The sequence below is a fragment of the Triturus cristatus genome, chromosome 9 (genome assembly GCF_964204655.1).
Source record: "Triturus cristatus chromosome 9, aTriCri1.1, whole genome shotgun sequence".
NCBI lineage: Eukaryota > Metazoa > Chordata > Amphibia > Caudata > Salamandridae > Triturus > Triturus cristatus.
This window is the reverse complement of record NC_140592.1, coordinates 466,861,786-466,933,874: the sequence shown is the minus strand read 5'-3', so window position 1 is coordinate 466,933,874 and position 72,089 is coordinate 466,861,786. Positions and strand designations below refer to the sequence as shown.

General features: G+C 45.3%; 1 protein-coding gene across 2 annotated transcripts; it reads left to right on the top strand.

Annotated features, from left to right (window-relative positions):
* Nucleotides 1–18,559: 18,559 nt before the first annotated feature.
* C9H19orf33 (chromosome 9 C19orf33 homolog) lies at nt 18,560–53,269 on the top strand. Of its 2 annotated transcripts, XM_085625406.1 has the most exons (5): nt 18,801–18,957; nt 31,022–31,218; nt 35,624–35,692; nt 39,579–39,654; nt 52,477–53,269. In XM_085625406.1, the coding sequence occupies exons 1-5, from the start codon at nt 18,936–18,938 to the stop codon at nt 52,488–52,490; spliced, it is 378 nt and encodes a 125-aa protein (XP_085481532.1). In that variant the 5' UTR covers nt 18,801–18,935; the 3' UTR covers nt 52,491–53,269. The 2 variants fall into 2 exon arrangements, with proteins under 2 accessions (XP_085481531.1, XP_085481532.1); XM_085625405.1 differs by lacking the exon at nt 39,579–39,654 and having other exon boundaries at nt 18,560–18,957.
* The last annotated feature ends 18,820 nt before the right edge of the window (nt 53,270–72,089 follow it).

Here is a 72,089-nt window from a genome sequence, read left to right as displayed (position 1 = left end):
GAGAGACTTGACGCAAGAGAAAGGATTTATGGTACAAAGAAAAGTTTGGGAAGTTCACCCCACCTTCTTTTTTGGAACGCATTAGCTTAAACAAAGACATACGAGATTTTGTGTGCCCCCATAAAAAGGAAGATAAGATAGAGTTTATTTTCTTGAAGTATTTCAAGGGGATAGCAAGTGGTATATTGGAAATTGTAAACAAAACAATGGGAGAGAGCATCATCTTAATCGTGTCTAATCTTCCCCACCAGGACAAATAGAGAGGATGCCATTTGTTAGTGAGAGTGGTTAATTTTTGTATACAGTCTTCCATACATTTAGCGATTGTACCAGAAAGGGAGGAATGAAAATTAAGGCCCAAATATTTAATATAATCAGGACTCCAAGAAAAACCTGAAGCGGAGAAATCATCCCTGAAAGTCACTTTAGTCAGTGGTAGGATTTCACACTTATCCTTATTCAGTTTATAACCCGATACTTGGGCAAAAGAATGGACTTCATCCAAAAATGCAGGAAGAGAGGTATCTGGCTGGGAGATAAATAATAGGACATCATCCGCATAAGCGGCCATTTTAATGTCAGCAGTATGAAAATTAAAACCATGTATACTATCATTTTGACGGAGGCGCAAAAGGAAAGGTTCTAAAGCAAGATTAAACAAAAAAGGTGAAAGCGGGCAACCCTGTCTGACACCTCTGCCTAAGGAGAAGTAAGGAGATAAGCCGCCATTTGCAGAAATTGCTGCTCTAGGGCGAGAATAAAGGAAGGAAATTAGGGAGGAAATTGTTGGACCAAACCCAAACCACTGCAAAGTTTTAAATAAATAAGACCATTCAACCCGATCAAAAGCTTTTTCCGTAGAAGTGTGACATATTCAGAAGATGCTGAGATAAGGTGCTGGGCACTGCTTAGCCAAGTCCAGAGCAGCTCAAGAACTGCGTGTGTCCTGGAAGCTGCATCAGCCCAGGTTAAGACACATGCCGGGGGTGGGCAGGGAGGTATTTGGGGGGCTAAAGCTCTTTTAGCCCTATGGGCATTGTGCACTAAACTCTATATGCAAGAGAGCATCGCTCCATACGTGGTTCAGCATTTTTTAGCTCCCAAAGGTGGCCCTCTATAAAAGTGAAGGATGGCCAGTGGCAGAAACAAAACAGTCTAGCATCAAAGACTAACTACAGCAGGGAGCTCCTTGGAAGGCTGGGGCTACAAAAGGGGGAGCAAGCAAGGCAGAAGTAGAAGACTATCCTACTCTTCAGAGAGAAATAAGCCAGGCATCAATTATGATTTTCTAATGCAAGTCCTCCAGGAGATCAAAGGAGAACTGAAAGCTGTTATGGTTAAGCTGCCGCGTTACCTGAAGAAAATTAGGAGAGATGTTAGTGAGCTAGATGATAAAAGAACATTCCTAGAGGGAAACCTAGATGCACAAATTGATTATTGCACCAAAGCATGCTCCAATTGGAAGAGCAACGTTTTGCCGTGCAGGGGAAGTGTGAGAATTTGGAAAATTGCTCTAGCCATGATGATCTTCACATTAGAGGGGTACCCTGAGAAGCGGAAGAGGAGGACATCAACCAATATGTTGACAACCTGTTCAATGTCCTACTGGAGAGAGCAAAAGGAGGTCCAACAAAGCTAGATTGAGCCCATACGCAGCCCTGAGATCGCCAAACAACGAACAGTCTCCCGATGTTCTGGTAAGAGTATGTCTTCATGGAAAAAGAGGCCATAATGGCTAAGGCCAGGCAAGAAGGCCTAATTTCCTACAAAGGATCACTGATCCAGGACATTTTGGATCTTTTATTGGTCACACTCATGAAACTCAAGATCTTTAGAATAATCCAAGACCTGCTTCAATCTAAAGGCATAAAGTCTTGGTGGGGTCAACCCTTTATACTTACCTTCAATTGGGAGGGGCAGCAATGCTTCCTGAGCTTTCTTACAAGACGCTCAGGCCAAAGAGGGAATCGCTGTAGGGGGTGACTTAACCCATGTCATTGAGGCTAGCCAGGGATGACAGATATAAGAGAGAGATAGTAGAGGATCTCCTGCAACACAGACAAAACAACCCCGACATGGAGGAGATCACTGGTAGTAAGAAGGAGTAATACAGCACCTGTGTAAGGTCCCAGGGCACTCATATACTGGCACCCCAACCAATTGAGCATGGCCCCTCAGCTCTGGCTCTATGGAGAAAAATGAGAAGCCCTGTTTTGGCAAAGCAAGACTTTCCTAGATGTAATGGAGTGAGGGTTCCGGCGGCCAGGTGAGGGATATTTGAGCTGGAGCCGACAGAGCCAACCTCTCCTATTATTGATGGGTTTTAGGCCTCTTGGACACATTCAGGCTAGATATATGTGGGGAATATTAATCAAGGCGATCTCCCTGCACCAAGTCACCTTGAAAAGTCCTGCCTATGCTGATGATAAACTCCTATGATTGGAGAACCCACAGCAATCTCTACACAGCAATACCTGAAACAAAATATCTACAAGCATGCCAGGTTGAGCCAGGGTTTCTGACAAACCTTGATAAATCAGAGGAACTTGTGCTGGGGGGAAGGACATATTTGGTGGTGTTCTTGCAAACTAGAACCCCCTTTACAGAGACAACAAAGAGTATAAAATATCTGGGTATCAGGCAGGACCTACTGGGAACCCAAAGCAGCCCTTTGTGAAGCACAGCTGCTTTTGATACGGGAGGCTGATATTGCAGCACCGTTGCAAAACTGGTCCCCAGTAACAAAACCAACCCCTTCACCCCTGCAAAACTGGCCCACCCTTCCAGCCTTCCGGGGAAACATCCATTGCCCGCTACAGCCAGCCAGCCCTGGTATCCGGCTCACCACAAAGCTGCATCTATGTGCTGTAGAGAATTTCACAACCCTCCTTAGATATCATGGGATGGAAAGCTCATCTAATATTTTGGGTAGGTCCATTTGCCACCCTCAAAACGATGATGATCCTTCCTGAATTTTTGTATTTTTCAAACTCCTCCCTTAACTACTACTTAACAACTCAGGGAGGCCTTGGAGAATTCCCACGTTTTCAACTACTACTAGGCTACACAACTACATTAGATCATGGAGGAGTCAGGAGTTGTTAGAAATGGGATTTCTGGTTGGCTAAGGCTTGCGCCAAAGCCAGGCAGAAACCACCACTCAAGTCAGGGCAAGGGAGTTACACGCCAAAGATAACCCCTGCTCACCCCCTTGGTAGCTTGGCACGAGCAGTCAGGCTTATCCCGGAGGCAATGTGTAAAGCATTTGCGCACGCACACAACAGCAACAACATCCCAGGCACACCACAAAAGGAACTCCACAAAAGGTTATATCAAAAATAGCCTTTGTATTCTCATAACACATTAGAATAGTAATCACACAATATACACTGTGCCAACTGGCACTGGGCAATATTTACAAGGGATTATATACACATGACAGGGCCACAGGGACCACTGTCAGAACCATCACAAAGCGAACTTAGTAAAAGTAAAACAGATCATAAACGTTCACTCAGTAAACACTAGTAATCACTGTACTTAGCATCAGCCTGTAACATAAACTACATTATGCCCAGTATCACATCAGGCACGAATTACATTCTGCGCCAACCTCACCAGCATAAACACATTATGCAATTCTCTCAGAAGTTTAAAAGCATTAGACCCTAACCTCCTAAGTATAACTACATTAGGGGCATAAATCACACAGTGGAACATAATCTCACTAGCATAAACCATGATATGCAAAACAACCTCATCATCATAGAACACATTTAGAGGTATAACACAGGGTGCGTAAAACATACTACATGAATTACATTTTCTAGAACCCAAAATCACATTAGGGCCTGGCGCCCTACAACCCTCACAGTCCCCCTGGCCAACTGGCCATCTCAAAAAGGGGGCTCAAATGCCCTGTGTCCCAAAAGTCAGGGCCCGCTGCCTAGCAGCAGAATCCAGGTGCGCAACTGCGCAAACCTAAATGTAGCAGCTGCCCACTACTTGCTTGGAAGCTGGGAAAGTGTGGGGCAAAGGAGTGCATCTCACTCCTGACTTCACAAGACCCTGAAAGAACTGTGCGCCTAAACGGTGCAGCTGGCACTAATTGCTGCGCAGCTGTAAATAATCCAATGGCGCATGGGCTCTCAGTGGCCCTTGAAATCAATGTGCCCAACGTTGGAGCCATCTGGCTCTGAAAATAAACATGTCCCCTGTCGTTGGGGCAGCCCCCCTCCCAAGCGGGGCCGCCCAGGCACCGACAATGCGCCTCGATATGACTCCAGGCATGGGGACCAGCACGGGTCCCTCTGGGGCTCTTCACATAAACCTGTCACCTGTTGGAGCCCCACTGGGCTCTTAAAATAAACATGGCCCCACTGTTGGAGCCACATGGGCACTGGAACTTAACTCTCGCCCCCAAGAACCATGGCACTCTGGGGCTCCTCCCAAACTGATCTGCTCCCTCGTAGGAGCGGATGGGGAGCAACAAACAACAATGCCCCCAAGCCCCCACGGGGGCCTATAATGAAACAGTCACAGCCCCCTCTCGTTGGAGCGGCCCGCAACGGCAGGTCTGCTCAGAAAGCAAACAAAAGGGAACACCCTTGAGCCCCCTCTTACCGGCTCTCGGCGGGTGTCCTTTTACCGGCGGCGGATCCATCTCCTGGACGGCCTCGGTTTGGCACCGCGGGGCTCTCCTAAGCTCACGGGAGCCCCGCCTGGGTGCACACAGCCTCTTCCCTGCCGTCTGCTTCGTTAGTGCGGCGGGGGCAGGCTCGCGGCGTCTGGGGAGCTCCCGCTCACCTTCACTCCTGCGGTACTCGGCCCTCCTTCCGGCCACATTTCCTTCCCACTTCCGTCACGTCGGCCCTGCCCACCACCAGGCGGGCCGTGGATCGCGTTCGGGTGAGTTTCTTTCCTTGTTGCGGCACAAGAGGGGTAGGCTCCCTCCTAATTCCAAATAGACAGCGGGGTGGGCACCCGCTATTTAAGCTAAGATAAGCAGGGTGGGCTTCCGCTTTTAATTAAAACAAGAAGCGGGTGGGCACCCACCATTTCACTAGGCATTAAGCGGGGTGGGCTCCCGCTCTTCTCGGCAGCACAGGATGGGCTCCCGCTCGGCTGCCAAAGTATGCACGATGCGGGGTGGGCACCCGCTCCTCTCATCTCGGCAGCGCAGGGTGTGCTCCCGCTCGGCTGCCCAAGTATCCCCGATGCGGGGTGGGCACCCGCCCCTCTCAGGAAACTCGGGGGAGTCCCTACGTCCCTCTCTGCAGCAGCATGCTGCTAGGCACCAGCGCTCCCCCACATAAGAGTCCAGTGCTCTTCCCTGGAGAAAGTATAGCGCTCACCAGGGGCAACCAAAAGAAAGTCTTTAGGAATCAGGGGGCAATCCTGGGCACAGAGAGGCAGCCCTCCTGGCAGGTCCTCCTGGGCCCCAGCAGCAGCACGCCCCCTCAGCATCAGGAACAGCACCCAGGCCTGAACAGGAACTGACCATTTCATGGGGACACAGCCCCTTATATTTATATTACATTTTCCCTTTGTCAACAACTGTAGGGCAAGGGGAGGCCCAGATACAACTGGTTCAGGAGCACTTTGTTTTGCTCAGCTCCCCTCTCTATTCACAGGACAGGCCAAGGACATCAGACCCACCACAGGAGGTGGAGCCAGAATTGTGGAGGGAAGGCACAGCCCTATTCAGGTCCCAGGTACAACTCCTCCCTCCCATCTACATGCAGATCTCTCCATTCACCACCAGGCAGACTAACCCTGGCTCCTGGAATTCCCCATCCCTTTCCGCTCCTGTCAATCACAAGCCAGACATTTATTTATTTATTTATTTAGGTTTCTTATAGAGCGCTAACAATCATCCCAAAGGGATATCACGGCGCTGTGATTGCTAAAGTTTGGGTGCAGTGGGCATAGTTGGGTGGTTTAGTCGGAGTGGGGGAAAAGGAAGGTTTTTAGTTGTTTCCTAAATGCCAGGTGGCATTCTGTGAGTCGGAGGGCCACGGGAAGTTCGTTCCACTTCCTTGCAGCGACGTGGGAAAAGGCTCGTTCACCCATCCTGGCTCTCTTTACCCGGGGGATGCTGGCTTGCGCTGAGATTTGTGAGCGGAGGTTTTTGGTGGGAGTGTAGAACTGAATCCTGTTTCTAAGGATGAGAGGGCCTGTCTTGTGCAGTGCTCTATGAGTGATGCACAACATTTTAAAAGTTGCTCTTTGCTTCATTGGCAACCAGTGTAGATCACGCAGACAATTTGTGGCCGAATCGAATTTTCTTTTCATGCAGATAGCCTTGGCTGCTGCGTTCTGCACCATTTGAAGTTTGGTGAATAGGTACTCTGCCATGCCTACGAACAGGGAGTTTCCATAAGCCAGCCTACTCATCAGGAGAGACTGAACTAGGATCCTTCTGCACTCTATTGGAATCCATGGAAAGACTCTTTTAAGCATCTTCAGAGTTGCAAAGCCTTTACCGCATATAGCGGCTACATGAGTTTTCATGGAGAGGGAGGTGTCAATAGTTATTCCAAGATTCCTTGCTGTTGATGTCGGGGCAGGAGGGATACCCAGGGCTTCGGGCCACCAGGTGTCGTTCCACAGTTGAGTGTGGCCTCCGAACAGCAGTATCTCTGATTTGTCTGCATTTAGCTTAAGGTAGTGCTTGCGCATCCATTCAGCCAACTCAGAGAGACAGTTTAGAAGCCTGTCCTTGGGGTTGTTCTTCTCGTCCAAGATTACAGTGAGTTGGGTGCCATGTACTCCACATCAGGCTGGCAGACACACAGTACACAGAAAGGCCAACTTCTAGAAGTGGCACTTCTCCACCAGTCACCATAAATCTGCACACACCATTGCGCAGCATTTATTCTCACGAGTTTGCACATACCAAACTCGACCCTGCACTCCTCTCACACCAGGAACTACCAGGGACACACATATCCCCCATGCATTCCAATGGGAGGGCAGGCCTATCTCACCACACATACACAGAGAGCGCACGCACTTTACACTGGACCCCAGTGCTAAAGTGCTCAGAGGCCTAAAATCACCAACACCAGGTTACAGAAAAAGGCTAGAAGAACGCAAAAGGTTTCGGGGTGCACCTGCCAAATGGGCCAAGTCCAACACAACCCCCTTCCAGCCAAAACGCAGGGCAGACCAATCACTCTCTTGATGGGCTTCCCTGCTTTGGGCTATAGAACACGGACGCGGGCCGGCAACGGCAGGGACACCCTCCGGTTCTACGCCACTCTGAACCCAAGTGATTCCCTCTGAAAAAGAACTCTCCGGCCCAACTAGGATACCCCACTGGTACTCCCTAGTTGTCCTTGGCCAGGACCAGGCCCTAGTCCATCCAGATGTCACCGGTCCTTGCCAATCCACAGAGTGGGGGGCAGTAACCCCTGGCACACAATAGCCATTCTCCACTCTCCTTCTCAGTGTAGTCGCAAACTAACACTGATCCTCCAACCTAGGGTCCGCACCGTCAGGCTGACCAGAGGTCACGGGCAAGAGTGCCCCACCATACCTCTACTTCTGGTGTTCCGCACCCTCCCAGGGAAGCACCCACCAGAACACAACTCTCCCACCAGTTCAGGACCTCTCTCCATCAACTGGTCTACCACCTGGGATCTGGAGACTCTTGTCTTTGGAAAAACAAAGCACACAGCACAGTTCCTCTTCAAGCTGGGGGGACACAGCACACAGCAAAGTCCCTTAGTCCTCTACCTCAGCAGAAACAACAAACTATAGGTCAGCCCCAGACACACATCAATGGCGGCACTTTTCCTACGTCTATTCAGCTGTTCTCTTTGGCAGGGATTCCCCCTCGACCACGAAGTTTCCAAGCCTCTCAACCTAGAGTCTAAACCCTCAGGTTTCACCGGGGTCAGAGGCGAGGACGCCCTCCCTCTGCACCCCCTTCCAGAGTTCTACACCCTCCCACCTTGGAGGGGTACCCCTGGAAGACAAACCGGTCAGGACACTGATTACAGATGCCCTTCCCTCCAGGTCAGGCTGAACCTGAACCTGGCCTCCCCAACCTCGGGGCTTAACCCTTTGGTCAGACAATTGCCCAGCGAACCAGGACTTCCGGGGGAGCACGCATGCCCCCCCTTGAGGGTGACACATAACTAATGGGTTGTGTGACAGTCTGCCTGGCTCTAATCTCACGACCTCCTGTCCACCGGACAGGGCGCAGAGATCCCCCAGGACCGAAGTGGCGTCACCATGGTCACTCATTGGTGGCTCAGCCCTTCTGGCTGGCCCCTGACACAATGGCTCTTCCACTGGGGACTATTTCCCCCTCTCACCCCTCAACCAGGACTTCTGCACCCTCCCCTTAGGAGCAGTACTGCCCAGCACCAGGACCCCTGGAGCTCTGGTTACAGACACTCCACATCCTCTGCACACTGGAAGATCCTCCTCAAATGACCTACAAGTACAGCCTAGGCCCCCCGATCTGGCGCTCCCTTAGGAAACCCTCCAGGCCCTGAGATGGGGGTTCGGGCGACCGTGGGACACACCGTCCCACACTCACTCTATCTCCACTGAGACCGGACGTGAGCCCCTACACCCCTCCCATTCCACTGGGACCTAGCTGGGCTACACTGAACCTCTTCCCCCACACAGGAACAGAAGCTAGAGGTCCACCTTCCATGCAAGCTCCTTATCACAAAAAGAACTCACACCCCTTCGTCCAGTGCAATACATCACTCATCCACACACGCCCCACCCCAGAGTGGTGAGACAGTTCCTCACTGCCCCTGAATCTCAACCTGCAGCCCTCTTACTGAGCACCAGGTACCATACTCTGGGAACGTGAATGGGGCTTCCTGAATTGGACTCACTTCTGCTGCCACCACTGGATCCCACCCTTACTGGTGAATCCAGACACTCACACTACGCTCAGGGGATAACCACCTTCCTGAGCTAGCTGTTTCCCCTCCACACTCCCTCTCTTCCCTCCTATCTACCCACACCTCTGGGGACAGGAACAGGGATTGGGCACTGGACCCAGCAAGAGACTCCCTCCTCTCTATGGGAACCTCCCCACCTACTGGCATCCTGCCCTGTCATTTTCTCTCTTCTGCCACTAAACATAAAAGCGCAGAAAACACCATTTAAAAGTGACACTCTTAAGGAGAAAACAAAATTAGAAACAATAATCCCCAACATGTGACTATCTAAAATGCAGAGTTTTGGAATGCAGCCAGTTGTCACTGGTACTGCGCAAACGCAAGTCCTATCCTCACCGCTGACAACCAATGTTAGAAATGGGATTTCTGGTTGGCTAAGGCTTGCGCCAAAGCCAGGCAGAAACCACTACTCTAGTCAGGGCAAGGGAGTTACACGCCAAAGATTACCCCTGCTCACCCCCTTGGTAGCTTGGCACGAGCAGTCAGGCTTATCCCGGAGGCAATGTGTAAAGCATTTGCGCACGCAAACAACAGCAACAACATCCCAGGCACACCACAAACGGAACTCCACACAAGGTTATATCAAAAAAAGCTTTTTTATTCTCATAACACATTAGAATAGTAATCACACAATATACACTGTGCCAACTGGCACTGGGCAATATTTACAAGTGATTATATACACATGACAGGGCCACAGGGACCACTGTCAGAACCATCACAAAGCAAACTTAGTAAAAGTAAAACAGATCATAAACGTTCAACCAGTAAACACTAGTAATCACTGTACTTAGCATCAGCCTGTAACATAAACTACATTATGCCCAGTATCACATCAGGCGCGAATTACATTCTGCGCCAACCTCACCAGCATAAACACATTATGCAATTCTCTCAGAAGTCTAAAAGCATTAGACCCTAACCTCCTAAGTATAACTACATTAGGGGCATAAATCACACAGTGGAACATAATCTCACTAGCATAAACCATGATATGCAAAACAACCTCATAATCATAGAACACATTTAGAGGTATAACACAGGGTGCGTAAAACATACTACATGTATTACATTTCCTAGCACCCAAAATCACATTAGGGCCTGGCGCCCTACAACCCTCATAGTCCCCCTGGCCAACTGGCCATCTCAGAAAGGGGGCTCAAATACCCTGTGTCCTGAAAGTCAGGGCGCGCTGCCTAGCAGCGGAATCCAGGTGCGCAACTGTGCAAACCTAAACGTAGCAGCTGCCCACTACTTGCTGGGCAGCTGGGAAAGTGTGGGGCAAAGGAGTGCATTTCACTCCTGACTTCACAAGACCCTGAAAGAACTGTGCGCCTAAACGGTGCAGCTGGCACTAATTGCTGTGCAGCTGTAAATAATCCAATGGCGCATGGGCTCTCAGTGGCCCTTGAAATCAATGTGCCCAACGTTGAAGCCATCTGGCTCTGAAAATAAACATGTCCCCTGTCTTGTACTGGGGTGAATGTATGACATTGTTCTGCATTCTGTCCATCAATTGTTGTTTTTGCATTTGTCACCCCGAGTGGGAAGGGTATGCTCAGACGTGAGTCCCTTGCTCTCCATGCCACTGGAATCAGGCTATCCTGGCTGACGAGGGCTGAAAGCCCGAAACCGGTCCTAGGATGCTTGTTTCCAGTCCAGGGAGGACCTGGCTTGGCAGTTCGGGCTGGACTGATCCCATGGGGCACAGGGTCAAGACTGATTTGCATATGGCTGGGTTCAAACTGGAATGGCATGGTGAGCAAAAAAACGATGGATTTAGGCCCAGATCTCTGTACTGGGGTGAATGTATGACATTGTTCTGCATTCTGTCCATCAATTGTTGTTTTTGAATTTGTCACCCCGAGTGGGAAGGGTATGCTCAGACGTGAGACCCAGATCAGCACCGAAGACACCGTTCGCACAATGAACTCCATCCACTCCGGATCTCCGACCGACCCGTGCCCTCACCACGTCTTCAACAAGGCTGATGCAGTCATCGCACCCCACCTGCGGGACATCATCAACACCTCCTTCGACACCGCTACCTTCCCGGAGAGCTGGAAGCACGCCGAACTCAACGCTCTACTAAAGAAGCCATCAGCCGACCCCACCGACCTCAAGAACTACCGCCCCATCTGGCTGCTCCCGTTCCCAGCCAAAGTCATCGAGAAGACCGTCAACAAGCAGCTGGCCGCCTTCCTCGAGACGAACGGATCCCTAGACCTCTCACAGTCTGGCTTCCGAGCCAACCACAGCACCGAGACCGCCCTGATCGCAGCCACCGATGACATCCGAGCCCTGCTTGACAACGGAGAAACAGCAGCCCACATCCTCCTAGACCTCTCCGCGGCCTTCGACACTGTCTGCCACCACCCACTTGTGCAGCGCCTACGCAACGTCGGAATCCAGGAGAAGGCACTGGAGTGGATCGTCTCCTTCCTCGCCGGAAGGACACAGAGAGTTTGCCTCCCCCCGTTCAGATCTGAAGCCACCGAAGTCATCTGCGGCGTTCCTCAAGGCTCCTCGCTCAGTCCAACCCTCTTCAACGTCTACATGAGCCCCCTCGCAGACATCGCACGCCAGCACAACCTCAACATCGTCTCCTACGCCGACGACACCCAGCTGACCCTCTCCCTCACCAACGACCCTGCCACCGCCAGAGCCAACCTCCACAAAGGGATGAAAGAGGTAGCCGAATGGATGAAGTACAGCCGCCTGAAACTGAACTCGGACAAGACGGAAGTCCTCATCCTAGGATCCTCACCCTCTGCCTGGGACGACTCCTGGTGGCCCCCCGCCCTAGGCAGCGCACCCAAACCAACAGACCACGCACGCAACCTAGGCTTCATCCTGGACTCCTCCCTCTCCATGACCAGACAAGTCAACGCCGTCTCCTCATCGTGCTTCAACATCCTGCGCATGCTACGAAAGATCTTCCGGTGGATCCCCACCGAGACCAGGAAGACGGTCACCCAGGCCCTCGTCACCAGCCGTCTGGACTACGGGAACTCCCTCTACGCCGGAACCACCGCCAAACTCCAGAATAGACTCCAGCGGATCCAGAACGCCTCAGCACGACTCATCCTGGACATCCCCCGTCGCAGCCACATCTCCGAACACCTGAGAGACCTGCACTGGCTCCCGGTCAACAAGAGAATCACCTTCCGTCTCCTCACCCACGCTCACAAAGCCCTACACAACCAAGGACCAGGATACCTCAACAGCCGCCTCAACTTCTACGCTCCCAAACGCCAGCTTCGATCGACCACCCACGCCCTCGCCGCCGTCCCCCGTATCCGAAGAGCCACCACAGGGGGACGGTCCTTCTCCTACCTCGCCGCCAAGACATGGAACTCCCTCCCGACCCACCTCCGCCTGACCCAGGACCACCTCACTTTCAGAAAGCAGCTCAAAACCTGGCTGTTCGAGCAGTAGCGGACCCCCCTCCCCCAGCGCCTTGAGACCCTCTGGGTGAGTAGTGCGCTATATAAATGCATTGATTGATTGATTGATTGATTGCTCTCCATGCCACTGGAATTAGGCTATCCTGGCCTGATCCTTGCCTAAACCCCACGCATCCGCAGAGTAAGAACGGGGGGAAGAGCCTACTCCTACTTCATGGCAGAAACCTGGAACGAACTCCTGCTGAACATCAGATGTTCCCCCACTCTGCACACCTTCAGGCGCCTCAAGACCTGGCTCTTTAGCTGATTCGGAGCTGCACGCTCTTACCCCCACCCCAGCGCCTTTAGACCCTCATGGGTGAGTAGCATGCTTTACATCCCTGATTGATTGATTGAACTATTGAACAAAGCCACTACCTTTGCCTCTACCCAGCCACTAGATCCATACTTGAAGTCTGGGACTACTTAACCAATAAATCAGGTTTGGTGCCTTACCAACCCTGCATGCCCCACTGTTTGGTAATAAACCATGGTAGGCAGGCAAGGATTCCAGTGGTGGAAGAATCAAATCAAGGGTGCTTCAGGTTGCAAGACTTCTTAATAGTAGATCAAACTAGTCTTTTGAAGAGTTCAAGAAGGATTTGGCCTACCAGAAGCAGAACATTTCTGATACTAGCAGCTGCAAAACTGTGCTCTAGGACAAAAAGAAACAAGCATTGGCATAACCAATAGGTCTCGCCTTTGGGACCTTATAAGTGTTTAGCTTTGCAACAGTTGCATAACTAAATACTTATAAGGTCCCAAAAGCGAGACCTATTGGCTATGTAAAGCGGCCGTGCGGCCGCGAAAGTGAAATTAATCGCGATAAAGCGCGGCGCGCGTGCCCACGCACATGCACTGTAGCTCTAGGCTGGCCTGGTAGCACTTTTTGGAGCCCTCTCAATAAGTCTCGCCAGACATGCACATGCGCTGGGTCAGGCGAGACCTAAAAATTAGACTTAAGAGGGACGTAACATCTTTTTCATCTCTGTTGCAATCTCTCTTCTCGACCAAAAGTTGGGCATCTGAGATTACTGCAGTGCTAAACAACCTGCAGCTACAAACAAAACACCATTACCAGTTACAGTCAGAATAGGAGTTCAACATTGCTTTACAAGCAATGGTGTGACATTTTTAGCCGAGCGAATGATTTCACAGACATGCTCAATGAAAGGAGTCTTTGTATAAGACTGTTTACAGAGGACATTATACCCCAGATAGACTGTATAAAATGGATGTTGCAAACTTAGTGAAGTACTACAGGGCGAGTGCCACACATCTGAAAGTTTTGTCTATGACTGAAATTGTCTTAGGCCGAGATCCTAGATAACATAGCTCAAGCTAATGCGTCAGACATAGAGCGCTGCCCTGAGACAATCATCCTAGGTCATCCTGGTCCCCTTTCTGTGGTGTAGAACCCAATTCCTGTCAGCAGACATGTGACTACAGAAACTATGGACCGGTTCCAGATTACCAAAGAAGCAAAGTAGGCACCAGTTTATGGCCTCCGCTCAGGGCCGGACTAGCCGTAGCGGGCACGAGGCATATACCCGGTGGATCGTCAGGGTGGAGTCTGGTTTTGGGCCCCTGGGGGCGGCATTTTTGTTACCAAGGGCGGCAATATTGGCCCCCTGTATCAAAATCTGCTGAATTGCCCTAGCAAACAGACCGGCCGCACATCCCTCGCCACCCCCACCAACCCCCTCCATACCCCCTTGGGCTGGCCAAGCAGTTTGCCAGGGCCGTATTGGTTTCCAATCCGGCCCTGGCCCCACTCCTTTTAGGGGTCAGCATCAACGGATCAAAATAATATTGATTTGATCTGGAAAGAAAATTACAAACAACTTGAATTGTTTCCAAAAGATAGAAAACAATGAATCAACTCAAAGAAACATAAACTTTACATTAAAAACTCTATAGAGAACATACTGCATTAATGTAATGCACCCATTGAATATTTGAAGTTTTGTTGACGTATTACAAATTTTAAAAAATATATTTTTTAATAACATTAATAATTGCTAATGTTTCATTTTGTGTAATAAAATTGGTTTATTAAAATAGTTGGTTGGTAAAATTAAAAATATGTTAGACGAAAATTTGTGAGGGGGGCCCCGAACTTTTGACTGCCTAGTGGACTCCATGGGGTTTTATCCGGCACTGCTGCTGATGGTACTAGGCCCCGAAAAGTTGGCTATAGGATACTAAACCTAGAAGAACGTTCAGTAAGTCCTGGGAGCCGATGCCACACAACTACCTCAGGTACCAGAGGCAAGGGGGAAGTTTCCCCAGGGGTAATGGGGCCCATCAGAGGAATGGTGAATTGCCCGACTGAATAAGCATGTTAAATCAAATGTTGGTAAAGTCTAATTGCGCTTCCTCTAATTGTTTGCTTGCTTGTACGCCCATATTGAATTGTTTTGTTTTTGTCAATTGTTTATTTTGAAAAGCGTAAACAAGTGTCCTCTGGGTAGGCGAAGATGGGATGATAGACTGTCTGGGTAGTTAGGAATGGAAGGAGTCCAGTGAATGAAAAATGTGAGTGAATCCACTGTTTACAGCAAGTGGGGTCTAGAAATAATACAGAAACTGGAAAGATAGGCAGGAGTTCCAGCAGGGTGTAAGCAGGGCCGGCATGGCCGTAGCGGGCTCCGGGCATTTCCCCGGTAGGCCACTAGGGTGGGGGCCAGTTTTGGACCAGTGATGACAAATTTTATATACCGGGGGCTGGTTTTGCAGCATCGCTGTAATATTGGCCCCCTGTAACAAAAGCAGCTGCAGGGTTTTCCACGCACACGCCCCCCAACCCTCACAGCCAACAGGCGGCCTGTCCGACTCAATTGCCAGGGCCGGTTTGCGTTCCCAGTCCGGCCCTGGCGTGTTAGATTGGGCCCCACCAGCCCTGCAGTGCGGGCCCTTATTTTTTCTTTTTGCCTTACAACTGATCAGGGCTTTAAGTGGGCCGGGTCTCACAAGTTCTGAGCACCGGACAGTTTTATTAGAGGAGGCCTCAAAGCGGGTCTCTATCGGGCTCTGTTTTGTGCTCTGGCACAGGCGGTCCGTTTTTTTCCGGACTGCAATGAAAGCAGGCACATCAATGTGGGCGTGCTCACTTCTCACAAGTAGAGAAGTTACGACATAACGTCATGCCAGTCGAGCATTGTAGGGGCAGGGAAATCCTTTAAAGAGCGTCATTTTCTTTTTGGATTTCCCTTTTCAGGAGCAAAACATTGTTGTGGTATCACCAGGGCTTTAAGTGGAAGCTTTTTCAATGTTATACACAAGCCACAGTTGCTGCTTATTTATTTGAGGCAACTAACAACCACTGACAAAGCCAATAGTTCTGACTTGTTGTAGGTATGATGTTACTTGTTGTATCATATATCTGGATGCAGTGACAGAAACAGCAAAATAAAAGTCGGGTAGCACACTATGCTATACACAGATTTTTTGAATACGTGTTATTAAGTCATTCCCTTAACTACATTGGCCGCTCCCCTTTGAGAGACACCCCCCCCCCAAGTTTTATCATCCCACTTAAAGCCCTGCAACTGGTGATTAATGCTCCTGCTGAAGAGAGTTACTTGCAGTCTAATCTGTTTTGCTTCACAAAAGAACTTTATGGTTAACGTGCCTGCTGCACAGCATAGCATATAGCATGCAGGTCACAGATTTGTATTTTATATAGATATAATATACATGCTTTTGTTTCAGAGATCTTTGGATTTCTGTCAGGTCACAAGAGTTACAGCCCTCGTCATATAACTTAGTAAATTATGACCGGCTTCAGGGAAATGGCATAACATTTGGACACTACTGCTTTTTCCTCATTATAAGGTTGCTAAAATGGGTTCCTTTGTGTAATAATAAATATTTCTTAGTACGTGCAATACAAATGGTTAATAGTCTAATTTATCATGTTGACAGATACATCTGGCCAGTGCTTAATGTGTAAAAGAATAAATGCCGGGGCTCTTGTTGGTAGGCCACTGCAGCTTGCACCACACACTGCTCCTGGCAGCTGCCAATGACAGTACAAACACAACTATTAACCATCACACTCTTACAAGTGTGACAATTAATACTATTTCAGGTCCCCAAAGCTATAAGAATGGCTTGTAAGGCAGCTATTAGGCATTGTAAATGTAAACTGAACTAATAAACAGCTGCTGTAGAGCTCATACCTAAATTAACCAGACAGCGCCACCATGTGGCAGACTGTCATAAGCCCCGGTGCTGGCAATTAGATGCTGGTGCTGAGCACCGGAAACCACCAGCTCAAATTAAGTACTGCATGTGGCATTTGTGACACTCGGTTCAGGGCGGGACTATGAAAAACAATATGGTAATCACCCCAGAACATCGGCACTAGCCTCACCAAGCTTTTTCTTTTTTGGGGGCTGGTGGGGTTCAAAAGTGCCTCCTAGGTTCTTCTCGGCACGAGGCCCCGCCCCTCCTCACACTGATATTGTTCTTCAAGTTGGCAGGTATGTTGCCTATGCACGAATGATTGAAACAGTGATGAAGGCCAAAACATCTAAGCATATCAACCCCAGGGGCACAAGTCCTAAAAAAAGAAGTGCGGGGACTAACCTAGTTAATCAGTATGCAAGTGTCATCACGGCGCATGATGTCACAGCGCGTGACATTGCGGCATGTGACATCACAACACGTGACATCACAGGAAGTGGCATTATAAGAAGTGACATCAGATCTTAAGCCCTCACATACATGTTTAACATGTCTAACATGAGTACATTGGAGCATATTCGAGTATTCAAGGAGACCCTCCTGATTTAGGCAGGAGATTCACACTTTTGTCAGCTACACATAAAGCAATGCTGCCCTTTGTCAGTGCAAACCTCCTCTACCCACAGTGCTTTAAAAATAGTGATATTTAAATTATTACAACGCCTCCTCAAGGGTAGTAAGCACTATATAAATGCGATTTATCTTGTATAAATTCTGGAAAAGACCAACACATCTGACATGCTTACAGTGCATGTATATCTCCTGAACAGGGACTAATAAAGTGAAAAGCTGCCTCTCTTAAGTTTGTGTGAACCTTTGTTTCCCCTCTGCTGCATTTGCTTCTAGGTGTGAGGCTCCTGACTGCTCCCAGCCAGGAGACTTGAACAGAAGGAGGCCTGATGACCACTCAAATTCGGCCTTTGTTATGGGCCCAGCAGGAGTCAGAAATATAAAAAAAAGCCCATTCCCCTCCTGCACGTTGTTGCTTTATCGAAAGCAGACAACAAAGTGCAGGCACTGTTGAACAGTGGCGGCTCGCCGAGTGAGTGCTGCGGGCGGTGGGGTGGGGCAGGGGCAGGGTTGGGGGTAGTAAACTCCGGCATACGGCGGAATGGAGTTAAGTAAATAAATAAATAAAACAATTGACATTGTGCGCGCTGCAACGTCAACTATTTAGTTACTTAACTCCGTTCCGCCGTATGCTGGAGTTTACTACCCCCGCACTGCCCCTCCCCTGCCCCACCCCACCGCCCCGCAGCACTCCTTCGGCGAGCTGAATATGTTCCCGTGTTTGTAAATTACACTTGGACGAATTCAGCATATTTTTCCGTGGGGCCCAACTTCTTGGCAGGGTGGACGGCATCCACCCTGTGAAAATAGTCCACCCGCGTTTACCCCCGACTTGTGCCCTGAGTAACCCCTGTTGATAGGGACTCCTGGACACACTATGCACCACCGGTATGGTTAGGGAACATTCAAGTATTTAAAAGAGTAAGTAACACTTACTAACAAAGATGGAAAGAAGTCCCGTTCGGACCATGGTATCTTTCATGTACAAAGATTATGGGATTTGCAAAAGAAAATCTAAGGAGAAACGATTCCCATGTTAAAGAATTACAATTAAAAAAAAAATTCAAGCCAATTTATCATATTTCTACATGATGTATTGTGCATGATGTAAATACCGAACATGGTAATGCATTGAATTGTGCAAAGTTAGAGCCAAGGCAGGGGCTTGGCTCGCCCTATTTATTTGTTGGCTCGCACACCTCTATAATGAAATGTTTCTTTGGAGCCTGATGCTGAGGAGATGTTCCTCCATTGCAAATACTTCGATAACATGAGGTTCTTCGCAGCTACGCCTATTGTCTTGTTGTTGCTAATATTTGCACTGTCACCGTGAGCAACAATCCCACATGAGCGCGTGCAGATGTTCTCGTCATGTGAGGTGCACGCGGGGCGCGCTCAACCTCCATGGCGGCACAGGAAGGCCTAATCTGCGCTTTATCGCCCGTCATCTCCCAGGAGAGCCTCGCCCGCTGCGCACCTGGGCAGGGCAGAGGCCTGAGGCCAGCAGACTCTCAGCCGCATACCTGGCTGGCACTGACAGTACAGGGGCACCGCCCACCCTCGCGGTCAACGAGTAAACCCCGCCCGGGGGAGGCTGCGCCGCGGCTATAAGAGGGGAATAGGCCACGCCCAGCCCTCACCCTTATCCCTCACCGAGGAACGCAGAGTACGGAAACCGCAGGGTTTACAGACTCCCAGCCGCAGCCCACATCTGCAGCCACTAAAGGGGCCCTGCGCCATGGACTTCAATTTAGCAGCGGGTAAGATGCATGCAAGTGTTACCTTAAGATACGTGAGCAAACACCCTAGGCTGGGTAACGTAATTTGGTGTAAATAAACAGTTTCAATTTGTCAAAATGTAAAACGACTTGGAGAGTTTGCATTTTCAGGCACTACTAACACACAGCGTTTAAAGTTATTTTGCACGTAAGATATTTTCATTTAAATCACTGGCCGCCGCTCCAAAACGTCCCTATTATGTAAAAAAAAGTGGGTTTATTTGGCCGGCAGCCGGATGAATAGACCCCTCTTTAATTTGTCATGCCTTGCTTCTTTCAGCGCGGCCTTACAGATCTTGCCTGTAAAGCTTCTAAGTAGCGCAGTGCAGTCTTTTGGGGTCTCCCATGTTACACCCCAGCAGGACCCTCGTCACAGGGTTGAAAGGCCCAGAGCTGCGCACACAGGGAGGTGAAGGAGGGCGTCACTCTAGCCTGGATTAGGGCGTTTCTTTCCTCTCTCTACTTTAACCCCTCAAGGGACACAAATAAGTTAGTGATTTTTGAGGAAGTTGAGTATAAATATTTTGCCAGGCGATATAAATGTGTTGAACTATGCAGAACGGGAGTGCGCAATTCGTGCCACGTACCCTGCCAGGAGTCCACTGCAGTCTGTACCACCCATTGCCCCTGCCCGCTCTGCAATGACACTACCAATCCTACCACTAACTATCACACGACTACAAGTGTGACAATCCAGACTCTTCCAGGACACTCGCTCCATAGCAATGTCGTGGGTGGCAGACAGCTGCTGCTGTGCTCATCTCTCAATTAGACACACAGCGCCACCATGTGGCATTGGTGCCGGTGGTTACAATTCGGTGCCGAGCACCAGAAGATACTGGCTCAAATTAAGCAGCGAGTATGGTGTATTTTGTCCTTGTGATGTCTACCAGCGCTTTTGTCCCACTGTGGAGGCGTATGCCCACCACTGTTTTGTGCCTGTGCACAGAGCCGGCCTTTGGTAAAATAGCGCCCTGGACGTCGGCGGAGAGAAATTTGGCGTCCTTGCTGATGGTAGTTAATTAAATGAGGCAGCAGGGGGTCCCTTTTGTTTTCACTGGTCAGTCCCTGGCTGGGCAGGCATTGACCCCCGAACACAATCATCCCCGGACCTCCCCCAGCCCACCTAAATCACTGATAGCTTAACTTCTTCACTGCAGATGACGGTTTTATTGTGTGTCAGCAGGGGTCACAGGGTGAAGGGAGGGCTAGGAAGTGGGCTAAAAGGGTGTTAAAAACCATCGTCCGCCATATGATAATGAAGGACTAAACCATGTTAAACTGGCAAATCAGACAGGAGCGAACAGGCAGGGGCAAGATGAGAAGGGCGCTGTTGTTGGCATAACCTTAATGCACATAGCTCCCTGCGCCCCTCATATATTGGCGCCTTGGGCCCCGCACTTCCATGCTAAAGGCTGGACCAGCTTGTGCACCACGCAGGCTCTGTGCACTGTTACAAGTAAGCTTGTCAATAGACTTGTCCCAAAACTAGCTTTCCTCCTCACAATTTGTTTTTGAGGCGGCATGGGTTTCGAGCAAGATGATTCAAATTGAGCTGTCATCTGGAGAGCTGACATGGGGACACATGATATCTTTTGTGTGGGACCTTGTCAAGCGGTTAACCTGCCCAATTGGAACATAGGTACCTGTGTTTCGTTCACAGGCTCTGCACTTGACTAAACGTGTGATCTTGTGCAAATATCTTTACATCTGTAAAGATAGTAAATGTAATTGTGAGATTGAAAAGTGTGGAGCTGAACTTGATGCACTTAATCTTGTATTTTCTTCCAACAGCCCCCATAATGTGCATTGGTTACTGTCTAGTGTTGTGCAGTGAATACATACATACATACGTACATACTGAAGGCTGAAGGCTGGGCACAGGAAAAGTTGGCCGCCCTTGAGGGTGCCACATAAGCGGACATAAGATTTCCTGTTTCAAGGCGCAGTTGTTATCTGTATGCTGGGGAAGAGCCAGCATGTGTCTTTGCCCAAGACGGCAAAATACAGATCCTACAAACAGACCAGCATACCATAAATGTCGAGTGAGATGCTTCTGAAGTTTAGTTCTTTACACTGAAGTACTACTCTGACATGTGGATTACCAAGGTCCTGGTGTATTTTCATTAGTCGAACGCCATTTTCCTGTGCCGCCTTTTTGACCCTGCATGTCTTCCCTGCAGCTGCTGCATATGCCTGTCCAGTACCAATATATGAAATCTGCATGGTTTCCCAGATAGGGGTGCAGGTCCAGATTTTGCAAAAACAACAATTGATGGACAGAATGCAGAACAATGTCATACATTCACCCCAGTACAGAGATCTGGGCCTAAATCCATCGTTTTTTTGCTCGCCATTCCAGTTTGAACCCAGCCATATGCAAATCAGTCTTGACCCTGTGCCCAATGGGAACAGTCCAGCCCAAACTGCCAGGCCAGGTCCTCCCTGGACTAGAAACAAGCAATCTAGGACCAGTTTTGGGGTTTCACCCCTCTTCAGCCAGGATAGTTTGACTCCAGTGGCATGGAGAGCACGGGACCCACGTTTGGGCATACCTGTCCTTTTCGGGCTGACAAATGTAAAAACAACAATTGATGGACAGAATGCCCAACAATGTCATACATTCACCCCCGTACGGAGATCTGGGCCTGAATCTATCGTTTTTTTGCTCACCATGCCATTCCAGTTTGAGCCCAGCCATATGCAAATCAGTCTTGACCCTGTGGTTGATTTTCCTGGCTTCAGAGACACTGTCATTTTAGATCAAGAAGGGGACAGTCAATAGTGAGGTCTGTGTGACCTTGGTCCACTCAAAGATGGAAGCAGGACCATAAGAGTGGATTCCAGCCTCGCGCTCAGGCCCTTCCAAGTACTTGAGTGAAAAACAGCATTTATATAGCCCTCTGACTTGCATTAGAGTGGGGATTGTTTTTTTTAGGCGATTGAAAGGAAAAATATTCAATATCTAACAATTTTCCCTTTAAAAAGATACAGCACATCATCTTCAACACAGGGAGCGGGGAGCGCGTCTGCATAATCTGCCTTGCCCCCAGACTGCACACAATGCAGAAGGAGCTGGTTTTGCTCTCAGTGCATGGGGGAACGCACTGTCTTTTCTAAAGGTGCGGTGTATTCGTGCCAATCAGCAGTAACAATACCATAAAAGGTATTGTGGTGTTCTATGGAGAGTTTGCATACACGTTGGAAATGGACTTTGCATCGTTTGCTGCTTGAAAGATAACGAATGGGCGAGCCATTCTTGCAAAGGAATATGCCACATTCTCTTCCAAAGGAATGGGGTGGCTAACCACTCCTCTTATTGCAGGTTTGCCCTTCACTCGGGAGGCCTGTCTCCCTGCATTCAGATATTGCGGGGTGCCAAATCTCCCCCTTTTTACTGCTCACAACTTGCTGCCTAATGGGATACCCAAAACTCCTGGCAAGGTGTTCGCATCTCGCAAAAGAGGTGTCCATCTATAGGACGGGAGAGATTTTGTACAATACATCTTCATGGACACACTTTCGCCTTCGGAGATGCTAATAAGAAATATAGGGCCAGATGTACGTAGATTAGAAATAGCGATTACCTCATTGCGATTTTCTGCGAATCGCAATTAGGAAATCTCTATTCCCAATGTATGAAACTCTTTTCAATTTCATTAGCGAATCCCTAATGGGTCGCAAATAGACCTAACTCATGCATATTAATGAGGCAGGTCGCAATTGTGATCCACTAGGATTTGCTGTCATCACTGGGATGGTGGCCTGCTGGGGTCAGCAGACCATCATTTCTGTGATTGCTTTTAAATGAAGCAATTTATTATGATTTTTTTTTTTTAAATGACAGCCGTTTTCCTTGAAGGAAAACTGGATGTGTTTAAAAAGAAAAAAAAATGTGTTACGTTTCAGTTATTTTAAGAGTAGGCAGTGGTGCGCGGGACAACTGCCTGCTCTTAAAAAATATTTTTCAACACTATCAAAGGGGAAGGGTTCCCAAAGAGGCCCTTTCCCATTTGCGAATGTGTTACCACCACTTTTAAACTGGTGATAAAGTATTACTGTTTTACGACTGGAATTCAATTGCAAAACAATAATACATACCATACTGATTCAATATTTGGAAGGAATGCCCAAAACACGTCCTTTCCAAATACCGAATTGCAAGTACAAACTGTGATTCGGTAACAAGTTATCGAAGTGCATTTTGTACATAAGAATAATTATTTTTCCGGTTGCAAACGGCCCGATTCTATGAATCGGGGGGTTGCGACCAGCAAAACGCTTTGTACATCTGGCCCATAGACATTTGCAGTTAAGTCCATGGAGGATACTGATGTTTACCATTGGTGTTTCAGGTCTTAAGGCTGTTACGTTCTTTTTAGATGAGTTATTCATTTAGTGAACTTGTTTCTCCAGATGTAAACTGGTGAGCAGCCAAGGCCTGCTCCAAGAGGTGGCAAAGCAGTTGGGTCTCATATGCAGTACGACACAGTAATCAGACTTGATAAGCTCAATATTCAGCCAATTTATATCTTTTAAAATGTCCTGATGTAGAAGAGGGTTTTATGGAATACAACCCCCAAAATGAACTCAGTGACTCAAAATCCCTTTTGCTCCCCAACTAAAGTAGTCCGGTGTCTCCAAATGGGCACAATGTCTCCATGTGTGTAAAGTGTCTTGGCGTACACTTGCGCAAAGTGTGAAGCATTAATGGAAAATTGGCCCAACTTTCCAGGAATGCCCTTCCCACTTACAAGGAGGGCACTTTGTCCTCCTCCAACTAGTAGCTTGGCATGCCAGTGGGTCATGGGACTGATAGTACGGGCTCCATGTTTTTTGTAACTTTTTAGGACGTGGGTTTTGGGAAACAGATTGGGGGAGACCAAGTGCCTTCAGTGACCAGTGATTGTTTGGGGGTTTCTTAGGCAAAAGCTCAGTTTTTTCCCCAAAGGTGACATTTTAGTGACTTGCTATAAAACGTCAAGTCACCTTAGCGAAATGTGCCTTTAGAAGAGTTCTTCCTTAAACAAATAAGGGTTCCAGAGGCTTTGTAGCACATCCGACGCGCACACTTTAGAAAGTATTGGTTGAAATTGCACTGCTTTGGGAACCTTTCTATAAAGCATTGTGGGTACTTTGTTTGGAAGTTTATTTCAGACTGTCTCCAATGACTTCTTTATTGCTGTTGTAGGCAGTGGCGGCTGGTGACATTTCAAAGTGGTAGGGCGTAAAAGTCGTGGATGAGGGCTACGTCGCAATACGTTTTTGAAAAAAAGAATGGGCAAATAGAGCATTTAAGGCAAAATTGAGATAGCAAGAAGGTTTATAAAGCAATTGTGAATCTGTAGACTTGAAATAGTTAAACACATAACAACATAGCACATATCCTTCTGCATTAAATATGTTCAACAGTTAGGTTACTGTGGTGTGCAAATCCGCTTTATTAGCTGTAATTAACAAGTGAGTCCTGTGAAGTGAGGCTCAGGCAGGGCAGGTAACAGAATGAACATGCGCGCCCACGCCAAGTCTGCACTAAGCTGGTTTTACATCTGTCCTTGCACTGGCTCTGAGACTTTTAAGCGCTACAGTAATGCTCCAGTAAAGTGGAAAGGTTCTGATACATTGTTCTAGACTAGAATTTAGTATCATCTAAATAGGTGAAGGTGTCCATGTGTAATGTAACTTGCTCATGTAAAGTGCTCCGATACTTTCGAGTCAAATATACGCTATATAAAACTGCTTTTGAGACAGTGATTGAGCATTAGGGCGCTGCCAAAGGCTTTCTCTTCCCATCATATAAGCGCAACCGCCCGCAGTACTTCAAATTGCGGCCTTGGCTCATAAGTCATAATCATGTAATTTCGGGCAAATTGCTTTCCCTCGATGCTTAAAAAGGAAAACATTTCCTGTGGCCTTCTTTGCGCTGTGACTAAGCCGTGGAGGGCTCAAGAGCCGAATTTTGACTTTGATACACGTGCTGACAACCGGTATCGCAGTTTACAATGCCGGCCATTCATCCAGAGTGTTGCATAACTTCCAGGGTCTCACAAGCAGGGCTGATTTCTAAGTTCATTGTACCTGCCGGTTCTCACACCACACAGACAAATTAAGCGCAATGGGACTGGTGCAAAATTAACGAAGGTTGGACAATGAGCCTGTAGTTTTAATCAAGGTTTCCCACTCAACCAATTGAGTGACCCTGTGCACGCCACTGCTCACGAAGCTGACCAGATTGGTGACGAGTATAAACTTATTTAACAAACTTCAATGTATTCAAGTCTAAAAGGATGTAATCGCCTCGCCACCTTTCATGAATCGTGACATCTGTGAAACGGAACACATTCTAGCCGGATTATTCATGTCGCACATGAATCAACATAGGTCAAGGCACGCCATTTCTTTGACGAAGATAGCACAGGTGCACGTAGTTGTATAATGTAAAACAAAAGTGCTCTCACCCCAGCCGGGCAACAATCCGCTGCGACTGCAGCGTACACTTTGCGCCAGTGCCCTCCTGAACAGCCAACGTGAACACCTGTTTATTTTCAAACATCTACTACCCTCAAAGCAGGAATCCCACCTTTCATTTAGAATTCCTCAACTTCACTTCCACTCTTTTTACTACATGAAAGATGTCCTCAAGGGTAACTAAAACTAGAAACAAGGTCCTTAACAAAGTTAACACCACATGCACAAAGGCAGAATGACCACTGCTAATAGTTCAAATCAAACCTGCACAGAAGGAACCACGTGACATACACCAGCGGCGGCCCGGGTCACAGTCAGGAAACCTTAACCACCCTAAAATAAATTAAAAAACACTTACCTGACCGGTGACCGCCTCGCCTTCTCCTGGCCCGCGTTGGCGCCTCTCTGCTCCTTCAAACGGTCCGGAACACCGTGACGCGCAAGTGACTGGCAACCCGGCCCTCAGCCAATCCTGGCGTTGCAGCAGCGCCAGGATTGGCTGACGGCACCGCCTACTCCTCGCCCGCCGCCTGCCCATTAGGAGACCGAGGGGCTCCTAATGGGCATGCGCAAGGCAGCAAAAACACAAGTACGCATGACTGGGCACGGAGTAAAATAATAAGCTCCATGCCCACTCATGCGCACTTGTGCTGCCTTTCCCATATGTGTCTGACAATGATGTCAGTCAACATGACGCGGACCGCCCACGGTCCGACGTCATGCTGACTGACATTCACAGAGGAGGGAGAGCTGCGGGCGCGAGGCGCGGGCTTCAGAGGAGAGGGAGAGCTGCGGGCGCGAGGCGCGGGCGGGGGGGCTACGCCCCCACGCCCCAATGGACGCACCGCGCCTGGTTGTAGGTGTGATTATTCAATCAATCAATCATGGCATTTGTAAAGCACACTACATACCCGTGAGAGTCTCAAGGTGCTATGGGGTGGGGGAAGCTGTTACTGATCGAAGAACCAGGTCTTGAAGTCTTCTGAAGGTCAGAAGGTCAGAAGCTCTCCCGCAAGCGGATGGGGAGGGTGTTCCATGTTTGGCGGTGAGGTGGGAGAATGACCTTTCGCCGGCGGTCACTCTTCGGATGCGGGGGACGGTGGCGAGGGCGCGGTCTGCGGAGCGGAGCTGGCGGGTGGGGGACGCTCATAATAGGAGTATCTGGTCCTGACATTAAATCTTCAGTACAGCAAGGCAACGACTGCTCCCTGCAGCTGAGCGGTCTATTTGTGCTGTGCACATTCCAATTATGTCTTACACAAAACAGGCCTTATTTATGTATAAGCAGCATGTAACGTAATCTGCCCTAAAAAACAAAGCGGATCAAAGGAACCTGTAATGCCTCTTGTGCATAGACGAGTCCTAGTGGCGAAAGGTGATAGCATGGGATGCGGCAGCAACACAGTATCCCTTCAGCTGGTTGCTAGGCAGGCAATCTTGTAGCATTGTGAGCACAGGTGTGCTTATTAATTTTGCTTACTTTGTTTACTCTTGGTTTCCGGGCTAATTCTTCACGGAAGGTGATTCACAAGAGCTATATAAAAAGCACGATGTAGATAATGCCTTTTAACTGTGAAGATAAACATGGCTGCACCCATCCACACATTCGCCACAACACCACTTGCAACACTGGGTGCACGAAATTCAGAGAATTTCTCTGAAACCTCATGCATTTTAACCCCTTCGCTGCGGCGCGAATTCCGCCGCAGCGCTGGGGGGGTTTGCGGCGCCGCTATGCTCATGACGGAACCACGCCGTCATGAGTCATGGGCGAGCTGTGCTCATGACGGTGTGGTTCCGTCATGACTCCACCCACTGCGCTAATCGCCCGCACAGGCGGGGAATTAGCGCCGCGTGGGAGGAGCGGCCGGCAACGGCCGCATGATGACGGAACCACTCCGTCATGAGCACACGGCGCCCGTGGCTCATGACGGAGTGGTTCCGTGAAGGGCATGCAAGGGGTTAACTAATATCTCCCACAAGCACCGTTCTACACCCAGCCTCCTCACAAACATGACTGCGTAATGCCGCCCTGGGACTGATGCATATAGGAACGCTTCACAGCCTTGTCAGGGATATGAAGCGCTACGCAAATGTGATAGTGCAATACAAGCAGAGGCGCAACTACAGCCAAATGTCGGGGATGGCTTAAAAAAAAATTCGGGGGGGGGGGGGGGGGGGTGCCAATTCTTCCAGCGGTAGGAAGTGAGGAGATGCAGGGGTGAAAAAACGACAAAGACTCATTAACATGGCAAATGGTCTTTTAAAGACCTGTGAAGTACTAGGGAGCAGCTGTGTGTGTTCCCGGTAAACTGTTTCAGCCCGGGCGCCACACAGGACTGGGGAGGGGTTGTTGAAGCCCTTTGAGCCCAATGGGCGTTGCGCATCTGATTACAAGCATACATTTCGTTTTAGAACCTCCGATTTAGGGCTGTCCTGATGTGCATTAGTTGCTTAGGTGTGTTATCTTGTAAAATCCCAAAAATGCACCGTTACCGGGGCTAACATTTGCCCCGAAGCTAATATTCATTCAGCTTGCGAAATTTGTTTGTCTGGCCTTCTTGTCTTTGCCGCTATGAGTCTCTTAGTATTTCAAAACGAAGCCGAACAAACAGACTGAGAATGTCAGCCAAATGCCCTTTGGGGATTATAAATGTCAACAGTGTTCAAAATAAAAAACAGATTGAACAGTGTTCACAGATCTTTATTCGGTTTTTATGAAAATAACCATAAAAGCACAGTACATTTGACAGAATATAAAAACTCAATTTTGGTGCAAAATCATATAGCTGCATTATACAAATGTTAGGTACTCAAATCAACTCACATAATCATGGATTTACGATAATTAAAAACATTTTTTTAAAAGGCTGTAACAGCGGCAACGACATATACTTAGTCCAGACATTGCAAAGCCAACAATGAACAGTGAAATATAGTTTGTATGGTGAAATTGGGCAACAACTAAAATTGTGGTATGTGGAAACGAAGGCATTACGAATGGCTTACTCCTTGAACATCATGAGCAAGTCGCTTCTGAGCCAGGAGTAAGCGGCAGCTACTCACAAAATGACGTTTGTGACCATAGGTGAGTTTGAGCCATTAGTATTTGAAAGGCCCCAGCATCTACTCCATGACATGGCTGTTAATCTAAGAGGTGGATTCTGCAGCCTGCGCTCCCACTGAGTCATAACATCGCACCCCGAGTCAGATGACCTCAGCAGTTGTCATGTGTCATACTTTAAGTCAACAGATCATTTGATGCTGCTTCGCAGAGAGCGCTCTGGTTCCTTTTTTCAACTTCTGGCAGCGTGCTCCCCTGTGGTAACACCAAAGACGAAGCTTTTAAAAGATATTCTGCAGTTGGACAAGAAATCAAAAGGGCTAAAAGGCTTGAAAATTATCTGTTAAGGATGTACTAATCAAATCACACACTTTGTAGGAAGTTCATGCGTTTTATAAAGCTAAAGTTCAAGCTGACAGGATTGAACCTGCTGGTGAGATCTTTGTGAATGAATGTAACGGCAAATAATTAACACTTATCTTATTACAGTTTTTATATTTAATTCGAAAAATCTAAGATTACCTGTCACCAGACATGAAAGTAATCTGTTATTAGTTAGTGCTTTAAAAAAAGTAATACTACTAATTACTGTTGCATGGTTGGGGAAGACTTGTTTGAATTTGTGATCAAGCGCAAATGTTTTCCTGATATACACAGAATTTAATTCCAAATTTTAAACAGCAAAACGAAGTGAAGACGTGTTCTGTGGTGCTTTGCTCTCTGCGGTGATCACCCTGTCCATTTTTTCTTTATTAAGGAAGTAAAGCCCACCAAATTTTATGTTTGGAAGTTGCAACTTTCATATATGGTCCTCACAGTCACAGCCATGATGCAATATTTTTTTGTAGGCAATGTTGTTGTCCATCAAGAGATTGAGATAAAACATTTGCTGATAAATCTTGAGCTAATGTTTTTAAACCATCGGAATAGTCCCCAGGAGGATTTCCATTACTTTGCAGCTTGCCTCCTTCATTAGAGCATGGGGTCTGCCCTTATCCAGACAGAACAGTCATGCCCAAACTGTTTGCATGAGACAATAAGCATCTCCAGAGATATTCATCAGTGAGGTGAAGGTTGATGCATTGGGTATATTGAGCAAGGAGTTCATACATCGACCTAGCCACCCTGGTTTGAGAGACTCAACTGATGTCAATCAAAGATGGAAATGCTGCCCTAAAGTACTCTGGTGCTTGAAGATTGTTGATGCAAACATTTTGATCACATTTTTTGTTCTCTGTAGAGCCTCCCAAACAACGTTTGATACATTAGGATGTGGAACCGGTGCCCAGAGTTTCGATTTACACGTCACTGACGAGGCCAAGATTTGGGGCGTCTGATATTGCTTGTTGTCCTGTGAATAGTTTACGGGGCCTATCAGTTCAGTTCTGAATGATCCCTTTGGAGGTTAAGTTGGACTGGTTCGGTAAATTTGGTCCCTCTGTGTAATTGTACATATGATCTAACAAGGGGTTTTCAAATCGCACCACGAATGGTGGATCCCTAATGCATTTTAAGGATAACCACAGAATGAATATACAGGATATTTCTTTTTAGATTAATTATATATACATTTTTCCCTTGTGGATATTCTGAATCACATGTGGGCCAGCCCTCCTAGGCCATATTGACAAATCTTCTCTAAAAAGTGGAGTCTGTGCTTCCCAGAGAATTGGCAAGTTGTTTAAAAGCGCCAGATCAAGCTTTTTCATGACATTGACAGAAAGATCACAATCTTTATTGTAGATAACATTGAAAAAATGTATATGTTTGTGTTTGATTGAAGATTGAAAACATGATTTTCGTGAATAAATCTTTGCTGAAACCATCTTTTTGAGAAGAATATGATCTGTGCTCATTCCTTACATGGGGTTGTTGTAAATTGTGAGGCTATCCCGGAAACCAACAGCTTATTCATTTGACCCGAATGGCATTTACCTAATGGACACTCATGTTGATGTAGGGAGGATTTACCTGATGTTTTTGTTGACCGTTTTATCTAAAAAAAAATCAGCAGATCTGACAAATAGACCCATGGAAAGGAGTCACTTTCCTGTGACTATCAGCTGGATGGAGGACATAGCTGCATTATTAGAAAAAATAGTCTTGGAGATTAAAGTGTGGTGAAAAGTGCTAAAGTTTGCTCTAGGGTTAGCTTGATGAGAGCAGACAAGCGACAGCTGTAAATTATAGTATCTGTAAAAGAAAAAAAAACACAAGCAACCAAGATACAGCTCTATTCCAAATGATCTGTAAATGCAAAATAGCAGGTGGAGCAAAGTTCATAATTCAGGAAAAATATACAGATAACAGTCTTTCTGTTTGGTAATACAGCTTTTCCTCTGTTATTCCCCATTCCACATGTGACCATTCACAATGGAGCAGTAAAGGCATGTTAATGCTGCTTGTTATGAGTAATACCTACCATGTGCAGTATTACTATGCTGTATCGCTGGGTCATTTGTAATCAGTCACAAAATATGAAGTATTCACTTGTACACAATTTCCCCACTGCAGCTGTAGACCCAGAGCCGAAGAAAAGTGAATGTGCAGTCAAAAAGGATGAAAAGGGCGAGCTGAAGAAAGACTGCCATGATAAGCCTGGACACAAGCATCATGAACATGGGCCTGGGCACCATGGGCATGGACACAGTCATGAGCATGGACATGGCCACGGGCATGGCCACGGGCATGACCACGGCAAATCGCACAAGGTAAGTGTGGCACCAAATGAGCCCATGATACTATCAAGGTGTATCACACCGATCAAGTTGTGGAAATAGATGAGTGGCCTGATTTACAAAGCCATATACGCCATAAACATAATGCCTGGATGTAATTGGCTTCATTTACCACAGAGAGTTATCCAGAAAAGGATTGCTACCAAGGAAAACTAGTTTTATCACTGCATAATTCTACACCATGAGTACGTAGAATTCTAATCCCTATCCAAGGTAGGAAGGGGATTGGGTCTTCACATCTAATGGTAGTGTAGAGGAAGGGATTTATCCACAAAATAGATGTTCCCCATTGAGAACACAACAAAAAAATGCATTTGCACATCAGATTGACTTTCAACAGTGAGTAACCACTAGAAGTTGTTACAATTACCTATTATTATTTGTTACTTTGTTGACCTAAATAGAGGAAGGTTTGTATTTGAACTAGGACTGTAGTTTGTATGCAATCATAAGCGAATGCCTAACTGGCTCAGTCATTTTCATCGTCGGTTGTTGTGCTTAAAGTGAGATTTGACTTAATTTATGGCTCAGGGAGGCACCGTGCTTAATTTTAGCCAGTGGTTGTATGGGGGGCCCACTGGTGTTCAATTTTGGGGACTGGCATTTGTATTTCAATGGCAGTTCAGGCTCGACTATTCCTATGAGGATCAGGATCAAGACTGATTTGCATGTGACTGGGCCTAAATTGGGGTCGCATAGTAAGCTAAAGAAGGATGGATTTAATACAGATCTCTTGACTGGGGGTGAATGTTTGATTTGTTAGCATTCCGTCCATCATTTGTGTGTCTTTTGCTTTCCCACCCAAAGTGCGCCAGGTATGCCCAGAGGTGTGTCTTGGGCTCAGTGTGCCACTGGATTCAAACTAGCCCGGCTGATGAGGGGTGATACTCTGAGACCGGTCCCAGGTTGCTTGGTCTGGTCCAGGGAGAACTTGGCTTGGCAGTTCGGACTGAACTGGTCCCATGAGGAGCAAGGTCAAGATTGATTTGCATATGGCTGCGTCTAACCTGGGGTGGCGAAGTGAGCTAAAGAAGGATGGATTTAACCCAGATCTCTTGACTGGGGGTGAATGTTTGATTTGTTCTGCTTTCCATCTATTATTTGTTTCTCTTTTGTATTTCCTCATCAGACTTTTACCCAGAGCAAGGTATAGAAACATGAATGGTGGAAAGGAGGAAGAAGAGAAATATAGAAAACAATAACAGAAATAGAGAGCAGGGGTAAAAAGAAACTTAGAGTCAGATGAAGAGGTAGGGAGTGTCTGCTGGTGAAATAAAGAGGCATGAGCTGGAATCAAGATTATGCAGACTTGGTATTCGGTATCCCAGCCTTCAATAGCACCACCTGCAGGTTTATGAGCAAAACCATGGGGCACATCTCTTATTGTTTTACTAATTAGGCACTCGGGAGGCAGCCTGAACACCAAGGATATTCTTTCAAGGCAAATTGCACGGAAACCCTCTGCCCATCTAGGCCTGAAAGCAACCTGCTGTCCCTCAGCCAACTGAGGGTTTTCTGTGGCCATTCTGGTTCATTAAGTCAAAGTTTGGGCTTAGGATTGCATTAACTCTTCCTTCATAACTTTAGATATATTTTAACGAAGGTTTAGCTGTGGATGCATTTAAATAAGAACAAATCACCCTTTCAACATTTTACATCTGAATAAGTGAGTTGCTGAAACAAACCACCTCATTGGCAGAACTCCAGTAAGACTGAGCTAACTGCAAATACTCTACGACTTCGTGTTTTGACAGTCTCCAGATTTAATCTCCGAGGCCCTAATTCTAAGGGCCATGTAATTTTTAAACTGTTTCCGTCCGGAAGTCTGGTGGAAATACCGTACTCCAGCTGTTTACCCCCTCCTCGAACATTTCACAGACTAAAAGCTAGTCAAGTCTTCAGGTGGGAGGCTGGACGAAAATGGGGAGCCACTGAAGTGATCAGCCATGGTGATCCCAATTCCAGAGGTAATTCCCCTAGCTCAGCGACAATGTCAGAACACCTCTGTATTTCCACTTGCCAAAATTACTGATCCTAGTAGTAACTGTAATTTCTGCCCCCTTGGTCTGAGTGCATGATTATTATAGCTACATTCGTGCAACACTCTTCATTGCTTACCCCCGGCTTGCAGGTGTAGGGCGGAAACTTGCACAATTAACGTGATGAACTTGATAACGCAACTTATTTCTTATATTTTCCAACATTCACTTGCATCCTTTGGCTATAACATGTCTGTTGCAGGTCACTACTACTTTATATGGGCCGATGAGATCTTTAAATAATTTCACTCTTGTGTAAATCACTCCACCTTAATTGTACTGTATTCAATACGAACCAAGTTACATAAAGTCAACCACTTTAATTGTGTTGAGTTCTCAGATTTCACTAATCAGGAACGTTTTGGTTATAACTTAAATAACTTAAAAGCCAGAAAAATTAAGCCTATGGATATATCTTTGCAAATGCTATAATAGTTCATCTATCTAGAGCAAACCCCTCAAATGGGTAGATGGGAGAAAGAGGCAGACGGAGTAGAAAACAACTGAAAAACGAGGCCTACCTTGGTAGGCAACAGGTAGAAAAGTTAAAGCCATACTTTTTTGGGAAATACTTAAGCTACCATGACTTTGGCCTGTTCTGGAAGTCCGAAACTTCTGGTTCACCTATTGTCCAAATATTTCCTTGTGTGTGTGAAAAGTGCAGCAGTCAGTAGATTCAGAATGCAGTTTTAAAACCTATGAAAAACGTAGATGAGAAGGCCAGGAGGACCTAATGAAAATAATAATCAAACGCAAATACCATTTTTATGGCAAAAGAAAGGCGTTTTGTTACATTTTTATTACTAGACATTATCTTATTATTTGTGATGTGTAGATACACACATCTGTGAGTATACACTTTACAAGTTCCTTTCCTGGGCTTTCTTTCCCAAAACAGGCGCCAGTTAGCTTTGCACGAGTTTCCAGTGCATTTACGAATGTTAATGCTATCTGAATGTAAAATTGGGCATGTAAAGCACTTTGCATGACATCTTTATATAAATGACACATTTGTAGTTTTCTTTCTGACTGTTGTATGCCTCCCCCTATTCACACTCTCCTGCTCCCCCGACCTCCAAACCTGGCTTTGAAGTTGCACGGCGAAGAGGAAGAGCTGTAATTGTTCGGCAAATTGCACTAATGGTGGTCATGTATGCATGCTGTCCTTATAAGGGAAGCAGGTGTGTTATATCATTGTCTTATGTGGACTGTAACACAGCTCACCAGTCACCGCAAGGCACCCTGGGGATGCAAAAACAGTGATTTGTTCTGGTTTAAGGAAAACAAAAACCTCTCAGCAACAAATAACTATTAAAAGCTGAAGAAAATAGGGTGCACTTTGGCTCTACTGTAACCACACCTGTTTCCTAAGGTGATCATGCTAGTTGGCCATGAACCAGCAAGCTTGAGGAATTATGCGCTATCGAAGCAACGAGGCAGGTCCTAGCATGAGTGTTCCACCCAACCCTTGTGCTTTGTGATTCCTAGATATTGTTCTGACTTGCACCATCATTTCCAGGTAGGACCTTCATCTTTGCACTTCAACCTGCCGTGATTCTATACCATGTGGCACCCAAGAGTTACTTATTACCTTGTATCAGCCTATGCCAAGTTCTCCTCACCCTGCCTCTCATTGCTAGTTGCCAGGCTGACCAAAGTGTCATAGTCAAGAGACAATTTACGATGACCTGTCATCAAAATGATTAGTTTTAATTCCTTATGCCGCAAGATATCTTTGACTTGGTAGAAAATCACTCCTTCGGGCAGTGGGAGAGAGGGAGGGCGTGTCCGTATTTAATGAATGTTCTAAATACCTGCCTCTGAATCCCCCGCTGACAAATCATATTTCCCAAAGTGACACCATGTTATAGAAGGCCTTAATGGGCTAAATCTTTTACTCTACAAAAACAAAGCCGGTCGCCCTCTACAGGCCACCAACTGTCATTTTTTAAGCTATCCAGTTGGCACAACATTCATGCAAAGCCTCAGATGCCTCAACTTTCTAAAGACAGAGTTCATCTTGTGGAAAGAACTGAAATCCTTGCGGTACTCTTAAATGCAATACCGAGCCAGCATGGGCACCGACCAAGTCTCACTGACCATAGAGACATGTCAGTTTGTTTTGTGCAAAATATAAATTGTCTGTTCAATACTGGACCCAGAAACATCTCTAATGTCCTCATAAAGTAGTCCACTGTCCCACTATTATCTTGGATTCAGCCCCAGACTGGTAATCACAGCACATGGCTTGGATGTATCTGATGGCTTTTGTGTGTACAAGTACAACTCCCGTACTAGTTAAATTGCAGAATAACACGCTGGCTTCTCTCTTGTTGCAGAAGGGATGCGGACATTCCAGTGACTCCAGCAGCAGCAGTAGCTCCAGTTGCAGTGAAGGTGAAGGAAAGGTGAGTCCTGCCTGATTAATATACCATAACAATCAGAGACCATAACAACCAAAGGTACAATGAATCGTCATTCATCCCTCCACCTAATGGGGCAAAAGGGGATGGATTTTGGCTTGAATATGTTTAGTCGGGTGATGAGGCTCAAGGACATAAGTGGAAAAAATGGGAGTTTTATTGGAAGGTGAGTTTCAAACATTGGTGAAGTTGTTCAGATCAGTTTGGAGTTGAAGCAGTATTTACATAGTAAGTACCTTATGTTTCTGGGAAAGGCCACAACAAAATACCTTGGAATAAAACATCTTATACTGGAAGAAAAGCAAAAAGGATTTATTTATCACCTTTGTTTGAAGAGACACATTCTCTCCAATCGGAGGACAAAACACAAGAGGCAATTTCTAGTTTGCTATAATCATTGTCAATTAACCAAGCAATTTCCTTTACTTATTTAATTTTTATATGCTGCCCAGAACACATCGATTATATATAAAAAACATACATTTGCATAGGGCAGATATAGGTTGGTTAATTGAGAATGAATATACCAAACTAGCAATTTCCTCTTGTGTTGTGTGGTATTCCTTTAATTTTGCTGTTTATACATTTTTGTAAAATAATTCACCATTTTAGGGGCTTAAAGGCTACATTCAGTGCCAGGGGACATTAATTGTTAGTCTTAATTATTACAACACTCCTCGCTCTTAAAAATGGATCATTTGGTGACCCATTTGGCACAGATGTTGATTGTTCAACATTTGCTCACAATTCTTGGCTAAGAATTGCGGGACCTGACTTGAGCCTCTGTAGTCTTTCAAATTGTATACCCAGGTTGTGAGGGACACTGGGCAATCCCATTCTATGTATTGGGTCAAAGAAATGCAGGTATAATAGATGTGGAGGAAATGTATGGTATGTATGTATGTTAGTTATCCCGGTAATGCAGCTAGGTTTGGTAGGTCAAGGTTAGTTTGATAGGTTAAGTCTAGAAGGCATTTATAGGAGGTAGGTTTGGTAAATGTAATTGGTAGGTATGGTGCATATGGCAGGTGGGTATGGTACATTAGGTATGGTAGGTTTGGTAGGTTAGTTATGGAATGGTAGTTTAGGAATGGAAGGACATATAACAACGTTTTGTCACATATTAAAAGATTGCACTATTAAAGCATTGGCTAGACTTCTTGCTTGCTAATCATAACATTGTTAAGGAGATACACAAACATGTACTGTTAGTAAAAAAAAAAGGCACACGTTTTGCTTATTGGTAAGTGGTTTACAATATTTGTTGCTGTAAATTATATGTGCTTGTTGGTTATAATTCTCAGATTGAAATAGAAAAAATCCAGAGAGAAGAAAATGAATGGTTTACTATTAAAATTGTGTGTAGGTACTTTTTAATTAATTATAAGCAAGCTCTGGCTTTTAAAAATGAAAGTGCTTATTCTTTGATTTGGCGGTTTTGTATTTGATTGGTGAGTGATGAATGCCAGGATAAGCCAAGCAATGTTTGAATGGATGAAGGAGTACATTGAAGAATGCGTGCCTTCGAGACTGATTGCATGAATGATGGATGGATGGGTGAGCGAGAGATTAGGTGTATTGAAAAGTGAGTGAATATGGGAAACCTTCGCTGGATGACTAAATACATGTATGACGTAATGGATGGAGAGTACATGCATAGACGAAAGAGTGGGGCATGATATTGCATAAATAGATTAAAAATGTCTTGGATCCATCCCTCAAAAGGGGGCTTGTCCAGGCATGCCAATGAGTGAAAAGGGCGGACCCGAAAACTTTCATCATACTATGTGTTCTCTGTTTGTGAATGGTATGTGATGTGTGCTCTGTGGTGACAACAGGTCCGGCCAGATAGCTGAAGATGTCTATAGCCAGACCTAAAAAGAGGCTTGCATATTGGTGAGTCCTAACTCCTGCAAGAGTAAGCACAAAAACTCAATCTCTATAAAAACATAAATAAACAATCAACTACGATTGGAGTTCCCTTGTGGTCAGCCATTCGGTAACAACACAAAAAACTTCCATATTTTTCTGACTCATTTTCGAAATGCAATCCTCTACCCACATGCTGCATTTTATAGACTGGGGAGAGCTTAAGAGTAGTGCTTTTGAAGCTCATTCTGCATCGAAGTCTTGCTTAGCATTCAAATTCTAAACACTTTCTTCAAAAAACTAGCAGGAGTGGAAGATCAACATTTTTACGCCTTCAGATCATAAGAATGTAAATGTTTCACACATTGCTATTATGAACTTTACGACTTAAATTAAGCAGACTAAAACCATTATATTTAAACTTGTTGCAGCCAAATTAATATAGTGTAAAAGGTGTCTGCCGTGCAATGGCAGCCTTCTAGCTCTGTGATTTTTCCAGGGAGTCCATGTATCTTCTCACTATGTCATCAACACAAGTCCTGCCTTAATATTCAACAGAGATTAGAGGCTTGTCCTGGTCTTTTTTTAACACCAAATTGAAGTACATTATAATAGTGCTGAGAGTGTATTTCTTGATCAGTCGGTCGCTGATGTTTTTTTTTTTCACATTGTCCTTTTTTTTTTAATAAAGTGCCAAGAAACTGACATCTAGGTTGTGTGTGCTTTATGTACCATAATCACAAACCCATCTTGGGCCGTAGTGGGACATTTATATTCAGATGTGTTTAGCATATAAATGTACATCTAGGGCCATAAATGTGCACTATAACTGTCAGTTATCCACGAAAAGATACGCAAGAGACTTAACTGCATTTGCTACTGCGTAATTGTTTGCCACAACTGTGTACAGTTACGGAGTTCCAAACCCCACTCAGTAGGTGGGAAGAGGGCAGATCAAGGGGTGGTTTGCCGTAGGACGTTGTGAATGCCCAAATATTAGCAAGTTTGTCTCCATTCTTAACCTCCTTTCTCTTCCTTTCCCGCCTCAGAAGTGGTTGGAGATGTTGTAGCAAAGTGCTGGAAGTAAAATTCCTTCCAGGTTTAGAAGTGAAATGGCCAAAGTTTGTGGGGCTTCAGGACAAATATTTTTCCTGCATAAAAATAAAGGAAAAAATGTGCAATTGCAGAGCTCAGCTTGTGCACAGTCCTATATTTGGGGAACAGTAATTGTTAATATAAATGTCTCTTGACATTACCAGTTGAATATGCCTCAAAACCTCCAATGCTCAGCTTTCCATTGTACTGCTATCCGCATCTGTGAGTTGTAAACATGTAGTAAATGTGGACCCATTCGAGGAGTACTAGTACAGGCCCAGATCTACTTTTTTGTGACTCCGGCCATGAAAGTGCAATGAAGTTAAGGCCCTAACTGCATACACAGCCACAGCTGATGTTTCTGCAATGATGTCACCCGAAGTGGGGCATCATCGGTGGTGTGTAAGACAAAAACACGCACTTTTTCTATTTAATTTCTTAGTTGTAGGATACCACTGTTGACACTCCAGTCCTAGATCTCTGACAGGCGCGCAACACCGATTGGACTCAAAGGACTTCAGCCCCGTCGTGTGTGGCAGCCCGGGATGAGACAGCTTCCCGGGCACACACACAGCCGCACCCGAGCACTTCACAGTTCTTAAAAAGACCATTTGCATGTTAATGAGGCCTTGCTGTTGTTTCACCCCTTCTAAGAGCCCCTGCAGATCCACTCTGCCTATTGCTCAAAGACTCAGCCACCCCCCAAATTTTTTCTTAGCCCCCCCCCCCCGAAATTTGGCTCTAGTTGCGCCTCTGATCTGTGATATGGGTTACTGATTGAGCCACTTTTATTACATTACTATTTTGATCCCTAGTTTTACATAGTACTTTGTCTTTGCTTTATTTGTTTCTTCGTTTTTTTCCCAACTTCCATTCTTTCCATCGGATCTCTGACAAAATTTCGAAGGTCAGAAAATCGACCTACAAAAATATCGCAACACAAATATCGATGTCAAGAATATCGACATCCTATCTACAACATGGTAAGTGCAAAAATATCGAAAAAAATATATAGATTTAAAAAATATCGTTTTGAAAAATATCGTTTTTTTTGTTACAAAAAATATGTTAAATAAACATAATAATACTTATAAATAAAATAAACATAGTTAAATATATTTAATAATGTTAAAAATTAATAATTAATCAATATAATTTAATAAAAAATGAATTACACATATACATATAATATATAATATATATACTTACTTAATAATGTTTTTATAATTATTGTAATAAATTATAAATTATTTAAAAATATTAAAAATTGCAAACACATTACACACATAAAACAATAACATAAATAAAAATTAAATAATTATGTATAACAAATTTACAAAATTACATTTAATTTAAAGATTGTTAAAATTAATTATATACTACATTAGCTAAAATAATAAAAATAAATATTAAATAGCAGAGACAATAAAACTACTACTCCAGCTCCCAAAAAAACAACATAAAGGAAAATTTTGGATAGCGCAGGGCTAAAAATTACTATATCCACTCCAGATAGTGTAACAGTAGGGAAAGTGTTGGATAACGTAGAGGTATAAATTACTATTCCGACTCCAGGGAGTGCAACAGTAAGGAAAGTGTTGGATAGCGAAGGGGTAAAAATAACTATTCCAAATCCAGAGAGTGCAACAGTAGGAAAAGTGTTGGATAGCGTAGGGATAAAAATACTATTCCAACTCCAGAGAATGCAACAGTAGGGAAAGTGTTGGATAGCGTAGGGTTAAAAATTACTATTCCAACTCCAGAGAGTGCAACAGTAGGAAAAGTGTTGGATAGCGTAGGGGTACAAATTACTATTCCAACTCCAGAGAGTGCAACAGTAGGGAAAGTGTTGGATAGCGTAGGGGTAAAAATTAGTACTCCAAAGAGTGCAACAGTAGGGAAAGTGTTGGATAGCGTAGGGGTAAAAATTAAGATTCCCACTCCAGACAGTGCAACAGTAGGGAAAGTGTTGGATAGCGTAGGGGTAAAAATTAGTACTCCAAAGAGTGCAACAGTAGGGAAAGTGTTGGATAGCGTAGGGGTAAAAATTACTATTACAACTCCAGAGAGTGCAACAGTAGGGAAAGTGTTGGATAGCGTAGGGTTAAAAATTACTATTCCAACTCCAGAGAGTGCAACAGTAGGAAAAGTGTTGGATAGCATAGGGGTAAAAATTACTATTCCAAATCCAGAGAGTGCAACAGTAGGGAAAGTGTTGGAAAGCGTAGGGGTAAAAATTAGTACTCGAACTCCAGAGAGTGCAACAGTAGGGAAAGTGTTGGATAGCGTAGGGGTAAAAATTAAGATTCCCACTCCAGACAGTGCAACAGTAGGGAAAGTGCTGGATAGCGTAGGGGTAAAAATTACTATTCCAAATCCATAGAGTGCAATAGTAGGGAAATTGTTGGATAGCGTAGGGGTAACAATTACTATTCCAACTCCGGAGAGTGCAACAGTAGGGAAAGTGTTGGATAGCGTAGGGGTAAAAATCACTATTCCAACTCCAGAGAGTGCAACAGTAGGGAAAGTGTTGGATAGCGTAGGGGTAAAAATTACTATTCCAACTCCAGAGAGTGCAACAGTAGGGAAAGTGTTGGATAGCGTAGGTGTAAAAATTACTATTCCAACTCCAGAGAGTGCAACAGTAGGGAAAGTGTTGGATAGCGTAGGGGTAAAAATTAGTACTCCAACTCCAGAGAGTGCAACAGTAGGGAAAGTGTTGGATAGCGTAGGGGTAACAATTACTATTCCAACTCCAGAGAGTGCAACAGTATGGAAAGTGTTGGATAGCGTAGGGGTAAAAATCACTATTCCAACTCCAGAGAGTGCAACAGTAGGGAAAGTGTTGGATAGCGTAGGGGTAAAAATTACTATTCCAACTCCAGAGAGTGCAACAGTAGGGAAAGTGTTGGATAGCGTAGGTGTAAAAATTACTATTCCAACTCCAGAGAGTGCTACAGTAAGGAAAGTGTTGGATAGCGTAGGGTTAAAAATTAATACTCCAACTCCAGAGAGTGCAACAGTAGGGAAAGTGTTGGATAGCGTAGGGGTAAAAATTGAGATTCCCACTCCAGACAGTGCAACAGTAGGGAAAGTGTTGGATAGCGTAGGGGTAAAAATTACTATTCCAACTCCAGAGACTGCAACAGTAGGGAAAGTGTTGGATAGCGTAGGACTAACAATTACTATTCCAACTCCAGAGAGTGCAACAGTAGGGAAAGTGTTGGATAGCGTAACCCATTGCTTTTCATTTGATTGTTTTAGTGCCATTCCTTTGCTAGTGGTCAGTCCTGCTTCTTTGTCCCCTCTTTTGTCTTTGTTTCCTCCCAGCAAAGCATGGTCTATGTATGGTATCTTTATGATTTGGTTGTTTATCTGTCATTTGGGGGACTATTTTCTTCTTTGATTCCTGTTACTGCTTGCAGTCGACTTCACTTATCTCCCATTGCTGTCTGCAGACAGGAATGCAGCAACTGGATCACTGCTCTAGGCTTCCCCCATAAAAAGGCTTGTAAAGAATGATTATTCTTTTCTCCTCACATTTGCCCAAGGGCGCCCAGCATAGGCCAATCCAGACTTGTTCCAGGCAGGGCTCTTTATTTTCTTTCCACGCGCTTCACCTGTGACCTTACCCTTCATCAGGAGAGGGCGGGGGAAGAACAGGGAGTGCTGCGAGAGACAGCGTGAACACTAACATTTTACCTGGTTTTACACTTTCTAGTTTGTGGGCAGGAGTCACCGTTTAGAGTTTTGCAGTTTTTGTAGATGACCTTGTATGTTTTTTTATGCAGAGTTGATTTTGGGAACTGGCGCCTGTAGCTGCTTCTTTTTTTCCGGTATTGATGGTTGTAACGCAGCAACCGCAGCCCTTTCTCCGTATTAGGGATTTGGATTCTGTGACTCTTATCTATGCTGGTTTTTTAGAAACGATTCCACAGAAGAGATGTGTCACTTTTTCAAGCCAGGCAGCTCTACCCTGTAGTCGTCACAGAATACCGTAACCTCTTTGTAAAATGATCGCTGCTGTACCGATAAATGAGTTTTTAAAACTTGTGCACAAATAGGTTCCTAATACTGAGACGACTGGCAGAGCCTTTCTGTTGCAAAAGCAGGCTGTGCGGAGGCCCAGCCGGCGTTGGGCACATTAGAATGTGTCCAAATCCCCCTGTCTGATATAAGACTCCAAGGGATTCCTAAAGGGATTTTTTTAAAGCCTGGTTGTACAGTTTGTTAATCTACGTCCGTCTGCGGGTGTAATTAATTAAATTTCTGTGACTCTGCGCATCGAACACCCTCCTGTTTGCAGTCAAGAAAATGAAAGACTTTTTTGTTGCGATGAGCCTACATCTGTTAAAGAATTACTCTTCATCTGCTTGTCCTGTTGTTAATGAAGGAGAGGGTGTGTTGTAATGGTTAGAGCAGCCGACTTCGTAACTGAAGATCCAGGTTCGAGTCTGTGTTGGCTTGAAATACTGTGATTTGAGCTCCCAGAGTCCAGTATATAAATCCAAATAATACTAATTCCTATCAATTTAAAAAAAAAAAAAAAATTAATTGGGCAGTTCAGTCCGAATGTTGGAGCCAAGACGACCCCAGGATGCTGTGTGACCCTGCACCAAGCTCCTGCAGGAATTCATTGCTTTACAGGCAGTGAAGCCAGATCCTTTCTCCACTTTATGCCATGATTTTAAAGAGTTTTTTTTAAGAAGGTTCTTTTATCAGCGCTTCAGACAAATCGTACATTACAAAGTCCTATTTCTCCTGAGACAATTTATAAACATACCATTGCACATCTCTACAAAGGTCTCCTCTAAGGTTAAGCAAGACTCTTCCATAATTCATTGGCTCATTATCATCCTCATCCACTACCCCTGACATAAGTAAGAGCACGCTCTTTCCAGCCTCTAGCATCGCTCACCATCACTGGTTACATCAATCTGGTAAAACCCAGATAAGGTTGCCCATGCGCTAATGTGATTAGTTATAAGACCCTGAATCAGTCCAAATAAATCTAGGGGGGGTTAAAATATAACCTGACGGGGCCAAGGTATCTCAAGCCTGCATCCTTCCAAAGCTTTGACTAGGAGTTCGGTTCAGTCAATTGTAGGTTTTTGTCATTGAGCTGAAAGGTTGGTTCTAAAACCACAAAGCCGTAGTTATAAAGAACAGTATTTTTTTCTGTCGATATACCACCATGATCTTTTCATTGAGACAAGAATGGTTGTATGTGTAGAGCTGACAGATTTTTCCCAATTGTTGGTGCTTTAAAGATACAGGAAGCTGAAGACCCTCATTCATTTATTAAGTGTGAAAGCGACATTTTGTGCACTAGTTGTTCAAAAAGTTGCTTGAGGGCTGATGTACTGAATTTCTATCGTATTCCAATTTTTTTATTTTTATGTTATGTTCCCTCTTTTTGCACTGTTTGTACAGTATACCAAGGGTTATCTCAGCACAAGGCATATACGCTTTTTATAAATAAAGTTAATGAGTTATGAAGTAGTTAATCTGAACTAAGACCATTTTTTGCAGAGCGCTTTAGCAAGTAAACTGATTTGCTATCCATCTCCTTTTATCTTTGACAATAAAATGATGAATATTTTAATTTTTAAGCAGCAAGGCAGGGAATCTGTTTGGTAGGCCTAGTCTTATTCTTTTAAAGGATTTGGAGCTGGTGAGCAAGGATGTGCAGTTTGGGTCCCATTATGTGCTTTCGGTATTTTATTTTTATCCGTATTATGGCGTTTTCTTTCATGCCTACTGGTGCAATGAATTAATAATAAAGGACCACTTGCCTTCAGTCATAACAATATTTTCACATTTGATGCAGAGCAGTTTATTTTTTATTACCTTTCACTGACTGCCAGGCTAGAGAACGGTTTGTTTTTAGGGGCGAGCCTATGATAGCATAGGCTGGTGTAGCCTGCTCCAACCCAGAACAATCTGTCCCACTCAAATCCAAAACAATCTGCCCCACTCCAATCTGCCCCACGCCAATCCTAAAAAAAACGACCCCACTCCAATTCAATGCGGTTTGCTCCACTCCCTTCTGCTCCAATCCAAAACAATCTGCCCACCCCAGTCTACCACACTCCAATCCAATCTACCTCACTACATCCTGATTCACCCCTCCAATCCAATCCACCCAACTCCAATCAAGCCCAATCCACCGCACCGACTCCAAACTTCCCCACTCCATTCCGCAGCAATCTACACCACTCCAGTCCAAAGAAATCTGCCCCACTCCAATATAAAGAGATCTGCCCCACTCCAGTCAAAAGTGATCGGCCCCACTCTAATCCAGAACAATCGGCCCCACTCTAATCCAGAACAATCGGCCCCACTCTAATCCAGAACAATCGGCCCCACTCTAATCCAGAACAATCGGCCCCACTCTAATCCAGAACAATCTTCCCCACTCTAATTCAAAGCAATCTGCCCCACTTCAATCCAAAGCAATATGCTCGAATCCAGGGAAATCTGCCCCACTCTAATCTGCCCCACAGTTCTTGGTGCACTTTTATAACCATAGATCCTTGGGCATGCTTTGATCAGTGAGTTTTAATAACTTTTGTCCAGCTATAATCAGGTTATCCTATATTTTAGGTCAGTAAATTTGTTCAGAATGTGAATGTATTCACTGAAGACCAAAGCAGGATGCAATCTTATTATTTTTGTTTTTTTTTAGAATTATGTATCTGTATTTCATTTACTTTCTGAAATGCACCTGTTGCATTTTGCACATTTTCTACATGTTTTGTTGCCCCCGTTTTGATTGGAGTTTGTTAACACGCTCTGTCTTTGGTCTTCGGCACATACACTCTTGCTTGAACCTCATTACAATTGGCTGAGGGAAACACGTATTAAAGTTTCATGGAAATATAAAAGGAGATCATATGGTTTTGGGTTTCCCTCTTCACCAACATTCTTAGCTCTGGGTCCTTGTATTGTTGGCAAATCAGTTTACTTTCCTGTGGCAAGTTTCCCTGACATTTCGTACTTTGTAGCAGGGTACACTTCCACGCGTTTACTATTCTGCAATGCATTTTAATATTTCTTTAACACTAGTTTTTTTTCATGCAGATTTAGAGTACAGAACTCATAAGCCAGTAGTCTTGTTTTGATTTTGGTAGAGGGTGTACACGCAAGACTGGGACTTCTGTATGAACAGGTTACTTATTCACTGGCCTTATTCAATATTTTCTAGATAGTGCCTCTCACACTAGTGACTGTGAGTGCACTATGCAAGCAGCTGGACTAGCCCTTTCAGGTACCGGCCACTGTGGCCATGGCTACACGCTAAGCTAAAGTTACCTTGCTCCACTACATGTCTTAGTTCACTGGTCCCAGAAACGGCTGAAGAAGAGACCAGCCCAATCTTTACGGACTCGTCCTCACTGGTTGGGACATTTTACCATGCAAGAACGTGAACTAGTCCATGTACACATACTTGCCCTAGTTCACTAAATAAAATTACTCTTGCACACACGGGTAGCTAGACTGGCCTATTTCCCATTTACATGGTCCATTAATTGTCACTCTTTCACAAAAAGTAAAGTGCAGGTTGTCTCTGAAGCTCCCCATTTACCAGTCCTGGTCATTGAAAGATAAGAATCCTCAAATATATATAGACATACACGGGCACACACAGAGTCCAAATTAAACGAATATGGCCAAATATGGGTGCATGTATTGCATCAAACTATCAGTCGCTGCTTAGCAACTAAAGGTAGTTGGATTAATTGTGTGTGATAAAGAGCAGTATTTTCTTTGTATTTCTCCTTCCAGCAATTCCAACAGCTGTGGTGGTGAGGCCCATGGGGAAGGATAGGGCTGGACAAATGAAGCTGGGATACACCACTCCCACCAACCCGGTCACCTTTCCCCTCACACCACCACTGTCCCTCTCATCCCTCCCTCACACTCCCTAGCTCCTCTCTGTACTCCCCGCTCAAACATGCTGCTTTCCTTTACCTCCTTGAGCTGTGCACCGACTCTTGCCACCCCCCTCTCGGGGTGCTCCTCCTACTTGCCTTGATGCTGCTCTCACTTATACTTGGAAACTGAAAAATGTGCTAAGCCCATCTTTCTCTGCTCTTTGTCAGCTCACACGCCACTTTCAGTCTGGTGCCCATTATCGGTGCCTGGCATCAGCTGGTGGGTGTTCATTGCCTCTTTGAACACCTGCCATACTTTCAGGTTAAAAAGGATTCTTTGGGAAGAGCAACCAGTCCCTTTCTCACCCCTGTATCTCAGTCTTACACACTCTTCCCGCCTCTCTCATGTGGTTGACTTCAGGTCTTCAAGTGCAGTTTCTTTTCTGTGCCTTTTCAAGTTTTCTGTCCCCCGATCCCATCCTCTCCTCCTCTTCTTCGGGTGTCTTCTGCATACACAGGCGCTACCTTTTATGTCTGCTGCCTGCTCTCCCCTTTCTCCCTTTCTCGCACACTCTTTCTGATCATCTGTCTGGAGTTCATTCAGCACTTAGTGCACAAACTATCTATCCCTCTCTGTCTTCCGGTCTGTTTATTTTGTGCAGCTCTCACCCCTATCTATACACCATGTCACGTAATTCCACTCCACAAATCCACTCCACACCATACAAATCTACCCCACCCCACAAAAATCCACACCACAATTCCAATACAACCCAAATGCATTCACACCACTCCAAACCAAAACACATGGGTAGAAGACATTGTCATTTACAGAGCCAATAGCTCTAACTCGCGCAAATGCGAGACCTATTGGCATTGCCAGTGCATGTTTGATTCTTTCTCCATCCTTTAACCAGGGCTGGTGCTGTTATTAACAGATCACATCGCTAAGGGAGGAATCTGTGATCTAATCAAGATTTAAACTTTGGAAAAATTGTGAGAAAAGAAGTGTCTGCTCTGGAAACAGTTGAAATAAGCCTGTTTCCAAAGGAGAAGTGGGCAGAGGTCTCTTTCGGAGATCATTTTAACTTCTTCACCTAGGTGATGAAGAGCTACCGCTACCTTCCAGGTTTATTTTGACTTGCAAGATGGTCTGCCATGGTAGAAGCTCTGTTTTAAAATTATTAAGAAGAATACCAGACTCATAAATATACCCCCTGGCATTGGAAGGTCAAGAGATGGTTGAACCAGTTTTGAGGGTGCATTTCGGTATTTTGCCCTTTTTTAGCTTCCTGGATGAACTCTGCGCCCATGACCTTAAACCGTTCTATCCTCACCCCAGCCCTCACCAGCCTATTCATTACCTACCTGTTATGTCTGCTGCGCCATCCACCTGAAAGGCCCAGGTGAGGTCTCAAGGCCTCTTCTCCCCCAGGCAGCCCTAACCATGGATCAGGCTCTGACTTTTACCTATTGGGTATATTTATTGAAGCGTGTGGTTATGTTGACATTCCAAAGAGCAATACCTTTAGCGTTTCTCACTCAGTGAAGCTGGATATGCTCTTATAGGTGTCAATGCTTTGTAGCAGGCAATTGTGTGTGAGAATAAATAATGCTACTTCATTCACAGGTTGTAGATGAGTTGCTAAATATTCCTTGACATCACAGACTGGAATCAAATTAAAAAAACTAGTTCTTGTGGTGTCTATGCAGTTAATACAAATTTTGGTCCCAATTGGGGTGCCTTGAAGCAACCAGTGATGTACTAAAACATTCACGAGATGAGTTGGGTCCTAATTAAATACAGACCTACCAGTCCTTTTCAGTTATGTTTTTTAGGTGTTGGGCTGATGAGCAGTTGTCACGAGAACTCACTTCTCTTGTGAGAATTTGCTCTTGTCACCTTCTTAGATCATTCACTGGTGCACAGCTCTATCTTTTCATGGTGTTGTAGGAGGTGGTGTTGTAGGAAGCAGATGGTCGGCCGCTACTCCACAGCAAGGTGCAGTCCCATATGCAGCTGAGATTCTCCTGTGCAGTTGTCAGCCTGCAACTGCACATTTTCATTGAGGGAGCAGTGATATCCCATTCCTGGTTGAAGTAAATGTCAATGTCAGAGAGCTTCTGTCACCAATCCACAGACACTTATCTGTGGAAAGATGATTTTGCATCCTTCCTACAGTGACCATCTTCAGGCTCACTGCTAAAATGCATTGTGCAGATCTGTGCTATTAAGGTAATACAATATATGCATGCATCTGCTAGGAGAGGTAAAATTAACAGGTAGCTTTGATTCCTTCCTTTCCATTGTCAAAGATGTAACAGTGTGGTGAGATGACACACTTGCAGGATGTAGATTATAGTGCAAAGATACCTGTCCTGCATGTGTCTTCCTGCTGAGATGACGCAAATCCTCTATCTTGAAAAGTCAGTCCACATGGTTGCTTATATTGTAAAGTCATACAGCCATGGTCATTGGAAATTCACTATATTGGACACTAGCAACCCCTGCAAAGCTGCCTCTGTGGACTGTAAATTAAATTGAATATCATACAGAAACGTTGTCACAATTTTCACGACCTTTCAAAAACAAGGTTATTCCACCCATTGAAGGATCATGGTTATCGATCATCTCTACATCACTCTCTGTGTGATCACTCCATGATCAAGGCAGTTGGACTTCAAGAACTTGTATCCTTGATGGTAGATTCAGACCCTAAAATCACAGTCTTGGTACTTCTGCTGCTAGAGTCTAACCTGCTCATTATAAATATTCCCCACTATCTCTACCTTTGTGAGTTTATGAAGTGTGTTTAGAGAATGTTATGGAATTGAGAAAGCAATTAAATGTGCCAAGGACCAACTTTATTACTTTTGGAGACTATGGACACCTGTGGTTGCTTATATAGATGAACCTATCTACTAAAAGGTCTACTTTCCTCCTTTTTGTTTATTTGTTATTCGTTTAAGTTTTCATTAGGTTGAGCCTGAGTCAGCGCGCATGCGCTGCTCTTCGAGGCTTCTTGTAATCACTCTAAACTTTTCTGTTTGGGTCTGACTCCCCCCATGCATTTGGCTCGCTGTTGCCTGAGTGATTTTGTTTTTGAAGCCTGCACATGGCTAAAGGCAGGCGCATGTCCCGCCTTTTTGTCAAATGTTCACTCCACAGCGTTTTGCTTGTGGGAGCGAGCAGCGGCGCGCAGGTGGGCAGCTGCATTCCTCGTGGGTCGTGCTTTTGCTTGTTTAAATTTCCTGTTTCACTTTGCTCCTGTCCCCCACCCCCTTCCCATTGTCCGTGTTCACCATGCTCCTTCCCACCCTCCCGTTGTCACCTTCCCTGTGCTCCCGACCCCCCTCCATTGACGGTGTGCAACATGCTCGTGCCCCAGAAACAGAACTGCATTAAGGTTAATGTGTAGGCTAAAGTCATTCCACGTTAGAGCTCCACAGAGGATTTCGAGAGGATTTTCTCACACTTTACTACTTTTGTTCCCACCCCCTCCCGTTGTCCATGTTCAACATGCTCCCGCCCCCTCCCATTGTCCATGTTGTTTTTCTCCCTCCCCCCACGCTGTACTTTGGTTGTACTTTTTCTGCTGGTCTCCCCGCTGCGTCGTCAATTATAGCCCACGAAGGGCCAGTTGCAAGCGGGTGGCCCACAGGCAGAGGCGCAACTAGAGCCACATTTCGGGGGGGGGGCTAAGAAAAAATTTCGGGGGGGGCTGAATCTTTAAGCAATAGGCAGAGTGGAGCTGCAGGGGCTCTTAGAAGGGGTGAAACAACCGCGAGGCCTCATTAACATGCAAAATGGTCTTTTAAAGACCTGTGAAGTGCTCGGGTGCGGCTGTGTGTGCCCGGGAAGCTGTCTCATCCCGGGCTGCCACACACGACGAGGGGGGGGGGGGGGCTGAAGCCCTTTGAGTCCAATGGGTGTTGCGCGCCTGCCCACAGGTGCCGCAACCGAATCTGAGGAGGCACCGATTCTACTGCTCTCACCCTCGCCCCTTCACTTGCAGTGTCCTGTGAGGTAAGGCATTTCACTGTTTGTGTTTAAATGCTGAACAGAGTCCGTAAAAAGCATTGGCAAAGCCAAAAGGCGAGACCTATTGGCTTTGCCAATGCTTGTTCACCTACTATTTTCTCTTCATCAAATTCCCTATTATTGAAGTTTCCTTTTGACTTTAGCTCTGATTGCCTTGTTAGTTGTAGCTATAAATATCTTTACTTTGCTTGAAAACCGGGATAAGCAATTCTGATAACTTGGGTAAAGTTTCTGAACGTAAGTTTACGATTTTGATGATAAATGACAAGCCTAATCACATGGTGCATCTCTGCTGCTTATCTGTTTTCTCCTTTACTCATCCAGTCAAGTGATTGAACTGCACACATGGCTCCAGGTTCTCTTTATGGAATTTGCAATTAGGTCTGAAGTCCTCAATGATTTCCAGTGGCGGCTCCTCGTGGGAGTGCTGCGGGGCGGGCCAGGGGAGGGGCACAGTGGGGGGTAGTAAACTCTGGCATAAGGCTGAACGGACTTCAGTCAATACATAAATAAATAAAACGAATTTCATTGCGCGCGCTGCAATGCAGCTATGCAATGCAGTGCGCGCAATGAAATTTGTTTTATTTATTTATTAACTGAACTCCGTTTGGCCTTATGCCAGAGTTTACTACCCCCCACCCTGCCCCTCCCCAGCCTCACCACCCCGCAGCACTCCCACGAGGAGCCGCCACTGATGATTTCTATTTCCATCTTGTGACTTGATCACCCTAAGCACACATGCACACTGCCTTATGCACCAACAAATGTCGGCGTGAATGACGATCCGAAGGTCTCCCAAGGTAGATTCCACTATAATTTGTTTGACATCACATCATTAAGATAACAATGAGATTTTCTGCATGTTCTTTTTTTATTTGGTGTGGTATTCATTAGTCCTTCTTCCGGTTGTCTGTGCAGTATCCCTGGTACTGATGTCATGATGGTCATTTTAAAGGCAGCAAACCTTGGTGACATCCATTCGAAATGACTTGGAGCTCAAACCTTTTGCTTTGAAGGTGAAATTCCCTAGAAAACCTTCCTGTCTGTTAGCTCCCAAAAAGTGCAAACTAATAAGTTGGAGACGAAGCGGTAGCATCCTCTAAATGATTGCAAGACCCCCTTAAAGCCATGTGGACCAGGACACACAGAAAGGACATGGTCTTACAAAGTTGTGCATTTCAACCAATATATAAAGGTATCTCATACAAAGTAGGTTTTCATCCACGCGGAAGCATAGTCCAGGCTGTCTTAACATCGGCATACTGGCACAGGACTATCAATATTAAAGAGTTATAGTATTAGAAACATATCTGGGCTTTGGGTTGTTTGTTACAATACTGACGTTAATAATATCCAGTGGCACATAATAGACTCCACAATATCAACTTCCAACATATCGTCAAGGTGCAGGGAAGTACACTCTTCTTAACTCCGCATCAACTTACCTTGACAGTCCACCCTGAGTCGATATTGGAACAGGCCGAAATTAAAACTTCAGAATTGTGGGGAACTTTGCACTTAGCCAGAAACTTGGATTTGGGTGCTTAACTATTGCTGTCCTTGTGCATAAATATTGGCACCTTCTGAAGTGGTGCTTCAAACTGGCATCTTACAAATATACAAAACACTACCTGCATGCCTGAACATAGAGATTGCCTCAAGGGTCTACACGTATATTGATACCTACATAGTAAAACATATAACTGCGGTGAGATCATTCTAAGTTGAAAACTAGTTGAAATCTCGTCGAAGTTCCAACTTTTTCCTTCTTTCCTTCTTTCTTTCCATCTGTTATTGGGCATGGAAAGTAAAGAAAATATGTTCCTATATTAGTGTCCAGTATAATGAATTTCCCATTAAATTAAGATGTGCTTTATCTTGAACAGGAGCACCACGGTGAAGGTCACGAACACAAGAAAAAAAAAGAAAAGAAGCTGAACAAGGAGAAGAAGCCCAAGGACAAGAAAGAGAAGAAGGATAAGAAAGATAAAGACAAGAAATAAAATATGGACAAAACGAAATTAAGCATTTTCAAAAACATCAATATAATAGAAGTTTCGGGTCATTTGGGCAACTAGATCTATTATAATCTGCTTTATTTTTCTGCTTACTATATTGTTTCTTCAAGTCAGCATCGTTACGAGTAGATCCTGCCATCGTTTGGAGTAATTTATATCATTGCTCATTTCTTCTGGTGTGGATATTTGTCCCTGACAATGACAATAAAGGTCCGAGGACCACATTATGAGTGAGCTGTGTTTGGCGTGATGTCCATGGCACCTGATAAATAATGATACACCTGGGACTGTTTAGGGTGCCATAAATAGGCCGTATTACAAGTTACTTCCCAGGAATAGAGAATAACTTGGATTGTGTTGCTTACAGCATTAAAATCTACATGCCAAGGTAATCTCTGTTTTTTTTTTATTTGTTAAATTCTGGCAGGTTTGACCTTAACATTTATTGCAGCTGGTATTTACTGGTTACGATTAACATTGCTCCGCTTAAAAGTACGATACATGCGCAAACATATGTGCGTAGGTATCGCATTTTAACAGAATACTCGTTATGGCGGTCCAAATGGCCAACAAATGATGGCACTAAATACACAACATTTCATGACATTCAGAAAAAAAATTGTAGTTCGTATTTAAATAAAAAAACTTGTAAACATGTGAATCTGTCCAATTATTTGTTTGTGTACCATAACATCTCACGTTAAACCTGGCAGAGACTGCTTCAGCTTTGAGAGAACGTGGAGTGGAAGTCACCAGACTCCTCAATTTATTCTTGGATCCGCTCAGAGTTCAGTACTTGTGGTAATCTTCTACACAAGCTTTGTTTGGTCTTTAGAGTGAGTAGTATCACCGAACACAAATTCTGGTTGTATCAAATTACGGTATGAGAAAGTCATTACCATTTGCACCAACAAAAAGATAATAACTTAGAAGCTTTGGCATATAGCCTCATCCTTTCTCTCCTCCAACCCAAAGTATGAACCAAAGCAGACCAACGTATCTTAAACAGATGTGTCTGTAGCACAAACCTTTCATTTTATGCCTGAATATGAGGAGACCCCCAGATTAAGCCACCCTCCACCACCAAGGCCTAATTCTTGCAAGAAATGTACCCTATTTTCCAAAGATTTGAACAGGTTGCTTCCCATTAAGAAAATATAATATTGCATTTGTTGCTGCCATAGGTAGCTGCATAGTCTGTCTCCCTTTCTTGGTGTATCATGGGACTGTCATTCTGGAAGAAAGCAAGGCCGCTTTGGGATATGTTGCAGGGTAGTGCCAAAGATTTCCTTAACTGGTTCCCTGATATTCCACCAAAAGTCCTCCAGTCTCGTCCAACTCCAGAACACATGGGTGAAAGATTCCATCTCTCCCTATGTTTCCAAGCATTAGTCAGATGAGGCCTTGGTTATAAGTACCCGTGTGGGGAATGCAATCTTCATCGCAGTTTTAAAATCCAAATCCCCAGAGTTCAGAATTTAACAGTTGTGATAAATATACGGTAGTACAAGATTCGCCCACCAAAATGGGAATTACATGCTGATTTTGGTGCCTTCATAACCAGTGCAGACGTTATCGCAACTCCGTTTGCACATGTGTTGGAATTACCAAACCTAATTTTATGCAGTTAGGCAGGAGCGCAGTGATAGCGACACTTATATAGTGGTAGCCACACTTCTTGCCCTATTACTGAGCTAGGCTATCTAGCCGTCTCATTACCAATATAAAAATTGTTGCCCCAGTTCTGTTTTCCATCCTTTCTATCCACAATGCCATCAGACATTCCATAGCATGGCACATTGAGGTCCTACAATAATACAACCACAACAGCCCACCCTGATGGAATACTGCTGGTTGTCATTGCTGGCCTGCACCATCGTCAAAGCCAGTGATAACATCTAGAGAGCCATCATGACAAGCGCTCCTGCCTACCTGGCTAACAAACTCACAACTGTATGGAATTTGAGGGACCATCTGGCTGAAATGACTGGGATGGTTCGCAAGAGCCTTGATGGGAGGTATCGGACAGTTTGAATGATGAGACGGCACAAGTCGCGTGTCTCTCATGCACTTACACGAAAAAAAAGGCTTGGCTGTTCGGTTGCCAGGAAGCTGTGGAAGACTGGGCAATAGAACCTAAAGTCAGGAACAGTGTGATATCTCTGCACCTGGCTGTCATCAGCGTACCTGTAATGACCGTCCTTTTGCCAGCCCTCTGGAGAAGGAGAATGATAGAGAGTGACTCCAGCCTATCACCCCATAGCATAGGGAATGGACTGATAAATAGGGACAGATATAAGGGCATTTTCGTGCCATTTCCCTTAGAGCAAGGCTTATGAATTTAAGTGAGGAGTTAGATATATAAGTATTAGTCATGATTTACTCATTTGCTAACATGCCGATCTGTTTCTCATGGAGCTATGTATATTATGGGCTCCGTAGGCCTTAAGCGAGACAGACTCCATTTTGCTTTCTGCCTGGTAGCTCGAGAAGGCTTTCTAGGTTAAGAGTGATGTTTTAGTTTCAAGCTGTTGTTCACTTGGAGAGAACCGGTTCAGACTGACCCTTATCGAAGGAATGTATTTTTCCCCGCTCCGAAGACACAACTTCAGGCTGGCCAGCTGGGAAAGTGTCCTTGGTACGGGGAGGTACAAGAATTTGGTGGGCGGCAGGTTACTGGCCGTAATTTTCCATGAAGGAACAGGCTTGTTATATTAGCAAAGGTGTTAGTCTTTGAGAGAGTTAGTCCGTAGGCGGCATCTAGCCGTTAGCATCTCTGCCATTATTCATTTTCATGGTGGACAAGTCGCCATCTTTGAAGTCGGAGAAAGATTTAAGACCGAAACTCTCTGAAGATAGACTGAACGAGAAGTGGCGCGGAGCGCACTAACCCAGAGAGAGAGAGAGACGGTAGTTAATTAACAGCAAGGTTCCAAGGTCCTGAGGGAGAGCAGACGAGTTTGAGCCTATCAGTGCAGACGTGTACTTGTGACGGCTGAGGGTGACTGCAAAGCGAGCCAGGACCCAGAGACGAGACAGGAGCCTAGATGACTGCCGAGTCCCGATTTCCCATTAACCAGGTGAAGTCCGACCGATTCTTATAGTGCGTGCACCCTAACCTTTCTCTTTTATTTCTTGTGCAAATGTAATGCTGCATAGTAATGTGATTTATGTTTATGGTTAATAAATGTCCCAATTCATATAGAATTATTGTGTACCTGGTTCTTCTGTTCAATCTTGGTAAATGATGCTTCTAGTTGAGCACTGTTTAGACGAACGGATGAGAAATCCCGATCAGACAAATAGTTATCAAATAAAGAGGGAGTGAGTGGACCTTTGATGTCGTAAGTACAGAGTACACTATACAATCTGAATCCATATCCAAAGTTATTATTTTAGTTTTATCCTAAGTAGATTGCTGAGATATTATCCTAATCATGTTTCATAGGAATGTGGTCGTCGTTGACATGCGGCGTTAATGAGAGCGCTGGGGAGGATTACCAGCGTGTAGGACTGCCGGATTGCAGTTCGTGTATAAGTGAGAGCGGCGGGAGGGATACCGCCGTGTAGGTTTCGCAGGATCGCGAACAATTTGGGAGAAGAGAGCACTGGGTTCTGCAGGCCCGTGTGTAGATACGCCGGATTGCGTATCAGATCTGCCCTGGGGTAGAACGGTCTGGGTCAGGGTGACCGCGAGGCCAACTGATGTGAATAAGATATTGTAGAAAGTTCATATATGTATATTGTCATTCCCCATTCTTAGGTGTGATCTGTATATTTATCTTTATATCTACCCAGTGTAAATATGATCTAAGAAGGGAAGGTGAGTACGTTTTGGCTGGGTCACAGGGGCCCCTGGGGGCTGATCCCATCTAAACAGAAAATCCGGCCATTACAGTACCTGAAGCAGTAATCGGGGACCAAATAAAGACACGCCCTGGCTAGAAACGTGCTCACCTTGAACTTAATCTGTAGGTCTACCCCTCACCCCTACCATCTACCAAAAGGCAGCGCTGACACGTAACTAATCAGCAGCCCTTTGCTAGCAGTGCCCTCCGTGAATTCTAAGCCTAGCCTTGTCTCCATCTGGATTCATGTTCGTCGCAGGCTATGGGATGGGGGGGGGGCTCTTCAGAGTGAGTTTGGAGAGACTTCAGGCCAAGCATCTCTTTGGAGCAGTAGATGTGGAACGGGGAGCACCAGAACAAGGAAAGTAGAACGGGCCACTGGAGACAATTTGCTGATGGCTCAACCCTTTCATTCAGGGAGACCATCATAAAGGTGGCTGCGGCACAAAAACAGAGGACAGGCAGAAAAGAAATGCCATGTATAGGATGGATGATGCAAGAAAGACAGACTGATCTGCACAATGAGGTGTCAGCACTCACCTTCTCAAAGCACAGGGGCAAGAGTTAATGCAACAGTCACCAAAGAAAGCGGTATGGGTGCTGGAGCCTGGAAGAAGTTGCCTTTGAAGACCGACACATTGCGGTGACTGGAGGCTGTAAAGGCTAGAGACATGGAAGCACAGCGCAGGAGCAGCAGCCGGGAGCAGAGGTGTGGGCACATAGTAACGGCATCAGAAGGAAATGGAGAGACTTAGTAGCACATGATGACGGCATCAGACGAGAGTGCAATGGTGGGTGCACTGTGAGAGCTGCAGGTGAGTAGAAGGGTGAGCATGCAGTGGCAGGAGAGACTAATTGGATGGGTACATTTTTTGGCAGTTTTATATAGGAAGTCTCATGCGTTGGCTGACAACAGTCAACGTCCCTCTGGGCGCGCCGTGAATGCTTCGCTGAACGCGAATGAAATGTTTGTTAAAGATTGATGAGGCGTAGAAGTAAATCTTCAATTTCAAGTTTTAATTCATGAAACATCAAGTTGATTCATATCATCATTGTATCGGAAATCATCACAAAGAGTAACATCACTGTATCAAGATGCTAGCTTAAGTGTGAAATTCGGTCCCAATGCATTTCGGGCCCCCCTGGCCCTTCATCAGGGGAATCTAAATAACAAAAAGATATACGCATATCAGTAGGTTGTAAGAAATGAGGAAACAGTCACTTCAACAAAAGAGGATAGGACTTCGCCTTAACAAAGATTAGTATACGCTAAAAGAACGTGCTGAATCCATGTTTATATGTGTCATCAATGATTTCAATGGTGAATCGTGTCTGGGAGTAACGTAAAAAAAGTGTTCACAACTGTGTCTGAAATACGAGGAAAATATATCCCTGAACGTGTGCCGTGGTTGGTTAAAGAAAGGAAACGGGAAGTATATTAATCTTGCCCAAACTTAATCCTCAAAGCATCAGTGTAGCGTGTAACGAAAGAACACTCGATTCCAGCATTCAACCAAAAGTGCAAATATGGATTCAAGTTCTAGTTAAAGAAACGAAGTGCGCGGGTTAGAAAAGGTGCGTGAAAGTCAACAAGGCTCGCGGTTGAAGCGAAGCTCCATACCTGATGTGTTCAAATGTGCCGGTCAGTCTCGCATCGGGTTTACTGGTGCATTGTGGGGCGTGCTCTTAAAATACGGAACACCGGAAGTGACATATACAGTGGTAAAGTCAAGCGAGTGTGTTTGGGATTACGTGGTCGAAAATGGGCGCCATCTTGTAGGGGAAAACTGCTACTGCAAGGCAAGCTGCTCGTGGTAAAAAGGTGTGTGCTAGTGAACAAAACCTAAAATACATATGCTAAGCAAAACATTAATGACAAACATGATGAAAACATGATGTTGTGATAGATCAAAGGTAACACGCAAATTCCAAGCGGTCATTGAGACCCTTCGGCTTCATGGACTCCAGCTTGTAAATCCAGTGATTCTCGCGTTGTAACAAAAAGGAATTGTTGTCTCTGCCTTCTCTTTTCGTCACAGTCTCTAAAACCAAAAATTTGAGTTGAGCAATGTTGTGCTGATTTTCTGAAAAATGCACCGCTATGGTGGATTTGGAGTTGCTGGTGCGAATATTGCTCTTATGTTCATGGATGCGGGCTTTCTTTCGGTTTTGCCCACATACACCAGGCCACACGGGCATTTTAGTAAGTATATTACATTGGTGGTGTCGCAGGTGGCATTCACATGGAGTTTGATCGGGGTGCCCCTCATTGGGTGTGTGATCTTATGGCCCTTGATGATGTTGTTGCAGTTGCTGCAGTTAAGGCAGGGGACTGTCCCTCGGAATGTCGTGATGGGAATCTCAGTTTTGGGTCGAATCAGTTCCTGTATGTTTTTGCTCCTGGTGTGTGCAAACATTGGTGGATCGCTGAAAATGCCATTGAAATCAGTTTCAAGGGCCAGGACTGGCCAGTGTCTTTTGATGGATTGCTTGAATCTGTGACTCATGGTTGAGAAACGGGAGACCACCACCATGCGATGTTGTTCTTTGCGTGTGGCAGGTTGCAACAAGGTTTCACGGGATGTGTTGGCCACTTTAATGGCAGCACCTTGCAGAGTTGCTTGAGGATAGCCACGGGAGGTGAATCGTTGTATCATTGACTGAGTTTGTATTTGCAATTCGGAGTGATCTGACACTATTCTTTTTACCCTAAGTAATTGTGAAAATGGAAGGTGGTTCTTCAAAGAAGGTTGGTGAAAGCTTGTGTAATGTAGGAGGTTATTGCGGTCAGTTGATTTTCTGAATATGGATGTAGTGATTTGTTTGTTACAGATCTTCAACAAAACATCCAGGTAGGTGATGGAGGTGTCGTGGAAGTTGAAGGTAAATTGAATGCGATCGTTGATCAAGTTCAGATTGTTCAGAGCTGTCTGGAGAGAGTCCAGGGTGCCAAACCATAAAACGAAAATGTCATCTATATAACGCAAAAAAAGACGTGCGTGTTTTTTCCAGGTGTCCAAACTTAAAATGAATTTGTTTTCAAATGCGTGCATGAACAGGTTGGCATATGTCGGTGCGGCACAATTGCCCATAGATGTACCGGTTGACTGCAAATAATAAGTGTCATTCCATCTGAAGTTACTCTGATAAAGGGTGAAAGAAAGAAGCTGGAAAAAACTGGAAAAAACACGCACGTCTTTTTTTGCGTTATATAGATGACATTTTCGTTTTATGGTTTGGCACCCTGGACTCTCTCCAGACAGCTCTGAACAATCTGAACTTGATCAACGACCGCATTCAATTTACCTTCAACTTCCACGACACCTCCATCACCTACCTGGATGTTTTGTTGAAGATCCGGAACAAACAAATCACTACATCCATATTCAGAAAATCAACTGACCGCAATAACCTCCTACATTACACAAGCTTTCACCAACCTTCTTTGAAGAACCACCTTCCATTTTCACAATTACTTAGGGTAAAAAGAATAGTGTCAGATCACTCCGAATTGCAAATACAAACTCAGTCAATGATACAACGATTCACCTCCCGTGGCTATCCTCAAGCAACTCTGCAAGGTGCTGCCATTAATGTGGCCAACACATCCCGTGAAACCTTGTTGCAACCTGCCACACGCAAAGAACAACATCGCATGGTGGTGGTCTCCCGTTTCTCAACCATGAGTCACAGATTCAAGCAATCCATCAAAAGACACTGGCCAGTCCTGGCCCTTGAAACTGATTTCAATGGCATTTTCAGCGATCCACCAATGTTTGCACACACCAGGAGCAAAAACATACAGGAACTGATTCGACCCAAAACTGAGATTCCCATCACGACATTCCGAGGGACAGTCATCAAGGGCCATAAGATCACACACCCAATATGGGGCACCCCGATCAAACTCCATGTGAATGCCACCTGCGACACCACCAATGTAATATACTTACTAAAATGCCCGTGTAGCCTGGTGTATGTGGGCAAAACCGAAAGAAAGATCAAAACCCGCATCCATGAACATAAGAGCAATATTCGCACCGGCAACTCCAAATCCACCATAGCGGTGCATTTTTCAGAAAATCAGCACAACATTGCTCAACTCAAATTTTTGGTTTTAGAGACTGTGACGAAAAGAGAAGGCAGAGACAACAATTCCTTTTTGTTACAACGCGAGAATCACTGGATTTACAAGCTGGAGTCCATGAAGCCGAAGGGTCTCAATGACCGCTTGGAATTTGCGTGTTACCTTTGATCTATCACAACATCATGTTTTCATCATGTTTGTCATTAATGTTTTGCTTAGCATATGTATTTTAGGTTTTGTTCACTAGCACACACCTTTTTACCACGAGCAGCTTGCCTTGCAGTAGCAGTTTTCCCCTACAAGATGGCGCCCATTTTCGACCACGTAATCCCAAACACACTCGCTTGACTTTACCACTGTATATGTCACGATTAATATACTTTCCGTTTCCTTTCTTTAACCAACCACGGCACACGTTCAGGGATATATTTTCCTCGTATTTCAGACACAGTTGTGAACACTTTTTTTACGTTACTCCCGGACACGATTCACCATTGAAATCATTGATGACACATATAAACATGGATTCAGCACGTTCTTTTAGCGTATACTAATCTTTGTTAAGGCGAAGTCCTATCCTCTTTTGTTGAAGTGACTGTTTCCTCATTTCTTACAACCTACTGATATGCGTATATCTTTTTGTTATTTAGATTCCCCTGATGAAGGGCCAGGGGGGCCCGAAATGCATTGGGACCGAATTTCACACTTAAGCTAGCATCTTGATACAGTGATGTTACTCTTTGTGATGATTTCCGATACAATGATGATATGAATCAACTTGATGTTTCATGAATTAAAACTTGAAATTGAAGATTTACTTCTACGCCTCATCAATCTTTAACAAACATTTCATTCGCGTTCAGCGAAGCATTCACGGCGCGCCCAGAGGGACGTTGACTGTTGTCAGCCAACGCATGAGACTTCCTTGACTATTACACTCTTTGGGTTCATGAGAGTGACACCTCTGTGGCACCTGACAAAACCGCAATTTCTTTAACCTTGGTCTGTGCACGATCCAAATAACTGTATTATGCAGTTTTATATAGCACAAACTCGACTCGAAAGGTATCAGAGTGCTTTACATGAACACCAGTTGCATTACAGATGGACACATTCATTTTTAGGCACGGGGAGAGTAAGTGATTTGCCCAGAATCTCAGGAAGTTTGAGCCTCCCGCCATGCTCCAACCTGGTTCCCCAGCTTTAAAGTCATCCACCCTAGCCGTTAAGCCACACCCTACTCATTAGCAGATGAAGAGAGTAGAGGGAATAGCACGTGGAGACAACAGAAGAAGGCAGATGAGGGATCAGTTTACAAAACGAGTGAGCAGAAGAAGGGAATAGCACATGGTGACAACAGAAAAAGGCAAATGAGGGATCAGCATACGAAGCGAGAGAGAGCAGAAGAAGGGAGTAGAGAAATGGACATTTGGTGCCAGCAGAAGAAGCAGGATAGGTATTATCACATAGTGACAAAGAACAGTTGAAGGGATGCGCTCTGTACATATGGCGATATTATTTTCACTTAATTTCCCCTCCTCCTAAGAGACATACTCTGAGATTGTTGCTAACACTTTCCTTGGTGACAGAAGTGTGGCTGAGAGCATGGTGATATATCTGCAACCTACTACCAGCGCAATGCATTACCTGTACCTTCTAAACCAACAGAAATCCTCCCCCGCGTCGCTCTCAAGTGTTCTGTTTATCATCCACCATTGACAGCTGTCTATGGGCCATCCCTATTGAAAGATCAGATTTGGTCTACAAAAGTCAGCTGGCATGCAGCAATAGCCACTGAGGCTCCCTATTAAGGCTTATCAGTGTTGAGTCTTTTTTCTACCTGTGATCGGACAGGAAAAAACAATAATGACCCCCCGCACCCACACTGAGACAAAACTCACTGGATGTGGTGGCCATTGGGTTTTTTCAAAAACAATCTCACACTCTGTGTTTGTTTTTGAAAATCAAAAAAAACTTTCGAGAAGTTTGACAACCAGCCATTATGGCTGATGGTACCATTCGTCAAACTTTCCAACATTGCCATGATGGTGCTTACCTGTCAATGTAGAGATTTTTCTGTAGAGCCAGTGGACAACAAGTACATTTTCCAGGTAGAGGTTCCTCTGGATGCTGGTGGTACTATCCTTTGCATCCTGATGGGTAAACACTGTCTGCCAAATCCTAAATCGGGCCCTCAGTGGGAACAGAACTGGAACAGGTAAGTGATCTTTAATTAGCTTTTCCCTGCTCAAAAGTGCTTCAGTACCTTCCATTACAAAATGGCAACACTTCACAGCATGGGTGGTATACTTCTAGTGGTACAGTACCAATCCTTCTAGAAAGGCAGCTGGACTTTAATTTGGATGGTATAGTATATACTCAAAAATCTACAACCCATTTAATAGGACAGATCAGTAGAGTTATACTTTTTTTCGGTCAGTTTCAGCACTTTGAGCACTTTTAGCTGGGCTGATGCTCTGAAATTAGAATTAACGAGAGTGGAGTCAGTCAACAGCACCAGTTGTTGAACTTCACTCGAGTTATGGTTATGGGCTAGCATCACATGCAGAACTACCATGTCACTTTGTGCCTGAATTAGAGTTCAGCGGATGGGTTACTCCATCGCAAACGTGACAGATATCCCGCCTGCCACATTACAAGTGCATTCGATCCAATGGCACTTGTAATACAGCAGACTGGATATCTGCGACATTTATAACTAAGTAACCCATCCGCCACGCTCTAAAACAGGCCTCCTGTTCAGAGGCCTAACAAAACCTTAGGGGGCCCCATGCAAGATCCTGTAATGGGGCCCCCCATACAATTGCCATTCCATCTGTCGTGTTCAGTTTGTTCAACCTGCAACCCATACAAGCATTAGGAGTTTCATCAATACAATAAACGTCAAGAATACGAACTTGCTCAGCAGTCATGGTGGCTCCCAGTCATAGCATCATTTGATTTAAAAAAACACAAATGGTGGGTGAGCCGCTGACTTTGTCTGTAGCTGACCTTACAAAAACGTAGATCAACACAGCCTCTAAGAAAAGGATCTTCAGGGGGTTATATTGTGAAGGATAGGCAGATGGAAATGGATCTAAAACAAAATTAAGACCATACTGTTACCACTTCAACCCTCCATTTTTGTGTGAAGTTCTGAGGTTTACTATATTTATAGCACAATAGTCCACCTGGGGTAGTGCCACTCATGTACCACTGGTTATGAAACACTGTCTCATTTGAGTGAGTATTGCCTAGTTTAGATAGTAGCTGTGGGGTGCAGGTGAACTTAGCACCTCCATTCATTAAGTTATGTGATCTTAAGCAAGTCACTAAACATCCAGAACTGGGAGCGACTAGAAGTGATTTAGTTTGCAGCTGAAGCATAAACACTACCCACATATTGCAATGAGTGGGCAAGCTTTGTCTTTCCAAGAGGTATGGGAAGGAGGTTTCTCCAGCCTCGTGACAATTTGAATAAATGTAGTCCTTTACTTTGGGGGCAGATTTACAACAATGTCAAACAATGCCGCCCAGTAACCAAAGGTGCTGAGCTGCATTGCGTGAAAGGGAGAGAGCAGGACAACGCCATACTTACAAATATATTGCGCTGTTTCTCTCTCCCTCTGTGCAGGGGTGCTTTGAGCCTGCATTGCGCCATGCACACTCCCTCATACCCAAGTGCAGAGGTGCATGCGATGGGCCTAGCTTAGGTTTTGCCGTGGAAGTATAACCTTCCAGTACAAAATGTTGTGTCCCTAGACTAGCTTTAACCCCTTCGCTGCGGTGCGAATTCCGCTGCAGCGCTGGGGGGGTTTGGGGGCTTGACGGCGCTGCTGTGCTCATGACGGAACTACGCCGTCATGAGTCACGGGTGAGCTGTGCTCATGACGGCGTGGTTCCGTCATGACTCCACCCACTGCGCTAATCGCCCGCACAGGCCGCGAATTAGCGCCGCGTGGGAGGCGCGGCCGCCAACGGCCGCAGCATGACGGAACCACTCCGTCATGAGCACACGGCGCCCGTGGCTCATGACGGAGTGGTTCCGTCATGAGCGGGGAATGGGTTAAAACATTTCCCAAATTGGACGTATGTGGGACAGTACAGCACACATGCAAAGGTGGAAACGTTAGGAGAAATAAAAACATTTCTTTTTTTTAAATGCTTTCCTGAAGGAGGCATTATTTTTGGTGCAAATCCCTGTCTAAGATTGTTGATAGGTAAGGCTTTGCGCTAAAACCCTTGGGAGGTTGCATCGGAACACACCCATGTAACACTCATGGAACACCTCCTTCACGCATACTAGTGCATATCACAATTTGCATTAATTTTGGCAACTTTCCAGCACTGAAAAGGTTTTGCACTGGAAAACTAATAGTTTATCAAGACTATGCACAACTTTGTATTACTTTTTCTTGATTTTGCTCTGGTGCAAAGCCTTGATAAATCAGTCTCTGTTATTTTTACAACATGGTTTAAACAAGAAAGTACAAAGTAGCTAGTAATCATGTCTCATGGATTGTATTAAAAGGGAGCTTAAGGGACATTCTAGTCCTTGAGGGTCTGCCAGAAGCATTATGTCTCTGCACAAGTAAATCTTGTAAGTGCTTTTCAGAAAATTGTGTGCTTGATAAAAACACTTGATGTACTAAATACCTGTGCTGTAGTAAACTCAACGCCTGATACTGTGCACCTATTACTGTTTGCTCGCAAGTTATTATGAGATGAAAATGAATGTAAAGAAACAAATCTAGGATGTTATTTTATAGTTTTATGATAACTTGCATTTATGTAGCGCTTCATAACAGACTTCTGTCATTTCTAAGCACTGTAAAGAGCAGATATTATGGTTGCCTAATTTAAATAACTCAATGTCATTACCTCAGTATGATGTAAGGCTGAGCCTACCTTATTGGGATTCAAACTCTTGACCATCAGATCACTGCATTTGTCAGTGCAAATCTTCTATTCTTTGAGCCACCCTCACTGGTATATTAGTAGTCAAAGTATTTTTCTTCTTCTTGTAGATAAAATAATACATAAGCGTGTGGCCATCATATTCTGAACTTCTACCAGTAATTGTGCATGGCACTTGAATATTCAGTGTGCTACTCCATGTGCCAAACAGCCTGCCAGGGGTGCTGACTAGTTAATAAACAGATGCTCAAGAGGAATAAATATGTTTGGGCTGCTTTAGTGCCCTGGCCTGTTTGGGATTCCAATGCTCCTGTCCAGGTCTTGTGAGGTCAGGCATCATTTACATCCAGTGGCGGCTGGTGACAATTGGAAAATGGTAAGGCAAAAAAGTTGTGGATGAGCGTTATGATGCGAGTGAGCAAAGCGAGTCTGCCTCATTGACAAAAGGGGTGTTTAAGAGGGTTCTCCACCCAAGAAAGTTTTGAATAAAGAAGTAGCAAATGCTGCATTTTAAACGTAATTTGAGGAAGCAAAAAGGTTTACAAGCAATTGTGCACGTGTTGTCTTGAAATATTTAAATAGATTAAAAACTGTCCCATGCCTTGCTGCATATAAACTGTTCAACAGTTAGTGTAGTGTGTAAAAAGAGGATTTAATTTTCACTGCTTTTCCACTCTGTTCTGTCTGTATGAAGACAAAATAGTGTGCATACGCTGTGCTGTCACGCTTTGCTTCTGTTGATTCGTGGTTGGTGCACTGTACTCAACCACCTTTGCCTACCACTAAACTAACTGCATGGAGTGCAGGATATCTGCTAAACCCAATGGTCACACGAGCAGCATCAAAAGGAAGGCTGGCTGAGATTTCATCCCCAAAATGTAGAGCCCCAGCCAATATGTGTCATCATTCAATCATGCGCACCGCCCACCCCATGAAACTAAGACATCTCGGGCCCACTCTTTACTATCCACAACTCCAAAAGCAAAAACACATTTCTTTTTCTGTTTGTTTCAGATGATTCTGCAAGTTCCTTGCTTCTGCTTCCACCCATGACACCCATTTACCCTGCCTAGACTACAAGAAGCCCCAGTGGGCAGGGGCCTTTCACAGCTCAACCACTGCGGCTTAACTACACTTCAGGATGGAAATGAAAATGCATGTTTTTTGGGCAGTGCAAATCTTACACAATTTCAAATGTGGCTTAATGGCTAGAGTGTCCGATTTTGAAGCTGGGGAACCAGGTTCGAGCCTGGCAGGAGGCTCAACCATCCCGTGATTCTGGGCAAATCACTTATTATCCCCGTGCCTAAAATGAATGTGTCTGTTTGTAATGCAGCTGGTGCTCATGTAAAGCGCTCTGATACCTTTGGGTTGAGATTGCGCTATATAAAACTGCAAACATTTTTAAAAATCAATGCTTTACGCAGGCACTGTCAAATAGTTAATTTTCACAGTACTTACAGGATGATGCCATAATTCTTTTTTATTTATTGTTATTGCCGGTGTGATGCAGTGGCAGTGGGTGAATACTTCTACGTGGACGCGGTAAGGAGCCTGCAGCATAGATTTATCCTTTTATGGTTCTTCTTCTTTTGTCATGTATATAAGGAGCAGAGAGCCAGATATATGAAGCCTCTTTTAATGCAGCACGATTTTAAGCAGTGCCGCGTTGCCCTGTTCTACCTGAAGAAGCTTCATGATCCTTTTGTAGGTTTCTGTGTAGCCTCATTCCTTTGGGCTTGTAACTGTAGGACACATTTACTAGAATCTGAGGGCTATGCTAACCCTTAGCCTTAAACTTTTTTTGTCTTCCTGAACACACAGTAATCCCCTCGCAACAGTCTCGAAGAGAGGAAGGATCTCCATAATACATGTAATATTCTTAAAGGGTTTTTATGACTTACAAAGGTTGTCCATTTTTATCTCAATTTATCTGTTTTATACCTATGTATTTATGTGGTAACCGGGAACCTGCAGTCCAGCATCCACTCTTTTATTACGTTCACCGACATTGAATTGCGTAATTTGCACATCCCAATTCTATATCCCCATTGTGTGCGGTTTGAACTTGTACTTTGTTTTTCGCTATTTTAATTGTTAGTTTTTAATAACTCATATGCATTGAACTGTATTGCACTGAGAAGAATGGCATTGTCTCATTTTTTTTTTTTAAATATGTGCACTTTGATGATCTATGTTTTCAAATTAGATCGAATAAAGTTATGGAAACGAGGCCGGTGTAATGCATTTTATTTGGCACTCTAATCAATACCCACAACCAGCAGTGCAGCTGCCGTCACGTTTACAGAGAGCAGCACCAAACTGGAGTCATTCTTACTATGATTGGCCCAGGACCCCGGAGGGGCTTTAGGGATGCTACGTCGATTTCCCAACTGCTTTCCAGCTTGCTAATATGCATTCTTGCTTGACTCCCTTCAGCATAGGCCCTGGTTCTGTGGTTTAGGCAGAATGTGAGTGTGCGAGCTGTCAGCTACACGATTATCTGAAAAATGTTTTCCTGTTAATAAAGCTTGCCTTTTAATTGTATTATGTATCACACTTACAAGAAAAATTATACGGCCAAAGGGCTGGTCTTGGATTTCTGTTGCATGGCACACCTTGTGAGAGCTTTACTACAGACAGTGTGCTTCTGCAACAGGATAATACTCTTCAGCTGCCCACTTTTCCTGAAATAATTTATGTTGCAATAGGGCATATTTCCTATATGTCGTGACTTGAGGGGGCGAAACGCTGAAAATTCGAACCTGGTTGTGGCTCATCTGGAGGCCCTCTTGGACCCTCACGCCCAAAACGAGCCAAGCCTTCATGTGGCTTCTGCCTGCCACCCACAATCTAACCTCATGAGCCAAACATTAAAGACAAATCATTAACCTTTGATATACAACGGGAGAAAGAAACCGATACACATCTAGTGCTTGAATTGCATAATGTGAAACCAGAACATCTGGGATGAGTCCCAGCTTTGCCACTTGAACAAATAATGATTCTAGGCAAATATTTTATTTCAGCAACCCTCCTTTTCCTTCATTATCACATATGAGAGCACCTTCAAATTCTGGAGCTCAGGACGTGCACTGTGCAAAATCATCTCTTGTTTTGATTTAATGGTCTACGATGTTGCTTCATGTATAAGAAGAATCTAGTTCAAATATAGTGTTCACATGACAGACGAGCCCAGCCCTCAGGGTGGATGTGGCAATATTATATAGTTGAGGATGGGTGGCACTCTACACCCCTTCCAACTTTAACTGAGGTGTGCTGGTTCCCCGACCACCCTTACCTGGGTAGACATAGTCTCTGAGCTTCTGGCTGGGCATGGGGTTGGCACAAAGATCATACCTCTGACTTTGGACTCCCTCTTCACTTCCACTCACCTGACAGGGAGCATCCAGGCCTCCTCTTGCCAGGGCGTTGGCTGGTACACTGACTGCAGCAGATGCTGAAGTGTGGTTGCCAAAACGGCTGGTATCCGGGTCCATCACAGGCGTGTCTTGCCCGGGTGAGTTTAATATGGACAATACATTGTGACTGGCATCTTCACCTTCATTAGACCTTCCATTGGACTCCCACTTGGGGTTGCGTACCCTTTTGAATCAGGACACATTTCTCACCACAGTGTGGTGTTCTCGCTGAACAGTGACCATACTTCCACTGATCCTCACCACCTGCCAAGTCTCAGCGTCTAAGGGGGTACGTAACTTCCACCCCGGGTGGGGGTCCTTAATGATTCTGATCTGCTTTTGAGCTTCTCAATAAGCTGCTTTTGCTCCCTGTGGGAAAACACACGCACTTTAACACCCTATGCATCATCCACAAGATTCTTCATTCCTAGGGGGCGCCCATCCTTAACAATCTTATATCCTCCTACCTATCAACCAGATTGCTCTGATCAGCTCACCTTAACAAGGCCACTGTCCCTCAAGGCAAGAAGACAAGGGCTGGAGGCTGTTCCTTCCGAGCGTAGGCCTGGTCCTCTGGAACAGGTTACCTCTCTTTCTCAGGGAAATGCAGAACTCTCAGAACTTTAGGAAACTGCTCAAAACCTGGCTCTTTTCCAACTAGCTTTAGCCCTTACCCTCTGCTCTAGGTGTGTGTAGTTGATGTACCTATGTTACTAGTTCAACAATGGAAAGCCCCAAAAAAAAATAAAAAAAAAAAAAAAAAAAATGGAAAGCCCAGTTGGTGGGGCAGCAATGGCTATACAAGATCATTTAACATACCATTGCCCTTCACCTGGAGGCTAGGAGCATTCACTCCTTTATCTAGGCTCGCTCGTTGTTGGTAGCCCTTCTCTTCTCTTGTGTGGCCTGGATGTCCAGAACCACAGGCTGCCCCTCTAGACCAATTTTCATGCTATCTCTTGTGGGTCTTTAGAACTAGAGATCCAGTGATGTACAATTAAGGGTACTGTGTGGGGTGTGTCTGTAGGCCCTCAGGAAGCGATGCAAGCAGAACTCAGCGTCTTCACCCTGCTCCACCCCTATTCTGAGTGTGCTATTCAGGGTCCTCATGAATCGCTCAACTTCCCTGTTCACCTGGGGCCATTGAGGAGGCAACTTCCTATGCTGAATGGCCTGAGACGCCAGTTGTTCTTGGAATTCCTGCCCCATAAATGGCAGCCCATTGGCAATCTTCAATTCTTCAGGCAGGCTGACTATTGCAAATATCTTCTGCAAGACTGGTTTGACCTTCTAGAACGCGCTGACTGTACCAATTCGACCATCGGGAACTTTGTGTGAGTCCATTAGTACCGCCTTGAGATGGCTTTCAGGAAGTTCCCAAAGTCCGTGTTTACTTTCCACCTCGGCTTCAGGCTTGGCCCTTCAGTTATCATTGGGGCTGGGGTGGGTCTCCACTGGTGATGGTACAGGAATGGCAATTGCGCACCTTCTCGTCCATTTTGGCATCCATCCCTGGGAACCATACCTTGTCCCGTAGCCTCACCTTCATCTTGACACACCCTGGTGGCATAACTGCACCAGGTCAACTACCTGGGCCAGAGACTCTGGTGCACTACGACCTGCTGCCCTCTAAGTAACAACCCTTCCACGCTTGTGCTCAGTTCCTTCCGTACTTGCAATAGCTGGCTCCTTGTCATCTGCTCCGTGTGCATCAGCAATCTGAAGCCATTGAGGGAATTTTCCCACTGCATCTTAGCAAGAGCCTCTTTTGCTTTAGAGAGGCTCTCCTCTCCCTCTGTTGCTTCCTGGATTTTCTGCATTAATAGTGCCTTTGGGCATGCTTATTGCTCAAGCATCGCATTAAATCATTGGGTCCTGCATCGTCATCCATTTGGTCTATGCCTTTCAGAGCTGAGGGCTGCCTCGACTGGTAGTTCTCCGGGTTGCTCACCCTAGGATGGTAGACCACTTTAAATGAGTATGGCTGCAGCTGCATGGCCCACCGTTCGATCCTCGAGGGCGCCAGTCAGGCAGATCCTTTGTGCAGCGGGACCAAGGGCATGTGGTCCATGACCACTCGGATCTGCTGCCCACACAGGTACAGGTCAAATTGGTGACAAGCCCACCAGATGGCCAGCGTTCAATTTGAGCGTACCTTGTCTCTGTGTCAGAGAGCGCCCTGCTGCTTGCTTATGCAATGGGAAGCCATGATCCTTTTGCTTTTTCCTGTAGGAGCACAACTCCCAGCCCAACAGATTGCGCATCGACTTCCAGCTCTGTTTATTGTTGTGGATTGGACTACACCATGGTGGCGTTATTGAGGAAGGCCTCCTTCATCTGCCTGAAGACCATATCTAAATTTGTCCCCCATTCCCATGGAGCGTCCTCTCTTGTTAGCGTCCTTAGCAGCTCTGATAGGGTGGTGTTTTGGGATCACTGCAGTACATCGACATACCTAGGAAGCTCCTCACCTCCATCGCGTTCTGCAGTATAGATGCACTCCGAATGGCCTCGACCTTCTTTGGGTCCACCCTCAGGTCATCCAGTGAGAAGATATAGCCAAAGAATTCTATTGAGTTTTGGTAGAAGTAGCACTTCTGTTGGTGCAGTGTCAACCCGCACTCAGCCAGTGGCCTCAATATAGCTCTCAGCCACACATGGTGTTCTTCAAGGCTATCTGAGAAAATCAGGATATCATTGCTAATAATTAGAATCCCAACCAGCAAAGAGGAGCCAAGATGGCGACCGAGACGGCAGCGTAGATTCCCGGCTCCGTGAGCCTCCGCACCCCGCACGGATATCCTGCAAGAGATCCTTATTCTGCGCCACGAGATTGTGTTCGTAAGCAAAAGTGGCAACCGATCGTGTGACCCCGAGGTTTCTGACTGCCATACAACCGGAGAAATCAGCGATCGAACTTTGCGGCCCGTGCGGTCCCGAAGCCGGGACCTCGAGTGGGCACCTTGGCCGGGTGGCAGTTGAACAACAGCGGCCTGTGGTGACTGGGTGGAGCCGGTCCACCGGAGTGGAGCTCCCCTCGGCCTGCATTTTGCCGTGGCCGCTCCCCCCTACTGAGCGCTGCGTATTGAGGGCATGCCCGGGTGTGCGATTTCCGGATTCTGTGGCGTTTGCCCCTGCCTTTGCTGGTGAGCTGCCTGGGCGCCGTCCCTGGCCCGCCTTGATCCTTGCGGGCTGCTCCCGGCTTTT

Coding starts and splice junctions, on each gene's coding strand:
- C9H19orf33 (XM_085625405.1), top strand. CDS start 18,936: ATGGACTTCAATTTAGCAGCGG. Junction 31,219..35,623: donor ACCACGGCAAATCGCACAAG/GTAAGTGTGGCA, acceptor CTCTTGTTGCAG/AAGGGATGCGGACATTCCAG. Junction 35,693..52,476: donor GCAGTGAAGGTGAAGGAAAG/GTGAGTCCTGCC, acceptor TATCTTGAACAG/GAGCACCACGGTGAAGGTCA.